Source organism: Siphateles boraxobius, unplaced genomic scaffold, assembly GCF_051911475.1.
Source record: "Siphateles boraxobius isolate OS27281-9 unplaced genomic scaffold, OSU_SipBor_1 13, whole genome shotgun sequence".
NCBI classification, from domain to species: domain Eukaryota; kingdom Metazoa; phylum Chordata; class Actinopteri; order Cypriniformes; family Leuciscidae; genus Siphateles; species Siphateles boraxobius.
In genome coordinates, this window is record NW_027508733.1 from 20,839,664 (window position 1) to 20,911,752 (window position 72,089).

A 72,089-nucleotide genomic window follows, 5' to 3' on the forward strand; every position below is an offset into this window, starting at 1 on the left:
TATAGTCCTTCACGTCTATTGCGATCTCAAAATTCTGGCCAGTTGATAATACCTAGAATATCTAAATCGACTGCTGGCGTAAGATCCTTTTCCTATTTAGCACCAAAACTTTGGAACAATCTTCCAAACAAGGTCAGGGAAGTAGACACAGTCTGTCAGTTCAAATCTAGACTAAAAACACATCTCTTTGGCTTAGCATACACATACCACATTATAGACTTCTATAATTCAATGTTAGGCTGCATAGTTTAGATCAGCCGGAACCAGGAACACTTCCCATAAATCCTTATGTACTTTGTACATCATAAGAAGGATGACGTCTATGCTAATATTAGTCTCTCTGTTTATCCCAAGGTTTACCGCAGTCCGCCAGATCCAAGCCATATCCAGATCTGAGGAAGGACCATCACATGGACACGACGACAACGCATCCCTGAAGTGCTAGCCTCATCAGCCCTGTGAAGGCCTCCAGGACACCTCAACAAATTCGTCTCCATACCGGCGTGATAACTCTGACCCCAACTAGATGATCTGGGTAAATATTGTGAAAGTTCTGAGCCCATCTGACTTCTGACCTATAAAGCTGCATGAATCATAATCATACACTGTTCGTTCGTTGGCCACAGGAGGACTGGCCCCCCGACTAAGCCTGTGTTCTCCCAAAGTTTTTTTCTCCATTCTGTCACCTGATGGAGCTTTGATTCCTTGTCACTGTTGCCTTTTCGCCTTTCTTCGCATCTGTTGCCATTGGCTTTTGGCTTGCTTGGTTGGGGACATTTAATTTTGATTTGAACAATACTATTACAACATTATTTTCCTGTTATCCCTGTAAAGCTTCTTTGAAACAATCTGTATCGTAAAAAGCGCTATATATATAAAGGTGACTTGACTTGACTAATGCAAAATAAAACATTTTATTCACGAAAATGTCTCTATTTGTACAAATTGCTGCACATTCGTTGAATTCTGAATTTTGCAGTTGAAAGCACTTTCTTTGTGGATAGTAAAACATCTGCAACATTTATCAAGTTCTTGGATAATTGTGCATGCATTTATTAATCATTATAATACTATAATCGTAACAAAGTATACTACAATAAATCAGATGAGTCCAGAATATGAATGCAACCCGTTTTAATTTCACGTTTTAAGCATTTTCCTCCCATAGAAAACCGTTATAAGAACACTAAATGTTGCTTAATGCATATTAGAATGTCCCCTTATTATGTGGAAATAACAATATATTATGTCGAAATAACGACTTTTTTTTAAAATAACGTCTTATTTTGTCAAAATAACGTCTAATTTTGTCGAAATAACGTCTTATTTGTCGAAATAATGAGATATGTCGGAAAAATAACTATCTCGAAATAACGAGATAAGTTTTCTTATTTTTTTCACCATGCGGTTCAGGGCTTCCTACTATAACCTCTTTAAAAATGATACAATTATAAACTGTGGTTTAATCTAATGGAAGATAAATCTATTCTTTAATAATGAATGCTTTTAAATTACAGCTAGAGAAAAAAATCAAACCAAGCAAACGTGTAAATTGGATATCATTACCAAAGAAAAAAAATTATTAAAAAAAAAGAACCTGATTGTAGTGTCAGGGGGGCTGGGGACTTCTGTACATGAACAGTCCAAAAAGTGATCGTCTAATGGAGGCCAATGTGAAAATAATGGATAACGCAACATGTAAAAAAAAAAAATGGAAAAGAAAATGGAAATACTCAGACTCACAGATGATGTTCTGCAAATGGCCATGGTGAATCCTGCAAATTATGTAATAATTTTCAAGTGAGTTTTAATTGTGATATGGCATTTTAGTGATGTGTTGATCGTTTCTTAACAGGGGGATTCAGGAGGTCCTTTGGTTTGTGGAAACACTGAAGTTGGTGTCACATCTTTCGGTGACACTGAACACTGTAATTTACCTAAGTATCCTAATGTGTATACTAAGATTTCACCATATCTCCCATGGATCTATGAAAATATTTGAAATGTCAATTGACTTCATAGAAAATAAAAAAGGAAGAAGTTTTCTTGTATTCTTCCAAAAAAAAAAAAATCATATTTTTATCAGATTAAAGTATCACATGGCAAGCATGATAATGAACACACTTTGACTGATTGATGCTTCAAGCATCAATCAGTCAAAGTGTGTTCATTGTCACAACCATATATAATTACAATATTGCTGTCACGAATCAAGTCCAATGATCGTAAGAAATGCAGATTAAGTGGTTCAAAATAACAACAAGGTTTATTTAACAAGAGTAAACAACATATGACAGTGTGCATGGCACAAACAATACAGGACAACCAACAGAAACACAAAAGGAACTTAAATACACAAGATTCCCAGATAGCAACATAGTGTCGGCCCAGATCCGGCCCACATCTGGTACACATGGATTCCACACGGTCCAGATGTGGGCCGAGACTATGTTGCTGTCTGGGAATTAACCCAATAATGAACAGCTTTGAGGATTAAATGAATAGGCCTATCTAGTATCTATGGTAACTGATAAAAGGCAGGAAACCAGAACAACAAACTAAAAGTTAATGAAAATCAAACTAAACAGAGAATAACCATGACAATTACATGGTGGGCACTAAAGTCATTTCACATTAGCAAGTACACCTCATTTTGTTTGAGCAAAGGCAGAAATCTCCAAAATTGAAATAACTATGGTATAATAAAGTGAAATTCTTTAGACAAAAAAAAAATGTTTTTTTTTTCTGATTTGTCAAGCTAAAATAAAGTACACTTGAGTGGAACCTTCTGACGCATTCTATCCCAATCTTTCGTCATTTAAGAACTAGCAATAATTAGAGAGAGATAGAGAGATTAGAGAGAGAGAGAGAGAGAGAGTGTGTGTGTGTGTGTGTGTGTGTGTGTGTGTGTGTGTGTGTGTGTGTGTGTGTGTGTGTGTGTGTGTGTGTGTGTGTGTGTGTGTGTGTGTGTGTGTGTGTGTGTGTGTGTGTGTGTGAATTTCCTGAATTTGTACGGCTCGTTCTCTGACACAGACGTTATCGCCTTGCTACTGAGAAATGCCATTTCAGCAGTGAAACTTATTTTAATTGATAAAACATTGCGGGCAGCGCTGACAACTCTCGGTTATGTACTAGTCTGTGTGTACATGTGGGTGTGAAAGCGCATGAGAAAGAGATAGTATGTGCTATAGTGATAATAAAAGATAACTGTTAATGAGATAAAAATATTAATAGTTTGATATTGTTATCCTGTTGTTTGTCATGTTTATTTGCTTGATCAGTGCAGGGCCGTAGGCCTATTTACCTAATATATTATGATATATTTAAATAATTAAACACTGTGCTGTCAAAGTTGATATGTTGGCTTTATATATGGTCATACACTTGCATGTGTCATTATATAATTAACATTCTACCAAAATCAACTACCAAAATCAATCTACCAAAATCAATCTAAAATGGAGTTTTGACCAGTGAATGTCAAAATATGTGTTTGTCCACCAGTAGAACGGCCGCATCTGGGGCAGTAAGTATATCACATTACATTTTCCTCAACTCAGGATGAAACTCACATACTATTTAAGAAAGTTCTCAATGACAAATGCTAGACTAAGACAGTCTTCTCCTCTCCTCAAACACATAAAACATTTGCCTTTATAGAGAGAGTTTCTTTAGTAAAGAAAACACTGTGCTTATTCAAACATCCAGTTATTTATTTATCCTTGCATTGCATAAAAGCAGATGATCCAAAACACTTCTTTTATGATAGAGGTAAGGGGGAGTTATGAGGTTTGTCCGAGAGTTTGAGGATACAATGGAGATACAAGGTTTATTCACAAGCTATTTTTAATACGTTTTACTAGTTAAATATTTGCATAACCCACAAACAGGGTGACCAATAGCAATGATTTATGGGGGGAAAAATGACGAAGTATGAAGATACAAGGTTTCTGCCCGATGTCTAAAATTTTGTTAATTTAGATAGTAATTGTCTCACTGACAAACAGTGTTTTACCATTAAAGTGAAATAATAATAATAATAATAATATAAATTCTCCTCATTGTAATTGCATCCCATGAGAAAAGGCACTGAGTGTGGTTTTTGATTATTTTGCTGTGTGATAGGCTGCAAAGCTCTTGTGAATAACTGAAATAATTTGCCAAATTGACATGGAAATTTAATTTGGTGAAAACTCGCCTGTTACTACTTTAGTGATGCCATTTAAAATAAAAAGCAACAGTTTAAAATGGGTCGACCAATCAGGATCAAGTATTTTAAGAAGCCATAGTATGAGGTGAGTTTCATTCGTATGTGCGAACTAATTGGAAGGATTGTCCTTATATACCCTGCATCAAAACATATCAAAATATAGATATTGGCCTTTTTGGAATGACTTTTAAAGGTAACAAACTGCACATCAGCTGTATTATGAGCTGTAAATTATTTAAGTACTAAAATGCATGCATACGTGCTCCATTCTTATCATCTAAACCATCTTTAATCTTCATGCAAGACCATAACAACAGTATCTTTTCATCACTGTGTTGCTCATACTGCAAGAACGAAAGAAAAAAAATGATTTAGGGGAAACTCAGTGACTCCACCCACTTGTACAGTATATTTATACAGTGTTTTGCCATGAGAACTCAATGTCATCTTCATCATGACCATCATCATCCTCTCTCTGCTCCTGCTGGTCTCTCTGCTGCCACTCCTGACCTTCACTGGTGAGATTGATTATATAACAGTTAATTATGATGATTTTTAAGAAATTTTGATTTGTATGGGCTGAATAAGTTGACTGACAGCTCTCTCTCTCAGCTCATGTGAATGTGGGAATAGTGAACGGCACAGAAGCCAAACCCCACTCCAGACCTTACATGGTTTCTATTCAGAAGAACATGGAACACATTTTTGTGGTGGATTCCTCATTAATAAGATAAAACTGTTAATAGTTTGACATTTGTATCCTGTTGTTTGTCATGTTTATCTGCTTGATCAGAGCAGGGCCATAGGCCTATTTACCTAATATATTATGATATATTTAAATATTTAAACACTGTGCTGTCAAAGTTGATATTTTGGCTTTATATATGGTCATACACTTGAATGTGTCATTATATATTTAATGAATAAGTTGACTGACAGCATTCTCTCTCTCTCAGCTCATGTGAATGTGGGAATAGTGAACGGCAGGGAAGCCAAACCCCACTCCAGACCTTACATGGTTTCTATTCAGAAGAAAGGGGATCATATCTGTGGTGGATTCCTGATTTCTCAGGAGTATGTCTTGACTGCTGCACATTGCTGGGACGGGTAAGAGCTTGTTTAGAAATCACTTTTGAATGACACAACAACTGCAGTGCAACCATACAGTGTATTGTATGACATAAATGACTATCATGACTTTCTCTTTCAACAGATTTGAGATTCTGACAGTTGTTGTTGGTGCTCATGACTTAAGGAACATCGAGAGTTCAGATCGCTTCGACGTGAAATCTTATATCCCGCATCCAAACTTTGCATACACTCGTAATAAGAATGACATCATGCTTTTGAGGGTAACAAACTGTAATACTTTTAATTTATTCAAATATAATCTGATCAAGTTGTACAAAACTAACACACACTGTGTTTGAATTTCTATTGCAATGTAAGATTCTAAGAACTTAAAGAAAACTTACAGAAAAAGGCCAAGTGCCTCCTTGAGTCCATTTCCTAAATTTTTTTAAAAATCGACTCATAATATAAGTTGGACATCAGCCAATTTCTCAAAGATTCTGAAAACGGTTTGTTTGAAGATTAACTCTCTCTAAACTTCTCCTTTCCACGATTGTTTAGACAGCCCAGTCTGTTGTGATTGGTCTACGTCTTAAGGTCCTTGCACATTGAGTCCGAAATTTTTGCACGCGTTTTTTTCGTATTCGTCATTCGGTGGCTCTGAATTGTCAAAACACCATTCAAATGCTTGTTATGGATGTGAAAAACACAGAAAATTTAACATGATCCGGATTTTTTATGAGGGACGAAAGTTTCATAAGCAGTGTGTTAACGTGATTGACAGTGAAGTAGACGTTGTTTGCGGGCAGCCAATGAAGTCCATAGGCTGGAATTAAGCAAATTTATTACATTGTAATGTAGGTTTGTAATATGAAGTGAGACTAGAATTGCTTACGACTTGTTTCGGCAGATAAGAATCGATTCTCTCTTTTAGGTGACGTTAACTTTGATCTTTAAAACTTTGCAGACCTTTTATAGTCACGAACATTGCATGAAAGTTCATATTTGAAAAAAGCATAATGGGGCACTTTAAGAGGCACTTAACAAAAAAATATGCTTTTTTTTGTCGATATGTGCATTTTGTAAAATTTCTGTATGTATTCCTGCAATAATAAAATAAAACCTTGGTCTTCAGGGCTTTTGTACTAACCACACAAACAGCATTATAAACAACTGCAGTTCAGTCTAAATAAAAATGACTAATCTTTTATTAATAGTGATTGTGTTTTTGAATTACAGCTACAGGGAAAAGTTGAAGCAAACAACAATGTTAAATGGATTTCATTACCACTGAAAGATGAAGACATAGGAACAAATTCTGTCTGTAGTGTTGCCGGCTGGGGAAGAATGGAGACTAATGGCCCAAAGAGTGATCTTCTAATGGAGGCATATGTGTATTTAATGAATAACACAGAATGTAGCTATAGATGGGGAGAGTTATACTCACTCTCACAGATGATGTGCACACATGGCTATGGTGGATCCTGCCTTGTACGTAAAAAAAAAAAAGATTTACACACTTTGATTATGTTATGTCAATTTATGAGTTTAAACTGATACGGTATATTGAACTTTAGTGACTTGTTGATCTGTTTCTTCACAGTTTGATTCAGGAGGTCCTTTGGTTTATGGAAACACTGCAGTTGGCGTCACATCGTTTGGATATAGAGAGCAGTGCAATTCACCTAAATATCCTAATGTGTATACTAAGATTTCACCATATCTCGAATGGATCGGCAACATAATGAGAAATGTGAAGTGAGTTAAGTTACTGAACGCTTCCGTAACTTCTTTCAATAAAGTATCACATGAAAAGCATCATTCAGGGTCTTCATTGTCACAACCATATAAAGTTACAATATTAAAGGGGGGCACAAAAGTAATTTTACATTAGTTCACTTGGTGACCATTTTGGTACACACACACACACACACACACACATATATATATATATATATATATATATATAGGCCTATATATTAGTGGTGGGCCGTTATCGGCGTTAACGTGCTTCACGTTAACGTGAGACTCTTATCGGGCGATAAAAAAAAATATCGCAGTTAATCTATTAAATCATCATTTAGCTTTCATCATTTAGGATCATAAAATAGCTTTTCCGAATATAGATATTTTCACGCAATTCCATGTGTAGTCTATATTTGACATTGACGCCGCGCCTACTGTCACAGATCGCGCATCAGGGTATTTTCCTGTCAGGGACACAAGGTGTATACTTTTACATGTTACGTTGGGCGACGTTACTCTCGTTACTTTATGTTAATGCAATTACATGTTGTTAAATGAGTTTATTCACAGCGCACTGTATCTTTTTATGGTCATGAGCGATGCTCAATTTACAAATGAATCACTCTTTTGAGTCAATTTTGTTCAAAGACTTCATCAAACAAGTTGGCAGACCTGTCTAAATCGGTTCGCGAATCAGTCTGAATGATCTGTTCAGTTCCTCACGCATCGTCTGAAGCGCGTTCAACCACACTCGACTCGGATTCGTAACAGGAAGATTTAAAGGGTAACTAAACCCCTGGTCAGAGCCTGACTCCACCCACTGGCAATATTTGAAAAATGCTGGAAAGTGGGTGTCTAGTGAAAGCAAATCTGCAAATGCATCATATTTTTGCCAGAGATGAAGATTAAACATCTTCGGTAGGTGTCTGTGAATGAATGATTCCACAGGACGATACATTCAATTTCATTTCATTCAGGTAATACATTTTACAACCAAACAGATTATTACGCCACCATAGCACTACTAAAAAGTATGACATTATCTGTTTTTTGGACATATACATTAATTTATAGGCTACAAAAAACGCTAGAGCGGTCGGCGCACTGGCAAAGGTTAACAGGTTAAATAAGCTACCATTGTGTACAGTTTATGAAATGAACACCCGCCATCCCACGGTAATGTGTGTGTATTGCGCAGGGGCATAGTCACACGAATAGTTTACATTGATTGAAAACTAATTCGTTTAAAAAGGAGGAGGCTATTGCCCGTAAAGGCAGGTTCACATAAAATCATTATGACATATGACATTATTTTTTGATCTAACGAGCATCTGGTTTGGCGATGCAAAAATGGACTGTAGCCTATACGTCGTGCTTATTTTTTTCTTCTTCCAATTAGCCTACTATGTTAAAAAAACGACGAAAACATGTCACTTGTTCAATTAATAAACAGTTTGTTTGATAACAAATCGCTAAAGATGAAATTGGCCTCCCTTTCTGTCATTATGAGTGTGCGTTTTTTTTTTTTTTTTTTACGATATTGGACTTTTGCTCCTTTATTGTAGAATGGCATTTTTTGTAGAAATTCACATCACTACGCGAGGCGAACTATTCTCAAAGACTTACTTTTAGTCATTATTTGGGTAGCACACATATTCTGAATGCCTTCGGCAGAATTCAAATGAGCCATTTTAATCTAGATTAATCTAGATTAATTCCAGGATCACAGTGAGATTAATCTAGATTAAAAAATTAATCTATGACCACCTCTAATATATATATATATATATATATATATATATATATATATATATATATATATATAGTAATAAAACTTTTTTAAGTAATAAAAAAATAAATTAAAAGTAGTGGCCCATCTCCTGCCCCCTTAGATTGTCTTTTTGAGAGCTGCTACTTCTTTGAAATCTGTCAGTCAAACTCTTCTGAGAATGTGAAGTGGAGCAATTGTAGCATATCTCAATCAGCATTTGTACCTGATCTTTCCACTAAAAGTATGAAACAGGGTTACACTATGAATATACACGGATCAGGCACAACATTAAAACAACTGAGAGGTGAAGTGAATAACATTGATTATATCATTACAAAGAAACTGGTCAAGGGGTGGGATTATATTAGGCAGAAACTGAACAGTCAGTAAGCATTTGTTGTTTTTCATTTTGTATGTGAGGTTAATCTAGGGCTGCATGATTAATCAAAATTAAACCGAAATCGCTATTTACAAAATGGCAAAATTTTAATTAAACAAGTAGCCTATATGCACAGCACTCCGATCGGAGTCGATCGATCGGTTCGCAGTAAATGCTGCTCCATCTCTGAAAGTGCTAAGATGTTTGGCACTTGTTGCTTTTCCAAATGCACGTTTTATAAGTGACTCAAACTCATTCCAAACTTGGAATGAGTAGCGTTTACAAACCTGTTGTCCAATAAAAGACATTTAATGACATGTTTTTAGTCTAAACTCATAAGTCTTGAAATCAGTCGAGTGTTATAAATAACTTCCTGTTGTGATCTGATATGGCTTTATATCATAAGGCAGAAATTATATTATTTTAAGTATTACATAGGGTGATAAAGGCTAGGTCGATTATATACTTTATTCTTAAGAAAATATCTGAGATGTCTAGAAGAACACAGATAAGCCATATATATTGTCACAGTCGTATGTTTATTGTTTTTATGTTTCATAATGTCTCTATCCGTATCTGCGTTTTATTATGCTACAGTGATATCTGGATGCCTTTGTCCATATAAGGGACTTCCGTCATAAGTTATATGACTTTTATAGCACATTGCTGGAACTGGTAAGAGCTTTTTTAGTGTGAACTAAAATGTTAAGTTAAAATTAGGCTTTTTTTTTTTTAATGATACTGAAGTACAACCAGTATATCGTATGGCATAAATGACTATTTCTGTCACAAATAGGAAAAAGATGAAATGAAAACAAAACAAACAACTGAAATGGGAGCAAAAACTGCAGGAGAAGGGGAGAGCATGTGTTGTCACAACTGAAGGGAACTGCTTAAATTGCCGGTGTTGTGCCGAATTTCGACCCCCTGCCAAATTATTACCCCCCTTGTTGAAGTCAGTAACCCATCCCTAATCCTAACCCCTCCCCCACAACTAATCCTAAAACTACCAATGCTATATGCTATAGCGGTAATAATTTGGCGGGATCAAAATTCGGCACAACACCGTCATCAGCACTAACACATGTGTAACTAGGGTGACCACCTGCTAATAAGCCCAAGGTGGGACAAGGGGTATGTTTCTGAGGGACAATGTGGGACACTGCCTGGCGCGGCGGTGCCCCCACCCCACGGACAGACTCACTGATAGTGGTTTACCCATTTCTAGCACATACCACCTTACATGGTATATTAATAATGCCCTATTCCCCTAAACATGTGTAATTGCTGATGTATGCTCATGAATAGGCCAACCAATGTGTATTTTTTTTCTAAATAAAGATTCATAATATTTTGAACATTCAATGAATTGACAGATGCACTTCCACTTACGATTTACTTTAGCTATTTAATTTTATTTATTTTTCATTACAATTTATTCACCTTAAATAAATAAAAATATAAAATTATAGGCTTAACAGGAATAGCTTGTTTTCACATGACGTCACGTCACTGCGTTGCCATAGCGATACATACTTATATGTAGATTTATTTATTTATAATATTCAAAACACTGTAAATAGGTTCATAATCTGTAAATCTGAAAATGTCTATTCTGACTAAACCCAACTTTGATAGTTTTATTCTCATATATTTATATATATATATTTTTTTTATTCTTATAATTTGTAGTATTATGTTTCATGTTGTATTTGTATATGTCCACTGGAAGCCTCAGTACCAAAACAAATTCCTTGTGTGTGCAAGCACACTTGGCAATAAAGCTCTTTCTGATTCTGATTCTTCTGATACAGATGGAGGGCAGGAAGTGATTTTCTATATTTAGGACTCACTATAACAAACTCAAAATGCCTATGTTTTTGCGTCGTTTATGGTTGCTCAAATCGATCAAACCTCGAGGAGTTTTTATCGTGTGCCAAAATTTGTTGTTCATAAGGGGGGGAAAATACAAGAAATTGACAGAAAAACATCGGAAAAATTGCCGGTCGGGAGGAGCCGAATGGGAAAATGCCCGTGTGTGTCAGATCACTTCGTCAAAGCTGGGTTAATACAGCTTATGTGTCTGTTGGTGTAACGTACCAGTTTTTGAACTTTGTAAAGTCAAAGTATGTCTGTGAGACGAGGTAGTTGCTGATATCTACCGCCTCAATGGCAGGCAAATCTTTCAATTCAGTTGAAAATCGGTCCTCTTCATAACGTATGGATCACGTCCAACATATGTTTAGATTTTTTGTTTATATATTTCTCTTGTAATAGCGTCTAAAGTAGTACAGTACGGACTTTCCTCCATCACGTCCATTGCGTTCTTCACTTCCTGCCCTCCATCTGAATTTCGCGCGTCAACACAGTCACGTGACTGCAAACAACCTATTGTAGTTGCTCAACACCACAGGAACAGTTTTAAAAAAAATCTTAACTCACAACTCCAGAGGTTCATGGAACGAGAAGTCACTGCGCTGTCATGACAACAATGAAAAAGTTGACAACAACCTAGTCAGCAATTCAACTGAGGTCACGTGGGTGTGGCAACAGTAGCGTGCTGAACTGTCAAGTAATGTTCGTTTGGGTGCATGGGGCTCGAGGATATAGAGCGACCGACTTTTTTTTTGAGCAAGCATTGATTATGCGTGACACGGTCTCAATTTGCGGGACGCATGAATTGGGCTTCAAACGCTGTGCGCGCACGCGCTACGCGGGACGGGTGGTCACCCTATGTGTAACTCCTCAATCATAATGACGTCACACACCCAAACTCAGTCCTGCAAAACAAAAGAGAAAAACCAACCAACCACAAAATATGACTTGTACTGGCTGGGTTCATAAAAAATTCCAATATGCTCATTCAGCATATGTGAGATTCTGACGGTTGTTGTTGCTTTTCATGACTTAACGAATATCAAGAGTTCAGATTGCTTCAGAGTGAAGTTCTACTTCCAGCATCCAAACTATAAATAACATTTTTATTGCAATTGGAATTACATCATGCTTTTGAAAGTGACAACCTGTTATACATTTAGATGTTCAAAATAATATCTGATCATGAAACAGTAGCACAAACCACTATGTTTGAATTTGCAATTTCTTGCTTTAAAAAATACTGATTTAAATTATTTCTATTTAAATCGCCAAGTGCCTCTTTGAGTCGGTTTACATTATTAATGTACTCTTTATAGCAACAAAAAAAAATTATTAATTGAAGCATTTTAGCACATTGATATCTATTGCACATGGGGCTAGTACCAGGAAACATTTGAGCTAGTTTAACGTTGGACATATGTACTTTGAACTGTTTAAAATTAGGTAGGGACATACCACCATTGTGTCTAGGCATGTGTATAGGCACCATGCTTACCATTCCAAATAAAAGTAGAGATTTAGTGGTCTAAAGATTTAAAAAACAACAGGGGAATGAACAAAAGTAAACACTGAAAAAGATATAGAAATTTAGGGAGCACCACCATTTGAATGGAATTAGTGCACCCAATGAAATAAATCTTTAAAGGGGACCATTTAGAAAGATCTTTATTCATCCTTAATAGAATTGTATTTCATATAATATACAATATTGTCATTTTTATTTGTTATATCAAATGTGATAATTGCTAGTTCATTTAAAATATCAAAATATGCTCCCCAGACACTAACCCTGTTTTAAATGAAATAACGATGTCATAATATTGTGAGATTAACACCATTATGGAAAAAATAGAGAATGAATTGACATTCTCTGTGATTGATTCGCGCTTGGGTAGCATTTATTGAGAAGGCCGCACAAATCCTCAGACTCTGCTATTGATTCGCGATACGGTAGCATTTTTCAACAAGGCAGCACAAATCGTCAGAACACCGGCATAGGAGAAATAATCCTGGGGCTGGCGAAATGCAACGGCGGATCCCTGGGGATGTTTGTTTCCTCGTCAGATGAAGAACTTTGGTGTGACATGGTAGCAAAACGGCGAGCCAAGATGCTGAAAAACTGTCGAGGAACATTTGTGAGTCAAATGAGTATATATAGGTCTCCAACTCATGCTGATTGGATAGATATGTTGATTACTGATTGCCAACAGCTGGTTGGAATGATGTAATAATTGGATCAATTATTTGAATGTGCAATTATTTGAAAAATCACAGAGAGAGATAAAGGGTGACCAATTTTAACGATTAATGGGGGGAAAAACTATAATAAAAATGACGAAATTTGGAGATACAAGGTTTTTGTAAGTCTTTGAGATCTAACAACATATAGTGTGAGTCAGTTTTATTAAGCTCTCACACTCTTAACACTTCATTGCAAAGTGAGACCCACATAAAGCTGCGGAACAGGAAGGATGAGCACAATGTAGTGATTTATGGTCTTAAATATTAATATTAATATTTAGTATTAATAATAATATTGAGGTTTTTGTCACACTGTACCTAAGGTGAATGTCAGACGATTACTTCCTATACCAGCCAAGGAAAAAAGGAAAAAAACTATAATAAAAATGACGAAATTTGGAGATACAAGGTTTTTGTAAGTCTTTGAGATCTAACAACATATAGTGTGAGTCAGTTTTATTAAGCTCTCACACTCTTAACACTTCATTGCAAAGTGAGACCCACATAAAGCTGCGGAAGAGGAAGGATGAGCACAATGTAGTGATTTATGGTCTTAAATATTAATATTAATATTTAGTATTAATAATAATATTGAGGTTTTTGTCACACTGTACCTAAGGTGAATGTCAGACGATTACTTCCTATACCAGCCAAGGAATTTCACCTTGACAATTCCACTTGCTGAGGTGGGCCGCATTGTAGTGAGAAGAAAGGAGTTGGAATCAGTTTCACAGCCTTGAACATGAAGTACTTGTGAACGTTGAAATCCTGGAGCAAAGAGAAGATCCGGGCAATCTGGAACATGCAAATGGAGGATCCGTGAAGTTGGTGCAGAAGGGAAGGCTAAGCTTTTGGTTGTTATCTCTGTTGCTCCCCAAATTCACTTTTTGCAAAACTTCTTTGTTTCTCTCTAGAGCTTCAGAATTGAGAGAAGGAGAGCGAAAGAGAGCGAGAGAGAGAGAGAGAGAGAGAGAGAGAGAGAGAGAGAGAGAGAGAGAGAGAGAGAGAGAGAGAGAGAGAATACACAACTCCATAGAGTTGCACTTATAGGGCTTAGCACATCTTGGAGGAAATGAAACATTGAACCAGAACCAGAACAACATTTTAGGGGCTTTCGCACTGGAGGAACCTTTTCATAGTTCTAGAACTTGGTGGAAGTACCAGAATATTGACCTGTTTGTACCACAGGAACTAGGAACAATTTTAGTTCTTGAAATGCCTTTTGGAGGAACTAATTTAGCCCCTACTTCAGAGTAGGGTCTAAACCAGCACTATAGGAACTACCAGTGACATTGGTGTACGCTAATTGGCCGAACGCACGTGAAACACCAGCACCCGCCATTTTTAAAAAAGCTGTGTAAACACACAGATTATAGCCTATATATTTACTCCAAAAACTAACTCTATGAACATTGAAAACAGTGATAGATGGACCTCTTAACCTTTATAAGGTCAAAATCCAACACAACTTTGAGGGGACCAGGCGAAACATGATTATGCATTTCTGCTGAGCTAGCAACACTGGACATCAACCACATGCCATACACTAATGCCTTTTCATATACTGTCTTTCTATGTATAACAGTTCTATCTAATAACGTGTTAGACAGATTGTAAACTAATGAACACGGAGAATGCGAGGACTGTGTACTCAGGCTCTGTAGTTCTCAGCTCCGCCAAAATAAAAGTCACAACAACAAGCGCAGTTTACATCATTTTGTCTCAGAGAGAACCTTTTTAAACTCTCCTGAGAAGCAGGGATTTGGAAATTGGCAGCTTTCAGATTCAACGTTTAATTGGCTGATGCTGTCAGAGGATGCCACCATATGGCCCCTCTCTGGCATGAGGTTCATTTGCATTGCTTAAAGTTCATGTTTAGAACAATGTCTTTAAGGTTTTCCTAATGCATCATTTACTTTCCAAACCAATTCCAGATTAACCTAGAAATTGTGCTGAAAAAATAAAGACCAAATATCATTGGGCAATATTGAACTTTTACCCATGCATTCATGTATACCTTAATGTGTACACCTTAAGTTTGTATATTTTGCATGTACACAAAGAACAGTAATTAAGTACAGTTCTTTAAAAAGATATGGAGAAGATTTGCTCCATTTTGTATAGAAAATCCATCCTTTGTGGCATCAAGCCACATGGCAAAACCGGCTTGGTGAGTCTGAGGCCTTGTCCACACAGAGACGCGTTTACCTGTATACGTACAAATTTTGTATCGTATTGGCGTTTCGTCCAGACGGATCCGGTGTTTTGGGAGCCTGAAACCGCTATATTTTGAAACCGAGTCCCAGAGTGGATAAATCTGAAAAAGACACCCTTGTGTTTTCGTGTGTACAGCCAATCGTCTCGGTTACGTATGTAACCCTCGTTCCCTGAGTAGGGAACGGAGACGTTACGTCGGATGTTACGTCGGAGCCAAGACTGAGCTCAGGCGATCCCCGCGGTACAGCGGAAAGTGGCAGGAAGACGTAACGTCTCCGTTCCCTACTCAGGGAACGAGGGTTACATACGTAACCGAGACGTTCCCTTTCGTTGTCACTCCGAGTTACGTCGGATGGCGATGAATGGGGTTACCAGTCTAATTACGCCACCTTCTCAGCTGTCTTCCAGTGCCCTGCGTAAATCTGAGATCCCTGTCGTGAGACTGGCACGGACAAAGGACTCCTATTTAGCACAGGAATACCAAGGTACACTGGGGAGCATATCCCAAAGTTTAGGGGAAATATGCAATTACTGCCAACCCAGAGGGGGGGACGTAGAGAATACACATATGACCCGAAGGAGACATATGGAGAACACTGGGGTGTCCAGCCGCAGGAGGAATATTTCAACCCCAGGGGTGGCAAGGTGGCTTGCCAAGGGAAAGACACATGCTCAAAGAGGCTTACCGTGGAAATACACATGTGGGGGTCACTCAGAGGAGGGACCATGCACACGGGAGGCACCTAGCCGACGCGCAGGCAATAGACACTGGCGCCAACGTCAGGAGTGCTGGAGGAGCTCAGGGCTTTCGGGGAAGCTCACCTGAGGAGAATATCGCACGTATCCAGTCCGTGGAGTTGGATGGCGAGCAAGCGAAGACACCTGAGCGGGTCCAGTACTAGCTGGTTGAAGCGAGTACATGAGAGGACACTGGCTCCACTCGGAGATTGTAGAATCTGGCGAATGTGTTAGGTGTCGCCCAGCCTGCAGCTCTGCAGATGTCTGTTAGCGAGGCGCCCAAGAGCCCAAGAGGATGCCACACTCCGGGTGGAGTGGGCAGTCACACCAAAGGGGCACGGTCGACCTTGCTGCTGGTATGCCAAAGCAATGGCGTCCACTATCCAGTGAGACAACCTTTGCTTGGAGAGAGCCTTTCCCTTCAGCTTCCCACCATAACAGACAAGAGCTGGTCTGAGGTCCTGAAACACTGCGTCCTGTCTACATAGGCGCGGAGGGCGCATACTGGACAGAGCAGTGCCAAGGCTGGGTCTGCCTCCTCCGGGGGCAGCGCTTGCAGGTTCACCACCTGGTCCCGGAAGGGAGTGGTAGGAACCTTGGGCACATATCCAGGCCGGGGTCTCAGGATCACGTGAGAGTAAGCCGGCCCAAATTCCAGGCACGCTTCGTCAACAGGAATGCGTGCAGGTCCCCTACCCTCTTGATGGAGGCCAATGCAACCAGGAGCGCTGTTTTCATAGACAGGAACTTAAGCTCCACTGATTGCAACGGCTCAAAGGGAGCACTCTGCAGGGCAGTTAGAACCACTGAGAGGTCCCAAGAGGGAACGAGAGGAGGGCGAGGAGGATTCAGTCTCCTCGCTCCTCTCAGGAACCTGATGATCAGGCCGTGCTTTCCAACAGACTTACCTTCGACCGGGTCATGGTGTGCGGCAATAGCGGCAACATAGACTTTCAGGGTGGAGGGAGACAGCCTTCGCTCCAGCCTATCTTGAAGGAAGGAAAGCACGACACTAATCAAACATCTCCGGGGGTCTTCTCGGTGAGAAGAGCACCAGTTGACGAAGAGGTTCCACTTCAACGCATAGACGTGTCTTGTGGACGACGCTCTAGCGGAAGTGATGGTACCCGCCACCGCTGGTGGAAGGGTACTCAAACCTGCCTCGTCCCGTCCAGGAGCCACACGTGGAGGTTCCAAAGATAGGGACGAGGGTGCCATAGGGTGCCCCGTCCCTGAGAAAGGAGGTCCTTCCTCAGGGGAATCGGCCAAGGAGGTGCTGTCGCGAGGAGTACTAGTTCGGAGAACCAGGTCCGGGCGGGCCAGTACGGCACGACCATAATGACCTGCTCCTCCTCCTCCCTGACCTTGCGCAGGGTCTGCGCAAGAAGGCTCACTGGGGGAAACGCATATTTGCGGCCCCGCGGCCAACTGTGCGCCAGTGCATCCGTGCCGAGCGTGCCCTCGGTCAGGGAATAATACAGGTCGCAATGGGTTGAGTCGTGAGAGGCAAACAGATCTATCTGTGCGTCCCCGAACTGGTCCCAAATCAGCTGAACCAACTGGGGATGGAGTCGCCAATCTCCCGGGAGGGGCTGAAGCCGTGAGAGCTCGTCGGCTGCACAGTTCAGGGCTCCGGGGATATAAATGGCATGAAGCGACCTCAGATGCTTCTGACTCCATATGAGGAGGTGGCGGGCGAGTTGCGACATACGGCGGGAGCGTAGACCACCTTGATGGTTGATGTACGCTACAGTGGCGGTATTGTCTGAACGGACTAGTACGTGTTGGTTCTTGAGCACGGCCCGGAAGCGGCGCAAAGCAAGACGTAAGGCCAGCAACTCGAGGCAATTGACGTGCCAGAGGCGGCGGGGTCCTGTCCAGGAGCCCGCGGCAGCACGTCCATTGCACATGGCACCCCAGCCCGTGGAGGAGGCATCTGTCGTTACAACAACGTGCCGCGAAGCTCGTTCCAGGGGCACTCCGGGCCATAGAAAACTGAGGTCCAACCACGTGGTGAAGGTCTGACGGCAGGACGGAGTAACTGTTACTCGGAAGGTGCCGTGTTGCCATGCCCACCTAGGGACTCGGTCGCGAAGCCAAAGCTGAAGCGGTCTCATATGAAGCAATCCGAGCGGCGTTGCCGCGGCTGCAGATGCCATATGCCCCAGGAGCCTCTGAAAGAGTTTCAGTGGAACCGTACTCTTGCCCTCGAACTGTCTCAGGCAAGTCAGCAGTGACTGCGCGCGCTCGCTCGTAAGCTGCGCGGACATGGCGACCGAGTCGAATCCATACCGAGAAAAGAGATCCTCTGCACGGTGCAAAGTTTGCTCTTTTCCCAGTTGACCCGAAGGCCCAGACGAGCTAGTTGCCGGAGCACTAGGTCCCTGTGTTCGCATACCTGGTCTCGAGAGTGAGCTAGGATCAGCCAGTCGTCTATGTAGTTCAGGATGCGAACCCCGTGTTCCCGCTACCGACCTCGCCCTCCGGGCGACGCACCCTTCGCCAGCAGGGTGGCGATCTCTGCTCTCATGATAGGGGCGTTGCCACCGACCAAAGTGGAGCGGATTCCCCTGAAGCGGGGAGGAGACCGCGCGAACTGAATCGTGTAGCCGAGCCTGATCGTCCGTGCGACCCAGCGGGACAGGAGGGGAAGCTCTAGCCAGGCTCCCAAGAACTGTACCAGCGGGGTCATACGGACCACAGACTTCCCACCGATGGTGCAGCAGGGCGGAATGACTGGCCCGGACGTGGACGGCATAGCGGCCCGGTGTGGGGGCACAGTCATTAACCGCGCCCTGACAGAGGAGACCAGGGAAGGAAGAACGTTCCACGGGGGTCTGCTCTGCCAGGGGGCTGGCGACAGAGGCGGAAGAGAGCGGCACGGTCCGGGGACGGCGCGCACTGTCAACCGGCTCTGGGACAGAGGGGGACGAGGGGGGCACGGCTCGGGGGCGGCGCACCGTGTCGTCCGAGAACTCTGTGTGCTCAGGGATGGAAATGTTACTTCTTTCTTTAACCACATTAGAGGTGCTGCCCACCCGAGGGTGAGCAGCGGGGAGTGGAGAACAAAAGATTCTCCCCCGGCCCTCCACCGGGGGAAGGAGTGGTCCTGCTACCATCTCCTGAGAAGTAACCTTCAACGTCCCTGAGCAGCCCGTCTCAGGAGCGCCGCTTGGCCCGGCGTTTAGCAGGGGCGGGGCTGGAGAGGGCTGGGGCGCCTTCTTACGGCTTCCCTGCGACCGGGCCTGGGTGGAGGCTGCTGCTTGGGCCGGGCAGGAGGGGCGGGAGCCGCAGGAGGGCGCCCTCGGCGGCGAACAGACTGAGGGATCTGCCCGGTCGGCTGGGTGGAGGCAGCAGCGGGCCTTCGAGGCAGAATGTGCTTGATGGCCTCAGTCTGTTTCTGGGCGGTGGAGAACTGTTGGGCGAAGTCCTCCACCGCACCGCCGAATAGGCCGGTCTGGGACATGGGGTAGTCGAGCAGGCGAGAACGCTCAGCATCCCGCATGTCAGCCAGGTTCAGCCATAAGTGTCTCTCCTGGACCACAGCTGTGGACATCACCAGACCCAGGGAGCGTGCGGTCACCATCGTCGCCCGGAGGGCGAGGTCGGTGGCGGCGCGCAGCTCATCGAAGAGCCCTGGGTCCGTCCTACCCTCGTGCATGTCCCTTAGCATCTGGGCCTGATAGACCTGCAGAGTGGCCATGGCATGCAAAGAGGCAGCCGCCTGTCCCGCCGCTCTGTGGGACTTCGCCACTATGGTAGACGAGAACCTACAGGCTTTGGATGGGTGCTTAGGCTCGCCGCGAGAAGAAGCACTCTGAGGACACAGCTGCATCGCAACAGAGCGCTCAACCGGGGGAACCCACGTGTACCCACGGGGGGATGCCCCATCGCGGGGAGGAAAGGCGGATGAAACCAACGAGCGGTCGCGGGAAGACATGGGAGTCTTCCAGGACTTCGAGATTTCATCATGCACGTCCGGGAAGAAAGGTATTGGGGCAGGCTGAGGACGGGAAGCCGCAGCTGCACCCAAAAACCAATCGTTCAACTCCAAACCAATGCTCGCGGCCGCCCGGGAAAGCATGGCCGTCATCTCTGGATCGGACTGAGCCACAGCCGTATTCACACCCGAGGGTGGCAGCTGTGACGAGTCGTCACTTCCAGACGAATCAGACCCGCCTTGTGATGCTGCGATTGACATTGCATCTTCCTCTGGAGCGCCAAAGGACACCCGTGGGACCTCAAAGGACGGTCCCGCGGGGATCTCCTGAACGCTCGTGGGTTGCAACACTGGAGAAGGTGCTGCGGGGCACGGACGAATAGTCTGCGCTTTGTTCCACACAGTCACCCTCAGATCACCCTGGCCACCAGCCGAAGTAGAGCCTCTCGAGGAGGCGCTAGATCGGGGTGTGGATGAGGGGACTCTCACTCTTGCGAGATCATTGAGTCTCGATCTAAGTGTTGCGATGGTCATGTTCCCACAGAAAGAACATGACTCATCCACGAGCGCTGCTCTAGCGTGATTAAAGCCCAAACACACCAAGCAGCGCTCGGTGCCCATCAGAGTCAGACACCAGCCGACCGCAACCAGAAGTGCACGGGCGAGGCATCTTTAAAAAGACGTGCCGCGTGCAAGCTCTTTTTGTGATAGAAACTCAGTGCTGAATCGCCCGCGGAGAACACACTCGCTGGTAAACCACGCTCAGATAAGCAGGAAGTGTGCACTCGCCGGGAGATCACCGTCACACCAACACTGGAGAGTTGCTCGTCTCGTAAGAAGCTGACAATCAGAGATAGCTTAAGGAGTGAAGAATTACACTTGGCTCCGAAGCGAAAACATATCTGCCTGTTGCCGGCGTCCTCCTTTTATACCCACGAGGTGGGGCTGAGTTACGTCATGCAAATTCCGCAGACCCATGGCATTTCTTTGCCATTGGCTCGTTTTGTAATACTCGAAGTTGATAGGCTTTCTAAGCGAAACCCCATTCGTCGTCATCTGACGTAACTCGGAGTGACAACGAAAGGGAACCATATATTTTGTGAAACGATGATGTCATCAACCCACGTGTCGACCCTAGTCAGACACACTACGTCACGTAACAGCAACAACAACTGCGGACAACATGCTTGTGTTTGTGCTGCAGAAGCTGCTGAGCCTCTTTTATTTCTTTTTTATTTATTTTATTATTAACTTGACTGTATTCATATTTTATTTCTTTATTTTACTTTATTTATTTATATTTTCTTTCTTATGCTATGATGCTTGTCTGTTGTCTGATTAAGACATTTCATATTTTGTAACAGGCCATTTATGGTTGTTATTATTCATAAGGTTCTTGGTAAAAAAGAAGAAGATACTGAGCCTATTATTATTGTATACAGCATGCAAGGTTTATGCGCATGCTCCAGGTCTTTTCCATTTTTAGTGTATCTCTGTGGCAGAATTATAGCGCCACATAGTGGTCTGGGATGTATACAACATAGTTTTGAGTCGGTTTCAGTGGTTTCAAGTTTATGCAGATATTTCTTGAGAAGACAGCGTGGTTAAAAAAGATCAGATAAGGAAAGCTCTGGCTTCGTGTGGATGTGGCCTGAGAGTCATTGGTCATTCACACCTTGGTCTCAGGACTGAGGTGAACAATGGGCAAACGGGGATGGGATCAGTCTGTGATCATTGCCATGCTAATTTCATCATTCTTCCCTTCCATAAATAGTACCTGGTAATTGTCTTTGCAGGCTTGTCTCCTAGCCAACCTAGTTCATTGTTTGTGGAACTCCTTTTGGAGGTGTGAGTTTTAGAGTCCTGTCCTTTTCATCATGGCAGATGAAAGGGGACTTCTGTTGTGATGAGGGGAGTCTGCCCTCATGTTTATCTGCTGATCACTAGCACATTATGTTCAAAATATAGCACAAAATATTCAAAATGTACTGTATGCTGACTTGCTTTAATCTTCTAAACCTCGAAAAAAACCATGTGTGGCCTGAAAATGAGACCAAAAGGATTAACAAGAACATTATTTACTCATCCACAAACTGAAAAAAAAAGACTTGCGGGCAGCTCAATATCTCCACCCACCCTTATATTTATACAGTGTTTTATCATGAGAGCTCACTGATCGTCTACTTCATCATGACCATCCTCATCATCTCTCTGCTCCTGCTGGCCTCTCTGCTGCCACTCCTGACCTTCACTGGTGAGATTGATTATGTAACAGCTTATTACGATTTTTATCAGTGTGAAATTTGTATGGGCTGAATAAGTTGACTGACAGCACTATCTCTCCCAGCTCATGTGAATGTGGGTATAGTGAACGGCAGGGAAGCCAAACCCCACTCCAGACCTTACATGGTTTCTCTTCTGACAAATGGGCAACATGACTGTGGTGGATTCCTCATTTCTGATGAGTTTGTCTTGACTGCTGCACATTGCTGGAACGGGTAAGAGCTTGTTTAGTGTGAACTGCAATGTTAATGACTGCAGTGGAACCATACAGTGTATTATCGTGTGACATAAATTAACATTTCCAATATGCTCTTTATACAGATACGAAATTCTGGTTGTGGTTGGTGCTCATGACTTAAGGTCCAGCCAGAGCTCAGATGTCATTAGAGTGAAGTCCTACATCCAGCATCCAAACTATATACCCAGTCCTATTCAGAATGACGTCATGCTTTTGAGGGTAACAACCTGTAATACATTTTTTTCTTCAAAATAATATCTCAGGGATATCTCAAGTCAGGAAACAATAGCACAAAACACTATGTTTTAATATCTAGAAATATTACTGAAGTGATTTAAATCATTTGTAAATGGCTCTTTGACTCTGTTCCCTGTATTATGCTCTGTATGCTCTGTATAGAAACAATAACGGTGCAAAAAAGAAAACCTGAAAAATCATTGAAGCATTTTTGTGGTTATACCCAGCAGAAAATAAAGAGGCAAAATACTAAAGGCACCACCACTAATAATAATAATTAACTGGGCTTTTAAGGCTTCTGTACTAACCTCAACACAACAGTATAATCCACTGAACTTAAGTCTAATAAAAGACTGTCTATTAAAATGGTTTTATTTTTGAATTACAGCTAGAGAAAAAAGTCAAACTAAACAAAAACATTAAATGGATATCATTACCAAAGAAAGGAGAAGAAGTGGAAGCAGGTATTCTCTGTAGTGTTGCCGGTTGGGGACGACTGTGGACTAATGGTCCAGGGAGTTATCGTCTAATGGAGGCATTCACAACTACAAAAAATCAGGCAGACTGTCAGCGCAGATGGAGATCGAGCTTCTTGGCCTCACAGATGATCTGTGCATATGGCAGTGGTGGATCCTGCAAGGTATGTACAAAAGATGATTCACAGACTTTATGGTAATGTACAGACTGGATTCACTAGTGATGTGTTGATCTGTGTTTCTTAACAGGGGGATTCAGGAGGTCCTTTGGTTTGTGGAAACACTGCAGTCGGTGTCACATCTTTTGGAGTTAAAAATCTCTGCAATTCACCTGAACGTCCTAATGTGTATACTAAGATTTCAGCATATATTCAATGGATCGATGAACAAATGACATTTTAAGTGTCTACATGGAAAATAAAAAGGAATATATATATAAATATATATATATATATATATATATATATATATATATATATATATATATATATATATATTCTTTTTTTATATAACCCTTCTTTCAATAAAAATATCACATGGCAAGCATCAATTATACTCAAAGTGTTCTTATTGTCACAACCACACCCTCACTTTTCAGTTATGATTGTAGACTCATATATCATTGAATGGGGAAAAACTGAAATACCCAAAACTGTTGTTAAATTACAGTAATAAAAAACATATTTAAAAACAGGAATGATATCATAAACTGTGTTGCTTTAACTTTTATAAACTTTTATAAACTAAAATTATAAATTAACATTTTTTCAGACAGGTCCAAATAAAAACAATTCTTGAAAAAGCCTCCAGGATAAAATCAAGCACCTAGGCATGCAGACGATTCTCCAAACATTTGTGAAAGAATGGGTCGCTCTCAGGAGCTTAGTGAATTCAAGTGTGGTAACGTAATAGGTTGCCACTTGTGCAATGAGACCATTCGTGAAATTTCCTCACTATTAAAGGGGCAGTTCACCCAAAAATGAAAATTCTGTCAGTATTTACTCACTCTCATGTTGTTCCAACCCGGTAAGACCTTCGTTCATCTTCAGAACACGAATTAAGATATTTTTGATGAAATCTGGATCACTCCTCCATACTAGTCCATAGGCTTCTTGAGGGATTGAAACTTGCCGGCCTCGAAAAGTTATTAAAGACAACGTAAAAATAGTCCAAGTGACTACAGTGGCTCAATATTAAGTTTATCAAGTGACGAGAATACTTTTTGTGCGTAAAAACAAACAAAAATAACAACTTTATTTCAACTATTCATTTCCTTCTCTTTGGGCCTCTAGTCAGTTAAACTAGTGTAATTGTGTAGAGCTACGTCACACGTAGGCTTACTATTGGCCGACGCTGGTCATGTGGGTGATGCGTGTGACGTACAACAACAGATCATACGCTGTTAAACTAGTAACCTGACTTGAGGCCCAGAGAGAAGGAAATTAATAGTTGAAATAAAGTCGTTATTTTTGTTTTTTTTGCGCACAAAACGTTTTCTCATCGTTCTCGACCCCCGGAGATGTTCGATCAGTGTCATGCTTTCCTTCCTTCAAGAAGGACAGCGAAGGCTGTCTCCCTCCACCCTGAAAGTCTATGTTGCCGCTATTGCCACACACCATGACCCAGTCGAAGGTAAGTCTGTGGGGAAGCACGACCTGATCGTCAGGTTCCTGAGAGGAGCGAGGAGACTGAATCCTCCTCGCCCTCCTCTCGTTCCCTCTTGGGACCCATCAGTGGTTCTAACTGCCCTGCAGAGTGCGCCCTTTGAGCCGTTGCAATCAGCAGAGCTTAAGTTCCTGTCAATGAAGACAGCGCTGGTTGCATTGGCCTCCATCAAGAGGGAAGGGGACCTGCACGCATTCTCCGTTGACGAAGCGTGCCTGGAATTCGGGCCGGCTTTCTCTCATGTGATCCTGAGACCCCGGCCTGGATATGTGCCCAAGGTTCCTACCACTCCCTTCCGGGACCAGGTGGTGAACCTGCAAGCGCTGCCCCTGGAGGAGGCAGACCCAGCCTTGGCACTGCTCTGTCCAGTACGCGCTCTCCGCGCCTATGTAGACAAGACGCAGTGTTTCAGGACCTCAGACCAGCTCTTTGTCTGTTATGGTGGGAAGCTGATGGGAAAGGCTCTCTCCAAGCAAAGGTTGTCTCACTGGATAATGGACGCCATTGCTTTGGTATACCAGCAGCAAGGTCGACCGTGCCCCCTTGGTGTGACTGCCCACTCCACCCGGAGTGTGGCATCCTCTTGGGCTCTAGTGTATGGCGCCTCGCTAAGAGACATCTGCAGAGCTGCTGGCTGGGGAACACTGAAACACATTCGCCAGATTCTACAATCTCCGAGTGGAGCCAGTGTCCTCTCTTGTACTCGCTTCAACCAGCTAGTACCGGACCCGCTCAGGTGTCTTCGCCTGCTCACCATTCCACTCCACAGCCTGGATACGTGCGAAATTCTCCTCAGGTGAGCTTCCCGAAAGCCCTGAGTTCCTCCAGCACTCCTGACGTCGGCGCCAGTGTCTTTTGCCTGCGCGTCGGATAGGTGCCTCCCGTGTGCATGGTCCCTCCCCTGAGAGACCCCCATAAGTGTATTTCCACTGTAAGCCTCTCTGAGCATGTGTCTTTCCCTTTGCAAGCCACCGTGCCATCCCTGGGGTTGAAATATTCCACCTGCGGCTGGACACCCCAGCAGGGGTCGACCGATATAAGATTTTCAGGGCTGATGCCGATACAGATTATTAAAGATCAAGTAGACCGATAACCGATATTTTAAAACCGGTATATAGCCTATTTCTGGTGTAAAAATGTAAGTTAATGTCAAAATTAAGAATAACAAAGAGTTTTGACAAATACTTTCTTTAAATTATTTTAAACATATCTTTAAATCTGAGAACTGTTAATAATAACATTATTATTATTATTATTATTAATTACATGTTTAGGGCCCTATGAAAAAACAAACTTTTATTTTGACGGGTTGCCGTGGAGATCTTTGAGTTTCTGTGTGTTTATGATATGACGATAACTTTTCTCAGTTGAAGCTTTAAAAAGCTCATGAAGTGACTAAGCGGCTCTGGAGATGATGTTTATGCAATAATGTCCTCATATAATGATGCGGCTGAGGCTGAAAACAGCGCAAGCGTCGCGCGTGCTCCAGTTTGTGTGTGTGGTAAATGCAGTAGACTACGAATCGCTGCAGATGAGAGCAGCTGAGTATCTATTCATCAAGCCAACGCGCAACAATCGCAAATCAAAGTGAAAGAAATTCGCAGACACATAACACACAATCATCTTCATTAAAAGTAAATAAACTAAATGATCTTACCATGTGCCATTGCCGTTCTCTCCTATCGTGGTCTTTAATTTTGAAATTAGCTGATGATCAATAAATACCAGCTCATTTCTGTTGATTTCGGTGACATGAACTCCATTAAATCTGCGTATAGCGCGGGAATTGAAGATCGGATTTATATCTATTTTGTGAAAACACATTTATTGATCAGTCACTGATGAAGTGACCAGGTGTAAACAGGCCCCTAGACGTGACGCGGTGCTGCGCTTCTTGTCCGGTGTGCGACCCCCTTTAGTCTCAGTACCTGCCCTTATAAAAAACAAATTTAATGTATTCAGCATCATATTTTCTCACCACACAATTTGCAGCTTTTGCTTGCACAGGTCTGTCTCCCACATCTGCGTTTCTTTTCAGAAAACGATCCATATAACAGTAATGTAATGTTACATCTGATCGAACAAACGTTCAATCTGATGTTGTGACGTGATTGGTGTTGCGGTATTTAAACATAAATTAGCTTTTAGATAATGCATCATGACTTGACATGAGGGTTTTTGATCATATAAATTCATAAGAACAATCAGATAATTAGAAAATAACTAGATTTGTCAATAAAAAAAAAAAAATTCGGGGTAGCTTACCACTGCCTACACGGCCCACCAGATGACGCTCCGAGGCCTACTAGAGGGCCACGGCCCACCACTGGCTGAGAATCACTGGTGTAAAGCACGCCGCCACTGGACTCTAGAGCAGTGGAGAAGTGTTCTCTGGATTAACGAAGCACGCTTCTCTATCTGCCAATCCAATGGACAAGTCTGGGTTTGGCGATTCCCAGGAGAATGGTACTTGCTTGTAAAGTTTGGTAGAGGAGGTATTATGGTGTGGGGTTGTTTTTCAGTGGTTGGGCTTGGCCCCTAGTCCCAGTGTAAGGAACTCTTAATGCTTCTGCATACCAAGACATTTTGGACAATTACATGATCCCAACTTTGTGGAAACAGTTTGGGGATGGCCCCTTCCTGTTCCAACATGCTGCGCATCAGGGCACAAAGCAAGGTCCATAAAGACATGGATGAGCGGGTTTGGTGTGGAGGAACTTGACTGGCCTGCACAGAGTCCTGACCTCAACCCGATAGAACACTTCTGGGATGAATTAGAGCATTGACTGCAAGCCAGGCTTTCAACATCAGTGCCTGATCTCACAAATGCACTTCTAGAAGAATGTTAAAAAATTCAAACACACTCCTAAACCCTGTGGAAAGCCTTCCCAGAAGAGTTGAAGCTATTATAGCTGCAAAGGGTGAGCCAACTCCATATTAAACACTACAGATTAAAAATGGGATGTTTTTAAAGCCCACTTTACATGAAATACCATCATCAACACTGAAGAGAACTTCAGCACTCCAGAGAAACCTTCCCAGAACAGCATCATGATCGTCTCTTTGCTTTTGATAGTCACCCTGCTATCTGAGCCTTCCTGTTAAGTCTGATGGAAAATGGAAAACTTCTTTTATATCATGCATTCTACATTTAACATAAATTTAGAACAACACTTTTAATGGGCATTTTATGTATTTTTAGAATTGCTATCACTACACTCAATAACTTGATCTGAAGGAACATTTAGTCAAATCTATTTCTAATATAACCAACCTAAACAAATGCGGTGGCTTCCTTGTGTCTGAACAGTTTGTCATGACGGCTGCACACTGCTTTACAGAGTAAGGTTTTATTGTTCAGTTAGAATTTTGAGTCCCACACTGCTCCAAAAGGGTCTTCACTTGGTGTGACTACTTCCAAAATGATGATAGTACCCAACGTAGTATGTACATGACTTCTAGTGAGTCAGCCCATTATAAACTCAAAAATGTGTTTTTACTTAAATCGAAACCAAAGTTACCCAGGTAAAGTTGAGTAAAATATTTGTGGCTTTGCAATGGAAGCATCATAACCAAGTAAGCTAATACAATATGGTTCTAAATTCATATTGTTAAAGGACAAGTATAAATGCAAAACTCAGTTTTGAACAGTCCTTATTTACCACTAAAACGCATGTTTTCTTCCTCATCTTGACAGAGGTAAGAAACCGTTGTGGTTGGAGCTCATGATCACATTTGTTCTAGCCACATAGAAGTTAAGTTCTACCACATCCACCCTGGGTATGAGTCTAAGAGTCTGCTAAATGACTGAGATAGGTTTTTCTGGGAAAACTGCACTAAAACAAATGTGTTCTTAACCATGTTAAAAAAAATTGAGGAATAGAAAAATCTGATTTATTCGACTGAATGTTAATTTTGCAAGTGATGAAATGTTTTCATTCAGACAATGATGTCTGGATGTCTGATATCTGGTGTATCTACAATTTTGCCTTATGTAATTTGTGTGTTTTTTAGGGGTTCAAATTACAAAAAAACAAACAAAAAAATATGTATATAAGTATAGATGCATTCTGCACTTTAAATGAGTGCACCTCACAAAATTACTGTTATAAACATGAACCTCGTCTGAAAGGCAAAGGGGGAGGTGTTGCTGTAATTTATAGTAATATTTTCAAAATTACTAAGAAGTCTTGTTTCAAATATAATTCTTTTGAAGTGTTGGTGCTTAATGTAACAATATATAGTGCAAATGATAAATCCCCTTTAAGATTTGTGCTGGCTACTGTATACAGGCCACCAGGACACCATACAGACTTTATCAAAGAATTTGATGACTTTCTATCAGAGTTAGTACTGGCTGCAGATAAAGTCCTGATTGCTGGTGATTTTAATATACATGTAGATAATGAAAAAGATGCATTGGGATTGGCATTTAAAGACATTCTCAACTCTATTGGAGTTAGACAACACGTGTCAGGACCTACTCATTGTCGTAATCATACTCTAGATCTAATATTATTACAATGAATCAATGTTGATGTTGTTGAAATTCTGCAGCAGAGAAATTACATCTCAGATCATTATCTAGTCTCGTGTAAACTTCATTTAGCCAAGATTGCAAAGCCGACTCTGTTACAAGTATGTTAGACCTATCACTTCTGGCACAAAAAATTGCTTTATCAATAATCTTCCTGATCAGTTTCATCATCTCAGCATCCCAGATAGCTTAGCAGAACTCGATATTGCGACAGAAACTTTTAACTATCTCTTTTCCAGCACTTTAGACACAGTTGCTCCATTGCGATTAAAGAAGATCAAAGAAAATGGTCCAACGCCATGGTACAACGAGCACACTCAGGCCCTAAGGAGAGCAGCCAGAAAAATGGAGCGAAACTGGAAGAAATCAAAACTAGAGGTATTTCGCATTTCATGGAAGGAGAGCTCTATTGCATACAGAGAGGCCTTAAAAACAGCTAGATCTGCTTAGTTTTCAACCATATTAGAAGAAAATAAACAAAACACTAGGTATTTATTCAAAACAATTGCTAAACTGACGAAAAATAAAGTTTCAAGCCCAGAAGTTTGCAAGCAGCACAACAATAATGACTTTATGACCTTCTTCACTTATAAGATTGATAATATCAGAAAAAAAATTATAACTATGCAACCGTCTACTACAGTATCGCAGCAGACAGTGCATTGTAGTCTCACTGACGAAAAATTCGATTCATTCATTGCTATAGGAGAGGAAGAATTTTCTAAACTCGTTAATTCATCTAAATCAACAACATGTATGTTAGACCCTATACCGTCTAAACTATTGAAAGAGATGCTTCCAGAGGTCATAGATCCTCTTCTCAATATCAATAATTCATCTTTGTCATTAGGATACGTACCGAAAACTTTTAACCTGGCTATGATTATACCACTTGTTAAAAAAACGCAACTTGATCCTACAGAATTAGCCAATTACAGGCCGATCTCAAATCTACCTTTTCTGTCAAAGATACTAGAAAAGGCAGTATCCTCACAACTATGTTCCTTTTTAGAAAGAAATGGTATCTGTGAGAATTTTCAGTCAGGATTTAGACCATACCATAGTACTGAGACAGCTCTCATTAGAGTCACACATGATTTGCTCTTATCATCCGATCGTGGTTGGTGATCGCTATTGGTGTTACTCGATGTTAGTGCTGCATTTGATACTATTGACCACAACATTATTTTAAATAGACTCGAAAATGATGTTGCCATTTGTGGAATTGCATTAGCATGGTTTAAATCATACTTATCTGACCATTATCAGTTTGTAGCAGTAAATGAAGAGATGTCTTATCGATCAAAAGTTCAGTATGGCGTACCACAAGGCTCAGTACTAGGATCGTTGCTGTTCACTCTGTACATGCTACCCTTAGGAGATATTATAAGGAAGCATGGCATTAGTTTTCACTGTTATGCTGATGATACTCAGCTCTATATTTCTTCACACCCTGAAGAAACTTACCAATTCACCAAATTAACGGAATTCATTGCTGATATAAAAAATTGGATGACTAGTAATTTCCTACTACTTAACTCTGAAAAAACTTCCTCACGTAATAACCTAGAATAATGTCTAAAACTTGATGGCTGCTCTGTCAAGTCCTCGTCATCGGTTAGGAACCTGGGTGTGCTCTTTGATAGCAATCTTTCATTTGAAAGTCACATGAATAGTGTGGCGAACAGGACGGCCGAGGGACGTGAGAGAACGGCGCGAGGCCGGTGGTGCGATTGATAATGAGCAACACCTGTGAGCACACCGGTCTCGCATCTCTCACGGAGGAGCGGAAGCATAAAGGAGGAGCGACGACGTTGATGATCGAGAGAGGAACAGGCCTGTGTTTTAGTTGTGTTTTTGTTTTATTTTAGCCAGCAGTCGTCCGCGAGGGGCTGCTGGCCGTTATGTTTATTTTTGGTAAGCCAGCAGTCGTCCGCGAGGGGCTGCTGGCGGTATTTTAGTTTGTTTATTTTATTTTAAATAAAGTATATATTGATTGTTCGCCGGTTCCCGCCTCCTTCTTCCCTGAACATTGCTACAAATAGTATCTGTAAAACCGCATTTTTTCCATCTAAAAAATATATCTAAATTACGTCATATGCTCTCAAGGACAAATGCAGAACAATTAGTCCATGCGTTCATGACATCAAGGCTAGATTATTGTAATGCTCTTATGGGTGGTTGCCCTGCAATTAAATTTTTAATTGAGCTTCCAATACTATAGTATTTTATATTGAGAAAGTTTATAAATGATGAGACCGGGAAATCTCTGCAAACGGTAGGGGTTCCCAGCGGGATATTCCTGACTGTCCCGTCTCAGTACGAGTAGGCCATGCCTTTCCTGTTCTCGTGTCTCACCAGGTGAAACTCATGCTGAGCAAGTTTGAACACCTGCTATTTTATTACTGAGACCGTTTGTCTTGGAGTGCTTGTCTCAGTACGAGAAGTCCTGCACCGTCCTTTTCTCGTGTGTCATGCTGAGCAGGTTCCAAAACCTGTATACCTCATTTACATTTGCTTTGTTTCAGAGAAGTCTCCACCTATATGTAATCCGTTCCCTTAGTTAGACTTGACTTGGGTAAGATTTTGGACGAAGAAGACTACAGCAAATAAAGAATCCTGCTTAAAAGATACCCCCAAGTGTCCTGGTTTTCAGTTCTGAGTTTTTCTACACTTAAGAAGAAGAAGGTTTACAACAACGCTTAATAAACAAACTACAGCTGGTCAAAGATGCAGCCGCTAGAATTCTTACCAGAACCAGGAAGTATGACCATATTAGCCCGGTTCTGTCAACCCTGCATTGGCTCCCTATTAAACATTGTATACATTTTTAAATATTGCTAATTACTTACAAAGTACTAAATGGTTTAGCTCCCCAGTACTTGAGCAAGCTCTTAACGCATTATAGTCGGTCATGTCTATTGCGATCTCAAAATTCTGGCCAGTTGATAATACCTGGCTAGAATATCAAAATCGACTGCTGGCGGTAGATCCTTTTCCTATTTAGCACCAAAACTTTGGAACAATCTTCCTAAAATTGTCAGGGAAGCAGACACAGTCTGTCAGTTCAAATCTAGACTAAAAACACATATCTTTGGCTTAGCATACACATAACACATTATAGACTTCTATAATTCGATGTTAGGCTGCATAGTTTAGATCAGCCGGAACCGGGAACACTTCCCATAAATCCTGATGTACTTTGTACATCATAAGACAGATGGCGTCTACGCTAATATTTGTCTCTCTGTTTATCCCGAGGTTTACCGCAGTTCACCGGATCCAGGCCGTTTCCGGATCTGATGAAGGAACTGCGCCTGGACACGACGACAATGCAGTCCTGAAGTGTCACTAGTCTCTCCCTTGTGAAGGCTTCCTTCCCTTTACCTCTGTACTTATAAAACGTTGTCGGGATAATTCCGATTCACGTGGCTACGCGGAAGCGATAAAAAATTCTCAGAGCCACCAGGGACTGTTTTATGCCAATGAGCGGCCGGATCGCATTAAAGAATTTTCTGTTAATCATGATAAATCATGTAAATCATGATTTCTTAATAAGCTGTGCACCAGGCTGACTGACATTCATATTGAATTTCGAGCTGGTGTTAATATTATTGGATTGAAATTTTATATATTATATAATCTGTTAAACCACTGAGCTGATGTTAAACTTTAAAATCAAAACATTTAGTACCCATTCTTTATGTAATAATACCATTCTGATGCAGTGTTTTTCACATCATGTCTCTGTTCATGGTATTTAACACTCAATTATATATTTTGAAATATTGTCTTGCACTGTCGATATTGATTCTGATTACTTCCGTGTGACTGATCAAGCTATAATATGTAGATAGTATGACTAACAAAATGCTTTCTCTGTGTCCAGATTTGACTGTAATGAAAAACTGATACTAAATCAACATGAACTCAACTTTGACAAAAGTAACTAATTATGTGTGAATAAAAACCCAGCAACCAGGGAATACACAGCATAGATATGTTTAAAAACAGCCATGTAGTGGTTACACGATTGCATTGCAGGTGATAAATGGTACATAATTTAGAGATGCTCTTATGTTAAAGGGAAAAAATATTATTGTAACTCATTTTAGTAAAATAATAATAATAATTCTGGAATCCCCCTGATCAGTAGACAGGTGAAATTATGCATGCAGTAGTGCAGATACTAGGCCTACATTAAGCATCAAGATTACAAACTGATATAGCCTGATGAGGAGGAGGATGATGATGAGCAGGGTACATGCACTGAATACACAGAAATTTCCTTTCTTAACACACCAGCTCGAATTCAGTTTTGGCTCATATAGTCAGCCTAATGGTGCACAGACTATTAAGCAATCATGATGTATTTATTTATTTATTAATTCATTTGTTCATTTATTTATTTATTTAACATGTATGTGTGCATTAAAAGTACCATTTCGGCAATGTGAACATTTCTGAGCCAAATGAAGATAAAGATGTGTTCTGGTGACTGGCGTGTTTATTGAAGCAATCAGATCAGAATAAATCGAGTGTCGTCGAGAAGCTCATCTGATTGGCTACATGATGAAGGTGGACCCGCCCTCCTCTTCGCACTTGCAAAACTCAGTGAGTGAGAGAATCGTGCCAAAACTGGAAGCGCAGGAAAAAGAAAGACGCAACTGTACAAATCGGGTTATTTCGGAAACTTTATGCCTCATGCACACAAGTCATGTACACATTTGCATCAGTTATTTTTTTTTACACAAAGTTTGATTTTACGCAATTAATCTGTTTTGAAGTTCCTGCCTCTGTTGTTTTCGGTTGCAAATTGCTGTTCACAGGCTTGCAGTGCTTTTGGCCGCATTTGTGCGCAAAAAACGTGCCAAAAGTATAAGCGCGGAAAAATGAAAGTCTGAAGAATACAGATCCTATTTATTTTGCATTAGCATGAAGCTGTAGCTTCAAAATACATGAATTACACTTACTAATAACAGTTAAATTCTGCAATATTTTTTTCTTACACTTGAAGGGCGATTTACACCTTACAAATCTCTTCTTGCACATGCAAATTTAATTTAAGCTTTCAATCTTATGTACACTTTGTCTTGTTCTTGTTTACTAATTATTGCACAGGGCGTGCAGTTATCAATAAGGAGACGTACAGCGAGTACCGAACAAAGTTTTAACTTTTATTAGCTAACGTGCAGCCGGCAGCCGCTTTCACATGTTCACTAGGACCAACCCTCCTGGCGCAAAACCAATATTCCCTAGCAACCTTGCTGGGGCGCCGTAAACGAGTGTTGCAAATATTCAGTGCTTACCTGAATATTACATCCCCTTTGATTTGAAAAATAAAAACACATTAAGTCAATGCAGTATGCATACTCTAATCACTGAAACATTACTCTAGCCTAAACACAGAGGTTGCTGCATTTCACAAAACATCTAGACACCTCTGACACTTATGCACAATATGCAACAGTACTTAGGAACAAAACGTCCATTATTCTCTGACAGCCCATACCAGATCTTAGATTCCATTTCTCTCATAGGGGCAGCTATCCACCTACACCCCAGACGAATTACCAATCACAAATCAAGGATTGCTCTAGGTCGCACTGCTCGACCCGATCTGGTATAGTATTGTGTGGGCTGGATCTCACTGTCATTTGAATGCTGTGCTGGTACTTCAGTGTGTATCTGAAGCATTGATGAGCCAGTGCTGTTTTGCTCTTCCTCTAGGTTTGCAGAAACGCAGGTATTTTCGACAGGATCCTCTTTTGTGCTGACAAGATGAGGACGGTTTCTGTGATACTCCCGACCATCTGAAAGTGCGAACATGATAGGATCTTTGTGTATTGGCAGGGTGTAAAACAACAGCTGGTTTCCAAAGTCCGTGCTCTTGAATGCGAACACATTGTCCAGTGTGAAGCTGTGACAGTGGACGAGTCGAGCGATCATAGTACTTTTTCTGATGCTGCTGCTGTTTTACTCTTTTGGAGTGTGCCTCTTTGAAACTGACAATTTCAGATAGGAGCTGCTTAATGGTGGTTGGCAGTATGGATCTCAGTCTGCGACTCATGAGAAGCTGGGCAGGTGACTTGAAGTTGTCAACAGGTGTATTCCTATACTCTAACAAACTGAGATGGGGATCTTTCCTGTCCATCTTGGCTTTTGTCAAGATCGATTTTGCGATCTGCACAGTCTTCTCAGCCAAACCATTGCTCTGGGGGTAATGAGGGCTTGTGGTGGTGTGCATGAAACCCCATGTCTTTGCAAAGTCTTCAAACTTCTTTGCCCCGAAATTGTGGACCATTGTCGGAGACCACTTTCTCTGGAATGCCATGTCTTGCGAAAATGACTTTGAGTTTGCTGATGACAGTGGAAGCATGGTCGTGCTGAGTTTGTCCAATTCAAAGAAGCGGCTATAGTAGTCTACTGTAACCATGTATTCTTCGCTGTTCCAGGTAAAGAGGTCTGAAGCTATCACCTGCCATGGTCTGGTTGGTATTTCGTGAGGAATCATGAGCTCCCTGGTGTTTGAACAGCATCGTTCCAGGCAGGTATCGCATCTTTCGACCATGTGTTCTATTTGTTTACACATTCCTGGCCAGAATAGCACATCTCGTGCTCTTTCCTTCGACTTCTCTATGCCCATGTGAACGACGTGAATGCGTGTGAGCATATCTTCTCTGAGTGAGGAGGGTATGACTATCTTCTCACCTTTGAGAATGATTCCGTTGGTCAATGACAGTTCATCTCAGAAATTCCAAAAGTCGCTAATGTCTGCAGGGCATTTTCTCCTCTCTCCAGGCCATCCATCCAGAATCACCTGTCTGAGCTGGACAAGCTGGCTGTCTTACTCAGTCTCAGCACGGATCTGATGCAGCCTTGTGTCACTGACAGGTAAGCTTTAGTATACCATGTGAACCTGCAAGTCCATTCCCCCACTGAGATTGTCGTGCTCTGTCTCTATGAACTTTCTAGAGAGGGTGTCTGCCACAGGAATCTCCTTTCCTTGCCGGTGTGTGATAGTGATATCATATTTCTGGAGTTGCAGGATCCTTCTTTGAAGTCGCGGCATCACAGCTTCAAGCGGCTTGTGATCAGACTCCACTATGACTTTTCGGCCATATACGTACTGATGAAAGCGTTTGCAGCCGAATAAGACTGCGTAGAGCTCCTTCTCTATTTGGGCATAGCTAACTTCACATTCGGTCAGTGATCTCGAAGCATAGCTGATCGGCTTCCTGTCCTGCAGCAGGACTGCACCGAGGCCGTATTTTGATGCATCCACTTGAAGGTGCAGTTCTTTCTGTGGGTCATAGTACACAAGCACTGGTCCAGGTTCCTTAGTTATGAGATCTTTCATTTTTTGGAATGTGGTGTCGTGCTGGGAATCCCATATGAACTCGCTGGACTGTTTGAGCTGCTGACGAAGTGGTGCATTAATGTCCGATAAGCAGGGTGCAAACTTAGACAGGTAATTTACCATTCCCAGGACTGTTTCGAGCTCCGCTTTGCTCTTTGGTGGCTCCATGTGCTTGATCGCTGAGACCTTTTCAGGGTCTGGCCTGACTCCTTCAGCGGATAAGCAGTGTCCGAAGTAGCGAACCTCAGAGGCACTCACAATGCTTTTCTCTTGGTTGAGCTTCACCCCTTTCTCAAGAGACCTTTGCATGTAAGTTGTCGTTATGTTCCGTTTTGGTTCGCCTGTAAACGAGGATATCATCGACGATTGCAACGACACCATTTAGGCCTTCATATGTCTCGTCGATTTTTCGTTGAAATTCATCCTGAGCTGAAATGATGCCAAATGGAAGACGACGAAATCTGTATCAGCTTGGACAATTCTTCGGTTAGTTTTATTGCCCAGTACCCTGAACGGGCATCTAAAACACTGAAGTATTTTGCACCCGTTTGTTTGGGCATGATGTCTTCTATCGTTGGCAATGGGTAGTGTGGACGCTTGATAGCTTTATTGAGATCGCGGGGATCCAGGCATATTCTGAGTTTGCCGGTTCTCGGTTTTACCACGACCACAAGTGCGTTCACCCAGTCGGTGGGCTCTGTTACCTTGACTATGACTCCTTGTTTTTCCATATTTTGCAGCTCTTCTTTCAGTCTGCCACGTAGAGCCAGAGATATCCTTCTCGGTGGGTAAACAACTGGAGTTGCATTGGGTTTTAAATGGATTGTGCACTCCCCTGGGAATAATCCAATGCCATCGAATACATCAGCATATTCCTCCATGATGGACTTGTCCTCTTTAAGTGTGTTCACTGAGAGCACTAGCTTGATTAAGTCCAGGTCCAGGCTTGCTTTTAGACCTAACACAGGTGGTGCTTGGGTGTTGACTATGTAAAAGTTCATCAGTGTTTCTCTGTCTTTGTAACTGCACAGCAACACACATGTCCCTTTTACTGTGAGCATTTGACCAGTGAGGCTGTGCTTAGTCGGTGTGATTATGCACTGATCTTTTGGCATATTAAATGTGGCAGGCGAATGACATTCACCTGTGCTCCGGTGTCCAACTTGAAACTAACTTCAGTTTTTCCTTCTCCCAGCAGTATGTCAGCAAATGCTTGTTCCGTGTCACATGACTTTTGCAAGACTGCATCCACGAAAAACTCTGCATGTGGGTCGTCTTCATCATGTGAAGCCTCTTTGCTCACTGCATGAAGATTCCTTTTGTAAACAGACTGACACACTTTGGCGAAGTGGTTGGGTTTCCCGCATTTGCCACATTGTTTACCTTTTGCAGGGCATTTTCCAGAAGGACTGTGAGCCTGGTTGCCACAGTAACCGCAATTCCTGCCGCGCTCCGCGATGTCATTGCTGCTCCAATGAAAAGCTTTCATTCCAGCTTTTACTGTTCGTTTCTGTGACTCTTTCTGCGAGATAACTGCGTGCACTACTTGATCGCGGGGGTTGTATGCGCTGTTTGCAAACGTTTTGAGCTGAGCTTGTGCAAATTCGTGTGATCTGGCTATCTTGTCTAACGTTAACTCCGAGCCGCTGGCTCCTTGAATTCGCTCATGAAATTTATATCTGGTGAAATCTGTGTTTGTTTTGGGCTTCACGTATGCTTCGTATTTGTCGTAATATGTTTTCAGTACCTTTGCTTCATCTGTTGTCAGCGCCCAAGTGTTGAAGATATCTCTTCCTTTCTCTCCTATCCACAGGAGCAAATAACTGCACTTTTCGTCTTCACCTCGTGTCTTTAACGGACCTGCGAACATGAGCTCTGCATGCTGTCTGAACTTACGCCATGCATCTGGTAAGTTAGACGATTCCCAATTCATGTGCGGCGATGGTACTGCTGCAAAATCCATTTTAAATACTTTTCTTCGGACACCATGTCTTTTTCTTGTTTACTAATTATTGCACAGGGCATGCAGTTATCAATAAGGAGACGTACAGCGAGTACCGAACAAACTTTTAACTTTTATTAGCTAACGTGCAGCCGGCAGCCGCTTTCACATGTTCACTAGGACCAACCCTCCTGGCGCAAAACCAATATTCCATAGCCACCTTGCTGGGGCGCCGTAAACCAGTGTCGCAAATATTCAGTGCTTACCTGAATATTACACACTTTCACAAATCTTACCCTGCGCATGCGATTCTTTATGTCATCATCCTCAATACCTCATCATACTCAAGGATTTCCCTTCCATCAGGACAAAACGCTTAACGTAGCTTAATGGACTAATACAGTGATATAAAAGACCAAACTCGCACCTTGTTGGGGAAGTATGCCTACAGACATGTTAATATTCCTACATACATGATTAATCTGGGAATGGTCATAGAACTTCCATATTGTGTTCCTATATTGTTAGTTTAACTGTAACTTAAGTCGCTTTGGATAAAAGCGTCTGCTAAATGACTAAATGTAAAATTGGCTTGACATTCGCACATTTAGGGACCGTCTCTAAAGTAACATTGGTAGTCCTATAGCCCTAAACGTTTCTAACTTCAATAGCAAACTTCAATTTATTTGAATAAATTGCGCATTATGCCTGACACCTACATGAACACTTTACAGTTGGTTTTATGACTGCAAGTCGTTCTCTTCAAATGCTATTGAAGTTAGAAACGTGTATACCAATGTCGAATGTAACTTTAGAGATGGTCCCTAAATGTGAGTGTCCAAAGTCAAGCCAACTTATACCAGTATCACTGAGAAACGCTCAGCTTTAAACTTTGCGCGTTAAGTTCATATTCTGAGTCCTTCTGCTTGCCTGCGAGTTTGGTCTTTTATATCACTGTATTAGTCCATTAAGCTACGTTAAGCGTTTTATATGTCCAGCAGGGGAATCCTGACGTATTGAGGGAAACCCTAGTAGCATACAGCATGCAGCACAATCGCCAACTAAACAACCAATATTTCAAACTCAAATGTAACATTGGATCTGTAGGCCTAAACATCCTCATCGGGCGAATAACATTATAATCTCATTCACGGTAGAGATGCATGTAGGCTACACAGGAAAAGTTATCGTGAAGACACTGAATTTCACATAAAACATAATAATCACAGATACACTTACATTGTTGTAAATGAGTTTTTATGAATGAATGGCTTGCTCTAACTGTTGCTCTGGTCTTCGTCAACAACACACGCTTGCACCTCCTGCTGGTGATGTGGACTAACAGCAGATGGAGATTATGCTCGGTAATCTACTGCTTTTCCAGTAGTTCCTGGATGTCAACGTTGAATTTACTGTCGAATTTGAACCACTGAATTTGTGGAAGCGAATTTGCAAAGCGAAATAAAATGGACTGAAAACCGCCAGTTGAATATTATAGGTTGTATAATATTGAAGTGAAATATGAAAGGTGTATGGATTATTGAAATTTTATTAATGAAAATGTGTTTGAAATGTTTTGAATTTAAATATTCACAGCTTAAATATTCAACCATGCTAAATTTCAGGCCATAAAAATGCAAGCCCTAAAAATACAATGCATTAAAATACAAGCAGGGTTAATGCAATGCATATTTTTTTTCAAGTCGTACAATTCAAAAGCCTTTTTGTTTCAAAAACATATGGCATTATTTTACTTCCATAGTTTGTCATCCAGTTTACTGTATAAAGTATATACTTTATACAGTAAACTGGATGACAAACTATGGAAGTAAAATAATGCCATATGTTTTTGAAACAAAAAGGCTGTTGAATGGAGATCCAGTTGACTTTGTTGTTCTTTTTGAGCTGTATATATATACAGCTCAAAAAGAACAACAAAGTCAACTGGATCTCCATACCAAAGAAAGATAAAGACATCAAGGCCAAGGCCCAATGCAGTGTTGCAGGATGGGGGGGGGGGGGGGGGGGGGGGGGGGGGGGGGGGGACTTATGGAGGCTGATGTCACAATCTTTGATAAAAAGCATGTCAGAAGTACTGGGGGAAAACATACTCCACCTCAGGGATGGTGTGTGCAGGAGGTCATGGAGGATTTTTTCAGGTACAAAGTATATTCTGGAGACATCATAAATAGTGTAGCAGTTCAGGATTTTATTCACACCCTGTATCTTTCTCCACTTCTCAGGGTGATTCTGGAGGACCATTGGTGTGCAACAAAGTTGTCGTTTCATTCAATCAGCTAAAGAACTGTGACTCACCTACATAACCCAATGTCTACACCAAGATTTCCAAATTTATGCCTTGGATTATTTTTGGAGGTGTGAAGCAAGAACTTAATTGACAAACATTTTATTTCCTAAAAACACACTGTCGATTGTATGTGTGGATTTTTGGAGATCATGTGACAAACACCAAACACTTTTCAGTTGAAAGATTAGCTCAACACTTCTCAGCAGGCTTGGTTTCCTGTGGGGGGCTTCGTATCGCATGTGGTCAGACACCCTGTGAGAAACACTCTAGTTTGCAAAGACATCTGAAATAGAAAATAGAATTAGTCATGAGACTCATAATAGATTACAAAAGGTCTATTCTTACTGGAAGCACATGAAAATGTAGGCTACATGTTAACTCACACACCTGTCATGACACTTCTACAGTAAAATAAATAAATAAATAAAATAAATATAAAATGTGTTATTTTTAGTATTGTAAGCCCAAGATTTTCTGATAAGACTGAACACAAGAGCTCTCACAAGGAAGACACCATGCAACAAAACAATAAACCTGCTAATCTGAATAAAAGACCGTAAAGAAAGCCATATGCTCAAATACCTCTCAACTCATTCATAAGCTCTACCATCTTGGGGCATATGAAAGTATTTCACTGAAAGTAGACTGGATGTCAGAAGCTTGCTATTTCATGATTTTAATTATTTCATGTCTGGTATCATTTTCAATGTCTCAGTGTGATTGATAAAATGGTCTCAATTTCACAACAGTCACTTATATTATGAGAAAGATTGAAAAAATTAAAATAATTCTGTTCTGCTGTTAAAGGTGTGTGGCTCTCACAAGGTCTCTGTGGAGAATGCTTTCCTATCCCTGACCAAAGTCATTTTATATTAGGCCACATGGTAGCATTTGGACAACTCTATACATTTCAAATCTACTTAAATGGGGAACAGAAATCTTTAAAATTGTTGGTGAAGAATTTTTTAGACTTTTGAAATGTTCATTGTTGAACATCATCGAAATGTTAATGTGAAACAACTGAATGTGCAATAAACACTGCAATCAACTGCTGCAATTCCTACATGACATAAATGACATCATGACTTTCTCTTTCAACAGATTTGAGATTCTGACGGTGGTTGTTGGTGCTCATGACTTAAAATGATCTTGGGCCTCGAGTAGAACTTTCTGACGCGTTCTATCCCAATCTCCCATTGCTAATTTCAAAATGTCATTTCAGAATCATAACTAGCAATGGAGGATAGCAATCATTAGAGAGAGAGAGAGAGAGAGAGAGAGAGAGAGAGAGAGAGAGAGAGAGAGATTGGTTTGTCTGAATTTGTGCGGTTCGTTCTAACAGTGATGTTATCACCTTATTACTGAGAAATACCATGTAGATTTTCAGTACCAAAACTAATCGATAAAATATTGCAGGCAGTGCTGATAAGTTTCTGTGACTACGTGTGCATGTGGGTTGAAGAGAGGGCAGAAGAAAGAGAGTGTGCTGTTTATAGATAAAATGTCATTTCATTTTAAAATGTTAATAGTTAGTCAAATTTCTTTGCTTGATCAGTTCCTTTTGCTGTTTTTGATTCTTTTGTTGTGTGGCTGCAAAACTCTTGAGAATAAATGAAATAATGTGGCGAACTGACATGGAACTTTAAAGCGGTCAAAACTTGTCTGGAACTACATTAGCCATGCTGTTATAGAAGAAGAAATTTTTTAAATTAAGACTTATAGCAGAATGTTTTTTAGCCATTATGACATTATGACTAAGGAGAAATATCTCTCTGAATATATATATATGAATGTTTTTAATCTTTACTATTGTTTCAATGCAAATGAACAAGTGCGCCGTTATTTGTTGCGTAGTGACGGCGGGCATGTTCAAATAATCCAGATATGGCGGATTCTGCACAATACGCTGTATTTAATATATTATGATGACTCACGAGCTGAGTATTTGCGCTAAATCTGCGCAGATTGGCTTACACAAACTTTCCCAGCAAAGTAAAGAAACATAATAAGTAACACACCAAATTGGCTAGTGATTTGACATCGTTACCCGCCCGCCACAGTTGATTTTGACACGCATTTGGCGGGTTGACGGCCAATTTCAAACCCTAACGTAGCCTACTAGTAGTATACTTGTAGCTAAGTGTACTATTTCACTTTTTAGTTTTTGTGAACGTATCATCATACGTAGGCCTATAGTTTACCCTATAAATATTATTTTTCTAATTGAAATATAACTTTAACTGTACTTTATCTATTTCCCCGCTAGTGTTTATTTATTTATTTATTTATTTACGTTTCCAGTCAGCGCAAGCATTTTTGGTAATTTTCATTGCCCCAAGAAAATTTTGTGGTATGAATCTCTGAACATGCAATATATCAAAAGAAAGAACAAACCCTCTACTTGAGAAAATGCAACTACTGGTGGTGGTGTTATGCTCTCCCATTTCTCATTATTCTGTCAATAGTCTCTAGCTTGGATTCTACAAATGGCCAATGGGTCATCGTCTACGTGTGGCCTAGTGGCCTTGTCTCAGTGTGGCCTTGTCTCTATGTGGCAGTAGTAGCTGTTGTGATTTCATCCAGTGTGGCCTTATGGTCATAAATTTTTTTTTATGATAGTGCAAGAGTATGATATATGTTCAATGTGGTCTACTGTGACCATGTAGCCTAATGTGGCCTTGTCCCGTGGTCTTGTGGCCAGTCGTGGCATTGGTTCTGTGTGGCCTAGTGGCCGTTGTCTCTGTGCAACTTTGTCTCAGTGTGGGCTCACGATATCGCGGCCCTCTTGGCCTCATTCTATTTTCAGCGTGGTCTCCTGTGACCGTGTAGCCTAATGTGGCCTTGTCCCATGGTCTTGTGGCCAGTTATGGCATTGGTTCTATGTGGCCTAGGGCCTTGTCTATGAGTGGTTCTGTCTCTGTGTGGCTTTAGAAGCCTTGTGGCCCAGCGGGCCTCGTCTCTGTGTGGGTCTCTAGACCTGTGGTCTATCATGGCCCTGTGGCTCATCGAGGCCTTGTCTCTGTGGTCAATCGTGGCCGTTTGGTCCAATGTGGCCAGTGTTTGCGGTCCAATGAGGCCTGCTCTGTGTTGTCCAATGTGGCCTGTCTATGTATGGCCCTAGGTGGCCTGCTCTATGTGGTCCAATAAGGCCCGGTCCAATGTGGCATTGTCTGTGTAGTCCAATGAGGCCTGTCTATGTATGGCCCAATGTGCCACTGTTCTGTGTGGTCCAATGAGGCCTGTCTATTTATGGCTCAATGTGGCACTGTTCTGTGTGGTCCAATGTGGCCTTGTTTTTGTGTGTCCTTAGGAGTGGAACTGGTAATCACGTAAAATTTACATCGAATTCTACATAAGTCATTTGGATAAAAGCCCTGCTAAATGCCTGGAAAAAAAAAACATAATAATAATCCCATGGCTCCACGTTGTACCTTATAGGTTAACGTTTTACATAAACTAAAGTGGCATCTTGTCTAATTAAGCTATAGGCCTACAAGGTATCCACATCCAACTTCCATCATGCTAGTTTATGGTAAATCCCTTTCCTATTTTTCAGGAACCACAGGATTCACGACTGGTGGGTATACCTTCCGTTACCATTTTTTTTGGAGTGGGCTGGCTCCGTTCCGGTGGATCCATTATCCACCTACATTTGGGGGTCGGCTACGCCGAGATCCGCTACCTTTGGATTATGAACTAGGGTGTTTATAAATAATTGCTTGCTGGGCTGTCAATAAATGAATGCCTTGTTGCATCAATATATCTCCCGAGACTTTCTGGTAGAACGACAAAAATCAGACAGACTGTCAGCGCAGATGGGTATCTGAGTACTTTCCCTCACAGATGATCTGTGCATATGGCAGTGGTGTATCCTGCAGCATATGTGTAAAACAAATAATATACAGAATAAGAACATAATATTGACAGATTTTATGGTAATGTACAAACTGGTTTCTAGTGACGTGTTGATCTGTGTTTCTCAACAGGGGGATTCAGGAGGTCCTTTGGTTTGTGGAAACACTGCAGTTGGTGTCACATCTTTTAGTGACCCTCTTCACTAATTATCCTGAGCGTCCTAAAGTGTATACTAACATCTCACCATTTATTCAATGGATCGATGAACAATTGACATGTTAAGTGTCTACATGTAAAATAAAAAAGGAAGATTTTCTTTTATTATTATTATTCCATAAACCTTCTTTCAATAAATGTATCACAAGGCAAGCATCAATTCCAGTCAGTGTTCTCATTGTCACAACCATATATTATTTAGGCAACGCCCTCACTTTCCAGTCATTCCTGTTGTCAGACTCATATTTCAGTGAATAAGGAACAACAAAAATACCACAAACTGTTGCTAAAAAAACATTTCAATACAGGAATGATGTCATAAACTGTGCTGCTTTACCAGAGAAAAATCATAAAATAATATATTTTTTTATAAATAAAACTAATTTTAATGTGCATTTTATACATGTTTAGCATTGCTATCACTACACTCAATAACTTGATCTGAATAAATATTTAGTCAAATCTATTTCTAATCTAATCTAACCAACCTAAACTAATTTCTCTCTAAGCATCTGTGGATGTAGTTATAGTGAACAGTAAATAAATAACAAGCTAAAGTTGAGTAAAATATGTGAGGCTTTGCAATGGAAGTATCATAACCAAGTAGTTAATAGACTACAACATGGTTCCAAATGCATATTGTTTACAATGGTAGGCTATGACAGCCGTAATTTACTGTCATAGGCCTACCCAGTTGGTGAATATATATCTACATAAGAAGAAAGCCCTGGTACAGGTCTTCCCTGGTACAGGTTGTGTCGAGCCATTGGTTAGTCTGGCTGTTTGATGAGAAAACGTTGAAGTGTATAGATTTTTACTAAGTAGTTGCAATAAACGCGTTAAGAATCCGTACAACTGCAGCATCGGATGACTATTATTAGAATATTAGAAATCATATAGGCTATTCAAGCTTTTCTAGTTTTTTTACTCTTAATATTAAATCAAAAAATGACTGAACGAATGATACACTGATTCTCTTGGACACCACGTTTGCGGCAGAATACTACTGCAGTGCAGCTCTGTAATTTGCCAAAATGCTTGATTCGACTTTTCTGAGATCCTCTACTCTTCCCTGTGGATGACTTTAAGTTGTGACCTACTTTCTGTACGATCTGAATTTTCCTCATTTTGAATTTTAGAAGTTCCGAATTTCTTCTTCATCTTGAAAACTTGGATCTGTACTTTTTAAAACTGGATATTTGCTGTCTAAGAATTCAGAACCAAAAACAGCTGTTTGAAAATACATGTCTATACAATTCAGAAATTAAAAACATTTCAATTCATAAATTTAAAATGTTCAATATTCTTTTAAAGAAATCAAATTCAGAACTATTTAAAAATACATATAATATTCAATTTTGTTAGATTACACGAGTCAATATTTCAAATTTTCAAATATTCATATAAGCTCCATATAAAACTTTTTTTCTTCCTCATCTTGACAGAGGTGAGAAGTGGACAGTTGTGGTTGAAGCTCATGATCACAATCATGGTTTTAGCCATGAATGTCAAGTTCTACCACATCCACCCTGGGTATGAGTCTGCTATGACATCATGCTACTTCAGGTAAATGACTGAGCTAGATTTTTCAGGGAAAACTGCAAGAAAACTATTGTGTACTTAACCATGTACTACAAATTTTGAGGAAGAGAAAAATATCCTGAATGTCCTTATCCCTATTGTTCACAAATCCAATTCGGTTTCAAATCTGATTTATAGGACTGAATGTTCATTTTGCAAGTAATAGAATGTATTCATTCAAACACTGATGTCTGATATCTGGTGTATCTACAATTTTGCCAAGAAATATTATTTGCTGTTTTTTGAGGGTTTCAAATTACAAAAAAGGAAAAGAAATAAGATCAGATTTGCCAAAAATAAGAGTTTTGATATACCATTATTCTAGATGGTATGTGGTTTATTTTGATAGGTGAACTGTCTTTGTAGTGTTAAGATAAGGAGAGCTGGGTGATTTTTTTCACCCAAAAATGTTGTTCCAACCCCGTAAGACCTTCGTTCATCTTTGGAACACAAATTAAAATATTTTTTGATTAAATCTGAGAGCTGGATCACTCCTCCATAGGCTTCTTCAGGGATTTAAACTTGCCAGCCCTGACAAGTTATTAAAGACATTGTTAAAATAGTGAAAGTGACTAGTGGCTTAATCTTAAGTTTACCAAGCAACGAGAATACTTTTTGTGCACAAAAATAACAACTATTAATTTCCTTCTCTGTGGGCCTCGAGTCAGTTCACGTAGTGTAATAGAGCAGTGCCTCTGTGTTGTACGTCAAGGATGGTGTGTGCAGGAGGATTTTTTCAGGTACAAAGTATATTCTGGAGACATCATAAATAGTGTAGCAGTTCAATTTTATTCACGGCTTCTCCACTTTTCAGGGTGATTCTGGAGGTCCTTTGATGTGCAACAAAGTTACAGACTTGATGATGATGGATGATAAAAATGTATTTATCCCCAGGGGGAAATTTAGGCGTTACAGCAGCATAAACAGGACACATATTATATATAAATATTACACTTAAGAAGACATATTGGAAAAAAACATATTGCAACTACAGTATATTCCAAAGATAAATTATGTAGGAAGACCAAAAAGAATTATATAAGGATTAACCATTAAATTTAAATGAAAAATATTTTAATAAAATACATATTGTAAATATAAGTATATGGGTAAATATACTCTCCTAAAAAAAAAAAAAACTGATGCCATGGCCTGATGATGATGGCCTTTCTAATAATTAACCTAACTTTCTGGGGTAATATTTCAAAACGTATGTCCAAACATATATTTTTTACATAGTATTATCATTAAAATCTTTTTTTAAGTATTATGCCTTTTAGCTCCTTATTTCTGCTGGGTTTGATATTTTGTAATATAATGTAAAGACATCAATGCATTTTTAAGTGTTGGGTAAGTGTCCACTTTTGGGTCACTGTATGTGAAAATGGTTACAGTTTATAGGACACATCAGATAATTTTTTCAGACAAAAAGGTCCATTGTCTATTGTCAGTATATTGTCAGATAAGTATCGATGTATGTACTGTAGAACAGAGCTCACACAAGTCACTTTCAAACCAAACAGCTTTATGTTTTCGTTCAACTTGGTGAATTTGTGCAGAATTCTGGATTGTGGAATTCTGGATTGATTGAAAGGTTCGGATTTCGCCAGCAAGAATTAACCGAACAATGGTAAATGTGTCTGCACCTTAACACTTAAAAACAAAATTGAGACATTACATTTAAGAGGAATTAGGAACAGGTTTTGGGTGTCTTTCTCACCTCTGAGTTTTTCGTTCTCTTTACAAAGTTTCAGATCTTACAAAGCTGAAGTGTTTAAATTGTTTATTCAATTTCAACTGAATATTACTTGGAACAAGTCACCCAATGCCATCCATCCTACTTCATCTACCTCTGCAATTCCCTCAACTCAACACCAGAGGTCAACATCCCCAGCTTTCAAAATCTGACTTCTAAATGGAGCCTTTTTACATGTCCATTGTTCTCAGAAACAGAAGTCATCATAGTTGGATAAACTTCTAATATAGCTCCATTAGCTTAATAATTTTTTTTTTTAAAACATGATAGCGTTTCTGCAACTTTTCAAAAGAGTGGAAAAATATCGAGAGAATAATGTGGAATTTGCTGTATTCACTCCATCAGCAATAGAAACACTGCTGAGGTAATGTAACATACAGTACAGTGTAATTCAATATAAAAAAACTTTACTATTTGCAATAGTAAATTTGATAACTGTGGAAACACGTAATCTGTGAAAAAGGTCTCTATCTCCCTCTCTTTGCACCACCCGGGTTATTGTGGTGGTTTTCCATCAATTTATACTGATATAAGGTAATAAATTGTAAAATATTCAAGTAACAAGATGTATGCTGACCTGCTTAGTACGTCTAGATCTCGGCCAAACCCTCTGTGACCTGAAAATGAGACCACAAGGATTAACAAGAACAATATTTACTCATCAAACTGAAGAAAAAAAAAAAGACTTGTGGGCAGATCAATATCTCCACCCCCCCACCCCCTTGTAGTTATACAATGTTTTATCATGAGAGCTCACAGATCGTCTACTTCATCATGACCATCATCATCATCCTCTCTCTGCTCCTGCTGGCCTCTCTGCTGCCACACCTGACCTTCACTGGTGAGATTGACTGTCTGAACTGAATACTGATTTATCACTAATTTATTGTCAGTATGGTCTCTTTTGCTGATGTCTCTCCTTGTCTGGTGAATATGTCAACTAACAGCTCTCTCTCTCTCTCTCTCTCTCTCTCTCTCTCTCTCTCTCTCTCTCTCTCTCTCTCTCTCTCTCTCTCTCACTCTCTCACTCTCTCACTCTCTCACTCTCTCTCTCTCTCTCTCAGCTCATGTGAATGTAGGTATAGTGAACGGCACAAAAGCCAAACCCCACTCCAGACCTTACATGGTTTCTCTTCAGGTGGATAAGGAACATATCTGCGGTGGATTCCTCATTTCTGATGAGTTTGTCTTGACTGCTGCACATTGCCGAAACAAGTAAGTCTTTTGTTTTGTCTGAATGTAATAATGATTGATTATTTATTGTAGCGAATTAGCTCAAAAAGGGAATATATAATTAATAATTAATCATACTGGTTATGATCAATTATTACCTACATATTTTAAATTGCCCAAAAGGGGCTGGGTTGTTTTAACTACTGTATATATATACCCTCTACCCGTACCTCTAGCGCTCTCTCTCACTCATGGAACACCGCTACACAAATCTGTCCAACACAGCGCTGTCAATGTTGGAGACCCAAAACAGTTATTTGCCAGCATGCAAGGAGCCTAGCTAATAAGGAGAGCTATTGTTAGAATACAGCTGGATTAGGCGCAGTGCGTGCATCCCCTCCCCATACACTCCCCCCGGTGGAAAACACTGTATATGAATAATTAATTACAAGGAATTATAATCAATTAAGAACATACAAATAGGCTAGAATAGATACATTTTCAGAATAACCTTTAACAGAATTAATTTTACGTCGAAAAATCTGTTCGTCCACCGAACCGACAGTACAATCTTCTTATTAACTCTCAAGAAAGATTCTTCTTCTTATCAACTCTCAAGAAAGGTTGTTCTTCTGGCCACGAAGACTAACTTTCCTGTTCTATTAGATAATTATAAAGTACTCAACAATATAAAAGCTTGTAGCTTAAGGTCTCACATTTAGAGAATTTGTGAGGTGAGCAGGAGACAGGGGCAAACAAGCGTATAATGGGTTTTAATAAGTGAAATACATACGACTATACTTAAACAAAGAATACATATACACAGAATAACGAAAAGTAAAGAAAGAAAGAAAGAAAGAAAGAGAGAGCAGATCACAGAATGGCAAATATCACAAACCGGTAACCTTTTAGAGCCAGCAAAGAATCAAATCACCCTAAAGCAGGGGCAAACAATCTTAAACGCATCTAAATCTCTAAATGTATGGAAGAAAGACTAAAACGTAAGACAAGACAAGACTAGGACAAGACCAAGAAGCTAAGACTTAAGAATAGCGATGAGCATCATCCTTGCCCTTAAAGGAAGACTTAGTCCATACCTATTTTGGGGGAAGTGACCAATAACGCTAAGAAACTTTTAGCGGGAGAGAGTTACTTTGTCTCCTTCTGACAGCCTAATTTGCATGTTTTATGATGGTGTCCTGAATTGGTTTTTATCGTACATTTTATCGTAACCTACTATAGCTAAGGCAAACCGAGAGGTTGAATTCGGTACCAAGATATGCCTGGAAGATACAAAAGTAGAGATACAATCTTACACTTAAATATAAGCGTTTAGAGTTCCCTTTCGTTGTCACTCCGAGTTACGTCGGATGAAGACGAATGGGGTTTCGCTTAGAACACCTATCGACTTTGAGTATTACAAAACGAGCCAATGGCAAAGAAATGCCATGGGTCTTTGGAATTTGCATAGCGTAACTCCGCCCCACCTCGTGGGTATAAAAGGAGGAAGCCGGCAACATGCAGATATGTTTTCGCTTCGGAGCCAGGGTGGCTGGCTGGTGGCCAGGGTGACCTGAGGGTTACGGTCTGGAACAAGGCGCCGACTATGTGTCCGCGACCCCAGCCCCCCTCTTCAATGACGGTGCCCACTAGTGAACTGCTGATTCAGTTGAAGCTACAGAGGAAGATGCCATGTCTGTTGCAGCATCACTAGGTGGGTTTGAGTCTTCTGGAAGTGAGGGCTCGTCACAGCTGCCACCTTCCGGTGTGCATACGGCTGTGCCTGAGTCTGATCCGGAGATGACGGCCATGCTTTCCCGGGACGATTGGTTTTTGGGTAAGGTCGCCGACCCTCGTCCACGGCAAACCCCAATACCTTTCTTCCCGGACGTGCATGATGAGATCTCGAAGTCCTAGAAAACCCCCTTGTCTTCTCGGGACCGCTCACTGATCTCATCCGCCTTTCCTCCCCTCGATGGGGCCGCTGCCTATGGGTACACTGGGGTCCCCCCGGCTGAACGCTCTGTTGCGATGCTATGTGTCCTCAGAGTGCTTCTTCTCGGCGCAATCCTAAGCACCCGCCCGTGGCCTGTAGTTTTTCGTCTACGCTTGTGGCGAGATCCTATAGCGCCACGGGACTGGCAGCCGCCTCACTGCATGCCATGGTCATTCTGCTGGTCCACCTGACCAAGATTCTCATGGACCTGCACGAGGGCGGGACTGACCCAGGGCTTCTTTACTGAGCTGCACGCCGCAACTGACCTTGCTCTCCGAGCGACGAAAGTGGCCGTACGCTCCCTGGGTCAGGTGATGCTCACCATTCTGTGGCTGAACCTGTCTGATGTGCTGGATGTCGCGCGGACCCTCCTGGTCCCCCCCTGGCCCCCTCTGCCAGGGCGCGGTTGCTAACTGTGCCCCCACATCGGGCCGCTATGCCGTCCACGTCTGGGCCAGTTACTTAGCTTCGCTGCACCTCCGGGAGGACGCCTGTGGTTCGCATGATATCACTGGTTCAGTTCCTAGGAGCCTGGTTAGAGCTTCCCCGTCTGTCCCGCTGGGTCGCGCGGACCATCAGGCTCGGCTATGCGATTCAGTTCACACGGTCTCCTCCCCGCTTGTGGAGTCAGCTCCACTTTGGTCGGTGGCTATGCCCCCATCATGAGAGCAGAGATTGCCACCCTGCTGGCGAAGGGTGCAATCGAGACTGTCCCTCCAGCCGAGATGAGGTCCGGCTTCTACAGCCCCTACTTCATTGTCCCCAAGAAAACCGGTGGGTTACGGCCAATCCTGGACTTGCGCGTGTTGAACCACTCCCTTCACAGGATGCCGTTCAAGATGCTAACCGCCAAACGCGTTTTCGAATGCATACGGCCCAGGATTGGTTTGCAGCGATCGATCTGAAGGACGCCTACTTTCATGTCTCCATTCTTCCTCGACACAGACCGTTCCTTCGGTTTGCTTTCGAGGGGCAGGCATACCAGTACGCGGTTCTCCCTTTCGGGCTAGCCCTGTCTCCTCGCATCTTCACTAAGGTCGTCAAGGCTGCCCTTGTTCTCCTTCGGGAACACGGGGTTCGCATCCTGAGTTATATCGACGACTGGCTGATCCTAGCTCACTCTCGAGTTCAGGTTTGCGAACACAGGCACCTAGTGCTTCGGTACCTAGCTCGTCTGGGCCTTCGGGTCAACTGGGAGAAGAGCAAATTTTGTCCCGTGCAGAGGATCTATTTTCTCGGTATGGACATCGACTCGGTCGCCATGTCCGTGCAGCTTACGAGCGAGCGCGCGCAGTCACTGCTGACTTGCCTGAGACAATTCGAGGGCAGGAGTGCGGTTCCACTGAAACTCTTTCAGACGCTCCTGGGGCATATGGCATCTGCAGCCGCGGTCACGCCGCTCGGATTGCTTCATATGAGACCGCTTCAGCTTGGCTTCGCGACCGAGTCCCGAGGTGGGCATGGCAACACGGCACGCTCCGAGTACCAGTTACTCCGACCTGCCGTCAGTTCTTCACCCCGTGGTCGAACCTCAGTTTTCTCAGGGCGGGTGTCCCCCTGGAACGATCTTCCCGGCATGTTGTTGTCTCAACAGATGCCTCCACCTCGGGCTGGGGCGCCATGTGCAATGGACATGCTGCCGCGGGCTCCTGGCAGGACCCCAGCGGCTATGGCATGTCAATTGCCTCGAGTTGTTGGCAGAAAGCCTTGCCCTGCACCGCTTCCGGGCGTTGCTCAGGGGTCAACACGTACTAGTCCGTTCAGACAATACCGCCACTGTAGCGTACATCAACCATCAAGGTGGTCTACGCTCCCGCCGTATGTCACAACTCGCTCGCCACCTCCTCCTATGGAGTCAGAAGCATCTGAGGTCGCTTCGAGCCATTTTCATTCCCGGAGTCCTGAACTGTGCAGCCGACGAGCTCTCACGGCTTCAGCCACTCCCTGGAGAATGGCGACTCCATCCCGAGTCGGTTCAGCTGATTTGGGACCAGTTCGGAGACGCACTGATAGATCTGTTTGCCTCTCACGACTCGACCCATTGCGCCCAGTTTTATTCCCTGACCGAGGGCACGCTCGACACGGATGCTCTGGCGCACAGCTGGCCGGAGGGCCGCAATGCGTTTCCCCCAGTGAGCCTTCTTGCGCAGACCTTGCGCAAGGTCAGGTAGGACGAGGAGCAGGTCATTCTGGTTGCCCCTTACTGGCCCAACTGGACCTGGTTCCCCGAACTAGTACTCCTCGCGACAGCACCTCCCTGGCCAATCCCTCTGAGGAAGAACCTTCTTTCTCAGGGACGGGGCACCCTATGGCACCCTCGTCCCGATCTCTGGAACCTCCACGTGTGGCTCCTGGATGGGACGAGGCAGGTTTGAGTACCCTACCACCAGCGGTGTTGGCTACCGTCACTTCCGCTAGGGCGTCGTCCACGAGACAAGTCTATGCGTTGAAGTGGAACCTATTCGTCAGCTGGTGCTCTTCTCACTGAGAAGACCCCCGGAGATGCTCGATCAGCGTTGTGCTTTCCTTCCTTCAACAGGGGTTGGAGCGAAGGCTGTCTCCCTCCACCCTGAAGGTCTATGTTGCCGCCATTGGCGCACACCATGACCTCATCGAAGGTAAGTCGGTGGGGAAGCACGACCTGGTCATCGGGTTCCTGAGAGGAGCGAGGAGACTAAATCCGCCTCGCCCTCCTCTCTTTCCATCTTGGGACCTCTCAGTGGTTCTAACTGCCCTGAAGAGTGCTCCATTTGAGCCCCTGCAATCAGTCGAGCTTAAATTCCTGTCTATGAAGACAGCGCTCCTGGTTGCACTGGCCTCCATCAAGAGGGTAGGGTACCTGCATGCATTCCCTGTTGACGAAGCGTTCCTGGAATTCGGGCTGGCTTACTCTCACGTGATCCTGAGACCCCGGCCTGGATATGTGCCCAAGGTTCCTACCACTCCCTTCCGGGACCAGGTGGTGAACCTGCAAGCGCTGCTCCTGGAGGAGGCAGACCCAGCCTTGGCACTGCTCTGTCCAGTACACGCTCTCCGCGCCTATGTAGACAGGACGCAGTGGTTCAGGACCTCAGACCAGCTCTTTGACTGTTATGGTGGGAAGCTGAAGGGAAAGGCTCTCTCCAAGCAAGGGTTGTCTCACTGGATAGTGGACGCCATTGATTTGGCATACCAGCAGCAAGGTTGACGTGCCCCCTTGGTGTGACTACCCACTCCACCCGGAGTGTGGCATCCTCTTGGGCTCTAACACATAGCGCCTCGCTAACAGACATCTGCAGAGCTGCAGGCTGGGCGACACCTAACACATTCGCCAGATTCTATAATCTCCGAGTGGAGCCTGTGTCCTCTCATGTACTCGCTTCAACCAGCTAGTACCGCACCCGCTCAGGTGTCTTCACTTGCTCGCCAATCCACTCCACGGACTGGATACGTGCGATATTCTCCTCAGGTGAGCTTCCCCGAAAGCCCAGAGCTCCTCCAGCACTCCTGACGTCGGCGCCAGTATCTATTGCCTGCGCGTCGGCTAGGTGCCTCCCGTGTGCATGGTCCCTCCTCTGAGCGACCCCCACAAGTGTATTTCCACTGTAAGCCTCTCTGAGCATGTGTCTTTCCCTTGGCAAGCCACCTTGCCTCCCCTGGGGTTGAAATATTCCACCTGCAGCTGGACACCCCAGTGTTCTCCATATGCATCCCTCTGGGTCATATGTGTATTTTCTAAGTCCCCCCCTCTGGGTTGGCAATAATTGCATATTTCCTCTAAGCTATGGGATATGCCCCCCAGTGTACCTTGGTATTCCTGTGCTAAATAGGAGTCCTTCGTCCGTGCCAGACTCACGACAAGGATCTCAGATTTACGCAGGGCACTGGAAGACAGCACTCGGAGTGACAACGAAAGGGAACGTCTCGGTTACGTATGTAACCCTCGTTCCCTGAGTAGGGAACGGAGACGTTACGTCTGCCTGACACTTTCCGCTGTACCGCGGGGATCGACTGAGCTCAGTCTTGGCTCCTCAGCGAAGAAACATATCTTCATGTTGCCGGCTTCCTCCTTTTATACCCACGAGGTGGGGCGGAGTTACGCTATGCAAATTCCGCAGACCCATGGCATTTCTTTGCCATTGGCTCGTTTTGTAATACTCGAAGTCGATAGGTGTTCTAAGCGAAATCCCATTCGTCGTCATCCGACGTAACGTCTCCGTTCCCTACTCAGGGAACGAGGGTTACATACGTAACAGAGACGTTCAACTAACACAACTAGAAAGTCATAACTAGGCTAATATAAGGTGGGAAACATACATACACACAGGAAAATATCATATACATTTTGGAATTACTTATATTATGAGTTAAATGGAAAGAATGTTTGTGTATGCATATTGGTGCATCTCTTCAGATGTCTATCCATGCCACCTGGCTCACGACGGAGTTTGGAGGTGTTTCTGTTTAACCTCTGCCATGCCACTAAAGTGATAATAGGGGAATTTGATGTAGACTCATTGGCGCTAGGCCTGTGATTTACATGAATGAGTCCAATAGGTTAAAAGCTGTCTGAAGTTTAGAATGAATAAGTCATCGTGATTTCGTCCAGATGCTACAGTGAAGTTTTTTTTTTCTTTTTTAATGAAATGACAGTAGTATATAGTTTACAGACTTTTGTTATCAAATCAGTATGCTCAATATGCTGGTATGCTCGATATGCTTTTATAAAAGAATGCATAAAACTGTGAGAAATAATACTACTTTCTTTCAAAAGTGATCAAAAACTGACAGCTGTGGTTGGTGCACATAACCTAAAAAATGAGAATGAGGGTTCAGTCGGCATCAGAGTAAAGTCCTACTTCAAGCATCCGGACTTCCGGACCGCGAAAGGGGTTAGGAATGATATAATGCTTTTGCAGGTAAATAAACTTGTTCCAGTTGCAGAAAAACATAATCAAACAATAAAATAAATAAATAAAAATTCACCTTAAAGACTTCTGTACATTAACTGAGAAAACAATATACTAAACTGTGGTTTAATCTTATGGAATATTATTAAATCTGTTCGTTAATAATGAGTGCTTTCAATTACAGCTAAAGAGAAAGATCAAACCAAGCAAACATGTAAATTTGATATCATTACCAAATAAAAAATCCATCAACAAAAAAGATCCTGATTGTAGTGTTGCGGGCTGGGGACTTCTGGCAATGAACGGTCCAAAGAGTGATCTTCTAATGGAGGCCAATGTGAAGATAATGGATACCGCAACATGCAAAAAAGAATGGAAAAATAAATTCTCAAACTCACAGATGATGTGTGCATATGGCTACGGTGGATCCTGCAAAGTATGTAATAATTTTCAAGTGAGTTTTAATTGTGATATGGCATTTTAGTGATGTGTTGATCTGTGTTTCTTAACAGGGGGATTCAGGAGGTCCTTTGGTTTGTGGAAACACTGCAGTTGGTGTCACATCTTTCGGTGACACTGAACACTGCAATTCACCTGATTATCCTAATGTGTATACTAAGATTTCACCATATCTCCCATGGATACATAAAAAAATGAGAAATGTTAAGTTAATTTATTGGAAAAAAAAAGGAAATGTTTTTTCCTGAATTCTTCCATAAACACAACTTTTATCATTAAAGGTATCACATGGTAAGCATCAATCAGTCAAACTGTCTTCATTTTCACAACCATGTGGGGCACAAGTCATTTCACATTAGCAAGTACAACCAGAGACAGTAACAAAATACATTTACTTGAGTACTGTACTGTAAGGCTGGAAGCTTACACTGCTTTTTTGAACCAAGGCAGTTGAAGGATGACGTGTATAGTTCAAATATTTATCTGACTCAAATATAATTAATCTGACTCCATTAAAGTTGTTGTTATTCTTTAACCTCTTATTTTTTATAGGTAAAGGTCTTTCTTAAACTGATAGGGAAACGTAGGATTTAACCTGAACGTTTAGATAATGAAAGTTATAATCACTTTAGCTTTCAACATCATCAGTGGTAAAAGGAAGGATTTTCAAAGCCTTTAAAGCAGGCAAAATTATTTATTAATTTACATATTTAAATGTATAGACAGTAGAATAGCAAAGGATTGTTAATTGAGTGGAATACCAACACCAAACCCCCCCCGACAGGAAACCCAAAGATGAGGCAAATGGGTGGTGATCAAGAGGGGGAGTAGAACATTAACATATTCTCCTCAATGCATGTTTAAGAAATAGTACCTAGGTTGTACATTAGGATACTTTAATATCTCTATAATTATTATTCAGTTCAGTTTATAAGCTGTCAGATGAGACCAAACATGCATAGCTACATATTAGGACACACTAGTAAATAAACAGTATGTAGTTGAAAGCATATGTCCTGTGAAGCAAATGGTACAGATCTGGCATTGAGGTGCAAAAGAGACTGTCCAGACAGAACCATCCTTTGCCTGGAGTGTCCCAACAGTCCTCAAACAGCATATTGATGAAATCCCCTGCACTAGATAGGCATTAGCATACTGTGATGATGAAAGCCATTGTGCCACATTTAATTCACATGTGTGAGTTAACGTAGGACGCTACTGACAATGAAATTTTCACTTGCTGGAAACCCATGAATTGTAAGCAGAAGAAATCAAAACATGGTGAAATGGTTGAGGCTTTAAACTTTAAAATTTTTACACGGCTACATGAGTTAACAACGTGTCTATCTTCAAATGTAAAGAAGTGCAATCTAAAAATGCAGAGGCACAAAAGTATGAGGCAAAGATTCAAGATCTTCAAACACAGCAAGATAAATTACTAGCTGAGCAGTTAGCCCTGACTGAAAAGTGTAAAAATCACAAAGACACCATTGCAGATCTTAAGGCTAAGCTAAATGCTAAAACGTCCAAGTCTTCCAAAATGCTTTTGCAGTGATGGGACTAAAAAACATGTGCACTTCTTAAGGCAGCCTGCTCTAATAATCCCGTATCTTTTCAGACAGTTGAAGAATGTGTTAAAGTTTTGAAAAGAGTGCCTCTTTCAGCCCTTAAGGTGATACGGCACCCAAACGGCACAGTCAACCATTCGGAGTCCTTTAACGGTACCTGAATATAACTTGTTGTAAGCAGAGATCAAACCATTCCCTTTGAAAGGGCCCTTTAAACCACAGTGGAGATGCATTGTTAGTCAACTTGCAATTTGTTTGTGAGAAGCAAATTGTTATCAGCTCAATTCCAGATGTTCTGATCTACTGTATAAGATACCACATGTTTTGATGACATGCATCATTGTGCACTCAATGTATTAAAATGAGCCTGAGAGTGAAATCTTTAATAGACTAAAACAATGCCTTTGTGATCTGCGTGGTTGTAGTCCTGTTGGATGGGAATTGATTTTCAATCGGAAACAGAGTACTGAAGAATCGTTTGAGACATATGCAGAAAATATGTTTGAACTTTTTGAGGAGTATTCTGGAATTGAAGGTGTCATCCGCAACAATGTAATTCTTCTTAAATTACAGCTTACAAATGCAGGGCCGCGAGTACAGCAGTCGCTCATGTATGGTGCTTCTCCAGCACAAAATACATCCGAAGGTATTGTTAGCTGGGCAACCAAAATTGAGTCATGAAGACAAATGCATTGTGAGGTAGCTGTGTTAGAATGTCATGAAAATCCTCCATCTGCAGGAGAATTCAGAAAGCCACACTGTGGCAAACTGAACAGATTCTGTAATTCCTGTCACAAAACAGGCCATACAGAGAAAAGTGCTGGTTACTGGGCAGAGGCAGACCTACACCCTATTTCATAAAACCCAGACAATCACACTCCAATGACACAAACCAGCAAATAACCAAAGCTCAAATGCATCAAAAACTCTTACTGAGCTAACAACTTTGGTCACTCAAGGCCTTCAGCTATTAGCGTCTTTTGCTAGTGGGCTAGCAGTCCAATAGAAAATAGCTTAATAGTTTAACATCTAAATTCATTGAACCTGTCTGCATTTTCAAATTTGTAATTGTGCATAACATTGTCAGTTTCAAAAAACACACAATTTTGTGTTATTTTGTGTAGACATAGACTAATTGAGTTTATTCCATAAAAACACTTGGTTTGGGGTTGTCGATGCTACTGTAACGCTGATATCCACAGAAGATGAAGATAAATCCAAGGTCTATTAAACAAGTACTAACAAAAGAGCCGACAATGTGAAACAATACTGGACAAAGAAGTGAACACAAGGAGGAACATAAAATAAACAGTGTTGATGACGTGCAGGTGATCAGGTGATGGCTGATTGAGTGCAGGTGGGAATCATTAGGAATGCAGGTAAATATAGTGCCGTTGAGGTGTGTGACAGCTACATGCATATTAGACCACATGTCTTGTGTTAAAAAAGAATAATTGTAATACTGGAATTGTTAATCAGTTTCAAGTTGAATGTGTTCATCTCCTAAGTGGCACACTCTGCTATTTTCCATATAGCTGGAGTTAAACTATACATAGGAGCACAAAACCGCCACATGGCTACAATGTGTTTCACAGTTGCATTAATCATGTAAATGCTTTTCTCACAACAGGATTAAGTGACCATACACTTTGTCTTTTACCATGCTCTAGTAACAAACCTTGGTGAAAAGTAATTTGAGCCCAATTACAACCTCAATAAGTACAACATGCAGCAAATTTACATAAAAATGATAAATTTTGAGTTGCTTCTCACTTGAACTATGGACCTTCTGCATCTAGGCAAAAACACAACTTCCCAGTGGCGCAATGAGATGAGTGACAGGCATCTGACCCAGAGTTAGTGGGTTTGAGCCCGTGTGGGACGACTTTATAAAATGTTGTGTCATGTCGATTCCTTTATTATTCAATGTTGTATTAATCTTTCTTCCTCTTGAATTATACATAAGTATGTCTTGTTCATTCTGTGTTCATTCTCATCTGAACTTCTGACCATTTTGAGTTAATGTTCACCTGTACTTCTGAACCAGCTGAACATATTTGACTATTGTACGTACAGTAAGGGAGGCATAGACAAAATTTCACCTGGAGTAAGTCAATCTGGTCACTAGGAAAGTACTACGCCCTTTGGAACAAGAAAAAATACTTTAGGTGAATTACAGTATTTTTTTCATAAACATATTTGATTTTTCACAGTTTTACATTATTCATTTGGCAGAAGTAAACCTTGGAAACAATCCCTGTGTCTTCTGTCTTTGGTAGGCGTTATCTGAATGCATACTCAACCAAGGCGTTTGAGATAAAGGGCAGAACACAATGTCCTACCTGCCTATTAGGGATGTGTTATGACAATTTCAGATCATGATTATAGTGAAATAAATGGAAAAAAAATTAAATGAAAAGACAGTTTTTTCATGAGGCAACAACATTTGATCGATAGGACAGAACAAGAAAGAACATTAATAATCTTAATCTTTCATTGGGCAAAAGTATTATAGGCATAATATAAAAAGGCTTCAATACAGAGTGGCTTATGCGCATCCCATGCGCAGAAGGATGCGCTTGAAGCAACGGAGTAATTGCACGCAGCCCTTCGCAATTCACATTAAAAAGTTCAGAAAACAAGGGGAAGAGATATTGATGCGTAGTGTATCATGTCTATGCAACAGTTTATTGAGCCTTTTCTTCTAACAGTTTTAAATTTCGGCTACTGTGCGCGTGAAAAACAATTCATAGTGCTCTCTACTCCATTGTTGAAACCCGGGAGAAAGATGACATTATCTTGCTGGAGTTTATTTCTGTTTCTAGATCAGGTACTTTTATGAAAAACCATAGAACCTTTTCTACAAATAAAGTATAATAATGGGAACATTGATCTTGAAGTGAGTTTCCTCTTGTTACTGTCATAACCCAAGGCGACACGCTGGTTGAATGCTGAATGGAGAATGACTGTGGAGATATCATAGTCACCAGCTCAGTCACCAACTCTTTAACCTGTCTGCGCACTACACTTCCCAGCATCTCTTCCGGTCCCCACCTCCACTCAATCAGCCATCACCACACCTGCTGCTGATCATCACCAGATGCTGATTCCCTGCACCTGCACTCCCTCATCAACCCAGTCTGTATGAACCTGCATCCACCTCACATCAGTGTCTGGTCTCGTCAATATTACTACGAACGTTTTGGTGCTACGTAAACAGTCAGACTTCTTACCTGAACACTCACCTGAGATCATCAAGTCTGTCTCCTGTCCGTCATCCCGGTCCAGATCTCCAGTCATCGTGTTCATCCTTCACCTGCACAGAGAATCCACTTCAGTCATCACCAGCTAAATCTCCATCAATATTCAGCAAGTTACCATCCTCTCACTATCGTGTAGTTGGTACAACATATGTATTTCCATACCTCAGCACACCCTGCTCGCACAGACATCACACGTCATCAGCCCGTTGTAGTCACCGAGCTAGTCACAGAGCGTCAAACAAACAGCAGCCGCCTTTTACAGTTCCTCCTGAACCAAAACAACGAGCTTATGCTGTTTTTCCACCATGTCGTAACCATAATTACGAGATGGCAACCAGTGACGTTCTACCCGGAGCTGTTCACATCCTCAGACTTGGATTTATGCGTTTCTATGTCAACACGATCAACGCCGAAATCAACCTGCAGCAGTTTAGGTGGTACAAGTAAGAGCTCTAAATTGTTTAATTATTATAGTAATGTTATGTACTTTGAGTACTCTCGTCTCGTGATGCTTTGCAAACATTCATGTTTTTGAAAGAGGTTTGGCTTTGGAGAGCGCTCTGAAGGAAGGGTGGGATTTCATGTTTTCAAAGCTAGCTTGCTATTGCTAGCTGCTCGAAATTGCCTACCCTAACTTAAATAGTGTAGGAAATAGGCTTTTTTTATGTGCCAAGAGTCTGAAATGGTTTGTTTTAAGATTCAGTCTTAAAAAGTTCTTCAGTTCTAAGAGCCTACTCTGCTCTAATTGGTCAGTTGGCCCAGTCTGTTGTGATTGGTTCACTGCTTACAGCACATGTCGGTAACAAAGCACCTATAACCATATTTAAATTTCAAATCCTGAGGATTCCTCACCACTTATGCACCGTGGTACGAACATTAATGTGTCTGTTTTATCTAATCAATTCAAGCCCTCATCCTTTTGAAGTGCATGGAAAGTAGATTCGGTACGCTGAAAACAGCACTTTCTCCTCATGTCGACAAGCACTGGGGACAGGTGGACGGCGACGAGATCCCGGCGGCAAAGATGTAAAATGTTTTGAAAACGTGGCTGATGGGTCTGATTATAATTTCACCAATAGTGATTCTGGATTGCCTCCAACAAACAAGTAAATAGGAAATAAGCAAATCAGAACACTGTGCGCCACAACAGCAGTATGCGCGCAGGCGTGAACCACTAGTGTTTCTTCTTGCTGCTTATCTTTTAGGCTATGTTTACACGGAAACGATCTGAAGAGAAAACGCAAAAGTGGCGTTGTGTTTTCACTTTTTATTCTGCGTTTAGGACGAGCGTTATGGGTGGGGGGGATCTGCGTGCATATGGTGACGCAAAAGTGTGTGAAATTCAATGTAGTATGCACTCCAGGTGGCTGGGTGGCAATGTGAAGCACTGCCACACAACAACACCAAGTCTGCGCGCCTGTGTACAACTTTCCTTCTACTTCTCCGACGTAGGAGGTCCGACGTATGGAAATAATCCGATATGTTGGTTGTTATTTTCCTGTACTGGCGCTGTCACAGTCTTCGTCTGCACCTGTCTGTCTTAGTCATCTTCACTACACTTCCCAGAATCCTTCTTGTCTCCACACCTGAACTCACTCCCTCACTTACCAGCCTGTCCCTCGTTATCATCATCAGTGTCACCTGTTTTCACCTTGTTATGTTTGATTCATGCTTGTATTTAGTTTGCTTCTGTTCAGTGTGTCCTGGTCGGTTGTTAAAGTTATATTGATGTGTTTAGTGTGTGTTTCTGCCCGTCATTCTGCCTGCCTGTCTGTACCTGTGAGTTTGATCAGTAAAACTGTTTGATTTGGAGCTTTTGACTCAGCCATCTTCTTCTACCCGCACAACACCGTGAAAGAACAACCGACCATGAGGAAAAGGAGGGGTGGCAAGAAGGCAGATCACTGGATTTCCCAGGATGGGCGATCACTGGAGGAGTATGTGGAGGTCTATATCAACCTGTATCAGGACGTGAGTAGAGATGAGGAATCTCTCAAGCAGCAATTCTGGAGTGGGATAGACGATCTACTCGCCCAGATGCTGCTGTTGGGAGATCTTCATCTCCCTTTTGTCGAGTTCATCGACCACACCTTGTGGGTTTGTGGATCCTCCCTCACTGTGGGCCCTGAGTCATGTTCTGCCGAGCCTGAGTCTGAGCTTTTTGACGACCTTCCTGAGCTTCTTCCGCCAGAGACCGTCCAGCCAGAGACCGTCCAGCCAGAGACCGTCCAGCCAGAGACCGTCCAGCCAGAGACCGTCCAGCCAGAGACCGTCCAGCCAGAGACCGTCCAGCCAGAGACCGTCCAGCCAGAGACCGTCCAGCCAGAGACCGTCCAGCCAGCTCTGGAGGAGGCAGTGCTCCTTGTGAGATCCATGGCTGTTTTGTGTGTGTGGGCAGCACACACATTCATTTCAGCCCATGAACCCAGCCCTGAGCTTTCTTCGCCGCTGGTCCCGTCCAGCCCTGAGCTTCCTTCGCCGCTGGTCCCGTCCAGCCCTGAGCTTCCTTCGCCGCTGGTCCCGTCCAGCCCTGAGCTTCCTTCGCCGCTGGTCCCGTCCAGCCCTGAGCTTCCTTCGCCGCTGATCCAGTCCAGCCCTGAGCTTCCTTTGCCGCTGGTCCAGTCCAGCCCTGAGCTTCCTTCGCCGCTGGTCCCGTCCAGTCCAGAGACCTCTTCGCCGCTGGTCCCGTCCAGCCCAGAGACCCCTTTGCCGCTGGTCCCGTCCAGCCCACGGACCCCTTCACCGCTGGTTCCGTCCAGCCCAGAGACCCCTTCACCGCTGGTTCCGTCCAGCCCAGAGACCCCTTCACCGCTGGTTCCGTCCAGCCCAGAGACTAGTAGTGACTCTGTCACTCTCCCCATTAATTTTTTGGGGGGGGGCCATAGGGCTCCGCCATGGCCGCCCGAAGGGTCCTCACCGCCATGGCCGCCCGAAGGGTCCTCACCGCCATGGCCGCCCGAAGGGTCCTCACCGCCATGGCCGCCCGAAGGGTCCTCACCGCCATGGCCGCCCGAAGGGTCCTCACCGCCATGGCCGCCCGAAGGGTCCGCACCGCCATGGCCGCCCGAGGGGTCCGCACCGCCATGGTCGCCCGAGGGGTCCGCACCGCCATGGCCGCCCGAAGGGTCCTCACCGCCATGGCCGCCCGAAGGGTCCTCACCGCCATGGCCGCCCGAAGGGTCCTCACCGCCATGGCCGCCCGAAGGGTCCTCACCGCCATGGCCGCCCGAAGGGTCCTCACCGCCATGGCCGCCCGAGGGGTCCTCACCGCCATGGCCGCCCGAGGGGTCCGCACCGCCATGGCCGCCCGAGGGGTCCGCACCGCCATGGTCGCCCGAGGGGTCCGCACCGCCATGGCCGCCCGAAGGGTCCCCACGGTCCTGGCCACGCCCATGTCCTGCTCCGCCCTGGCCACGTCCTGCTCCGCCCTGGCCGCCTTCACGTCCTGCTCCGCCCTGGCCGCCTGCACTTCCTAATCCGCCTAATCCCGTCTCAGTTTGGCCACGCCCTAGCCAGCCTTCAGGGCGCCCGCCCCCCCCCACCCCATTGATGTTCTACGGCGCGAGGTCGCGCCTTGTTGAAGGGGGGCGTTCTGTCACAGTCTTCGTCTGCACCTGTCTGTCTTAGTCATCTTCACTACACTTCCCAGAATCCTTCTTGTCTCCACACCTGAACTCACTCCCTCACTTACCAGCCTGTCCCTCGTTATCATCATCAGTGTCACCTGTTTTCACCTTGTTATGTTTGATTCATGCTTGTATTTAGTTTGCTTCTGTTCAGTGTGTCCTGGTCGGTTGTTAAAGTTATATTGATGTGTTTAGTGTGTGTTTCTGCCCGTCATTCTGCCTGCCTGTCTGTACCTGTGAGTTTGATCAGTAAAACTGTTTGATTTGGAGCTTTTGACTCAGCCATCTTCTTCTACCCGCACAACACCGTGACAGGCGCATGCCTGTGACGTAAACATGTACGTGACGAGAGCCACCGTGAGCAGATTTGCGTTTTTACCCTTTAGACGGGAACGCGACGGTGGAGCGTTTTTAAGATTTCCACTATGGAGAGTGGTTTCACTTTTTTGCGTTTTTAAGCCCCAAAAACGCCGTCACCGTGTAAACGAAAGGCACATCCGATAAAATATTTTTACATTTTCACCCGTAATCGTTCTCGTGTAAACAGGGCCTTACTGATTATGGTATCTGCCAGTGCAACACATTTCTCCCTAAGACCAGAGTTCTGCACTGGAGGTAAGGATATTTTTGGTTTATAATGTTATATAATCTACTAATCATGTAAATTATTAAATATTTCAAGGCCTATTTCAATTGGGTAGGTATGTTGTGCATGGTTTGTCCTGCATAGAGAATTACGAGGTGGCTGCCTCCGTCAAATTTAGTGCTGCCTCCGGGTCTCGACAAAACTCGGACAGTCACATGCTCAGATACACTTTTTCTACTGACGTTCTGTTAGTCGAAATTCGGCACAACACCGACCTATGTCTATTCTCAAACCAATAGTTTGCCGATAGTGCTGCGCGGATCATATTAATACACGGATCTCTCATCATGGTAAAAAGCAATAAATGTGTGTACCTCTTACTTTCGTTTTGCAGCTGTGCTAATGGCGAAGAAACAACCTAAACTGACAATTTCTCGAGTGGCACCTGCTCATAAAACAAAGAGGTAAAAGGAAAATGACAGATGACGATAAACAAGCGAAAAAGAAAGAATTAGATAGAGCCCATTGACTCGGTGTCAAAAGTCTAGCCGCATAACATGTAGATAAAATGTCACCCACTGTGCTAAGCAACAATTTAAACCTGCTAATTCACTGACTTGTCATGTTGCTGAAATAATGTACTAGCAAACCTTATCTAGTATTACATATCGCTAGAATAATTACTTGCATACTGTAACGTTAGTTACCGTTATATTAACGTTATCTTACTAGCTATTTATAACTTATAGAAAGAGGGCAACGTTATAAAGTTACATGTATTGCAAAATACATAATGATTTGAGGACCAAGTTTGTGGTCAAAGTATGGGCAGGCCATAGTCAATGTAAAGCATATTGTTGTTGTTTAGTCCCTATTAGTTAATGTATATAATCCGCAGTCATCGGTGGTCCTACTTACTAGCCTGCGCGTTCACGGCAGGCTCCGCTGTGGGGGAGGAGCTGTGGAGGGAGGGCTGTAGCGCAGCAGAGAGAAAGGGGGTGGGACCTGTAAGTTGTGCTTGTTCAAATTTTCAGGCTAAGTCAACATTCTCAAAACTCCCTACTGCAGCTTTAATGTAAGTGGCGATTGATAGCCTATAGTTGATAATATAGGCCTCTACTGACGGTAACACAGTTGCGCTGTTAAGGCTTGCTCAGTGATTAAAAAGTGATTATACAGTAGTAGTTATAACCATTCAGCTTATGTCAAAATGATTTATGACCCTATGATTGACAGGTGGGCGGGGCTAACCTTTGACCTTCCGGAGGGTGTTCCGGAGGTCCTTTGATGTAGGGATTAACCTTTGACCTTCCGGAGGGTCTGTTCCGGAGGTCGCTTAATTTAGGGATTAACCTTTGACATATCGATCGATCAAGTTGACAGTTGTCTTTACCCTATTGACCTTTGTATGATATATGAAGTTGCCAGTTGTCTTTGCCAGTTGTCTTTGCCCCCATTGATTTTGACCTATTGACCCCGGGGGGAAATAACTTCTTGGTGTGGGAAATCCCCTCCATGCCAGGCGTGTCGGGGTGAGAAAATAATTGTTCTAATGTCGCATATAGATTAGAATAAAACATGGGGGTGTCCATAAAGTAAAATCATCTTACCGTTTCAGAGAATTGGGTTTAAGTTGAAAAGAGTTGAGGATCTTTTGAAAAAAGTTCCTCCGAGTGATTCTCTCCTTTTGCATCTGACAGTCTCCGCACTGTGTGTGTGTGTGTGTGCATCTGTCTGTGAGTGACATCCGATATCCTGGCATTCCTGAGCACGCTATATAAATGGGGATATTGAGAAAAAGTTTTTCTAATACTCTCACACTAAAGTTGAAAAGCATGCTGCTCCTTTAAAATGGTAATAAATTTCAGTCATTTACAAATATCTTACACTAAAGTTGAACACATTCACAAAAAATACGTGCGTGCGTGCGTGCGTGCACGATATGTTAGTGTTTTACCATAAAGTGTAGACCATGATAATATTAAAGCGCTTTTAATCATTATAAAAACAACTACTTTGGGGATGCATTGGATGCGACAAAACCAATAAGAGTCTTTACCGAGTAAAGATTTTGTAAAAGCTTATCTTATTAGATATATTTGTAAAGGTTGTTGAACACAACCCCTAAATAAACGAAACAATTGGATTATTTGAACTTAATAGTTTTGGACTAAATTAAGAATGTTAACCTGATTCAACTAAATGGCATTGAATGAATCTTATGTAATAAACTTAAGTTTACTGAAATAAACAATGTTAATTAAATGCGACATTACCCCGCTATGCAGAACCTGTTGACATAAAAAGTTGAGTAAATCCAGCATATATTTTCCAACAAAATGTTGATTAAACATTAAAAGTTCAAAACATATGGATGGGTGAATGGATCGCGATAAGCTCCGTAACAAGCGTTTAGAAAGTAGCTAGGATGTATTTTATTTATTGAGTATTTTATTGAGTAACCGAATTCAGGGTTGTTCAATAGTTATCAAGCACCCGCACTTGGCGAGATTATTCAGAAAAAAGTAATTTTCTGATAAATCATTGTACACGGATGCACTGTGTTTTGAGGGACCCTTATAGAAAGATGTCTTCATTCTTTGTTTTGGTGTATTTTTAAAAACATAGATCTACCTAGATGTTATACACGACCTACATAGATGTTTAAGAATATAAAGATTGAATCTAACCTTGTATTGACCCGTTTCTCTTCTTTCCCAGTCGCCCCTTTTGGACAGTATTTGGCTTTGATCAAATCTGTAGTAAAATAAATAAGTGTCGTAAAATAAAAGGCTATAGTTACAATTCTGAATAATCCAGGAGCATGACACCAGATGAGATAAATTCATCATGGCTTATTCTACAAAACCTGATTCAATAGTACCAAAAATATTTCAAATTTGTACATGACGCTGTTAGATCAGAATGTAACTTTCCTTAAAATTGGTCCCAAATAGTTAACTCCGACTGCTTAATTAAGATTAATTTTATACATTGTTTATACATTTATACATTAAATTTATACAAAAAACTGTTTTAATAGTTTCTCATGCATCACACTTACAATTTGCCGGTACATTTGATTTGGCAGAAGTCATGTTTATCTCAAAGGGGGAGCCATGAGTTAAACCAGTTATGATAGGCGAAAACACATGGTCACCATCAGATGCAGAGATTTTGCCTGTTTACATAAAATATCTGTCAGTTCATCTGTCAATTGTTCATTTATTTTATTATTGGAACCATGAATTGAGTTAATTCGTGGCTTTGATAAAATCAGCAGTAAATAAAAGGCTATAGTAATGTAGTATAGTAAAATAATCCAGGAGCATGACAAATTTGTACATGACGCTGTTAGGTCAGAATGTAAATTTCCAATTGGTCCCAAATAGTTAACTCGGACTGCTTAATTAAGATTAATTTAATACATCACATAGGCAAAACTGATTTATTACACTTACAATTTGCCGGTACATTTGATTCGGCAGAAGTCATGTTGATGTCAATGGAGGAGCCATGAGTTAAACCAGTTATGATAGGCGAAAACACATGGCCACCATCAGATGAAGAGATTTTGCCTGTTTACATAAAATATCTGTCAGTTCATCTGTTCATTATACAGCCAATAGAGTACCTGCCCCCTTTTTCACAGTCGCTGGTTACCGGAAGTGTTTTTACTTCCAGAAAACGCCTGTTGCACTCTATGATGTTTCTCATTAAAAATAAATATAAACCACACTAACATGTTACTTGGATGTCCGGTCGTCCTACAGTGTTTGCTGTCTCTAGAGAGAGAGAGAAAAGGAAAGACCATGTTATTTTAAATGGAAAAAAATCATGCAATCATCCTATAGGCAGTAACGCAGTTCATTACAGTACAATGATGAAGTTTACAGTTCTTTTCCATTCAGGGGCGCATAATATCATAAATATTGAACCATTTGAAATAAGACGCTGGACGGTGCCCAGCGTCAGAATGTATAACTAAATTATGAGAATGTGTATTGTGAAAAACGCTAGGCTATATAAATAGCTTTGACTTAACTTTTATATATTTTGGTTATCACATTGTGCCATTCATATTTATAGCTTACATTTTAAACAATTTTATCATGCAACGTGCTAAAAGTTAAAATCAAAGACAAAGTAAAAGAAGAATTAAAAAGTAGCCTACCGAAATTTAAAAAGTAAGTAACTGAAAAGGAATAAAATACAGAATTAATAATTAAATAGGCCTATGCAGATATAACCATGTCTGACAAATATAATCTAAATAATATTTAAAACATTTATTTTAATGTCCTTTATGGAAACCCCCCAGCGGGCAACTACAGTAAAATGTGATTGGCTGGGATATATATATATATATATATATATATATATATATATATATATATATATATATATATATATATATATATATATATATATATATATATATATATATATATTCTGAAACGTATATGACGTCAAAAACATTTGATATAGAACATATAACAATGTGTAAGAGCAACAAAGCATGCTATAACAGCAATAGCATGTTTAAAACACTAATGAATTATACCGTCTTTTCCTTATGTGTAAACAATCTTTCACTGTAGCATAAATGAATTATAAAGACAATACTCACTTTTAGACATGTCTTTTGATGAGGTGGTAAGAGGAGTGAGGGTGCAAAAGTTTTTGGTCCAGAAATGATTTGTCTTGGCTGTTTATAAAGAAGAGGCTGGGCAAAATACTCTTGGAAAACGTCAGAGCTGTGTGTCCACAATGTTCTTTCAGTAGGGAATGGAGTCCTCTCACAGCCGTAGCCATGAGGTCATCGTTAACATTTTTTATCACCTCTTGTTTTTTCAGGTTACACATGGCAATAAATTACTGTAGCCGCTTTAGGACTAAATTGTTGGGTCTTTAACTAAAAAGCCTCCAAAATGGAGGAGGTCAAGGGGCATGCCTCCTACTATATAGTATCATCAGCTCTCCCCAAAGTCTGTTCATGCAGCCTACAGACAAACTGTCGCATCAACAAATGCTAACATTTTAAAGTTCTACATATATATTTTGAGTAGATAACCGATAGTATATTCTCAGTAAAGGGGTTCAGCCTGTATGTTTCCACACTGATTAAGGATAGTTCGGGAGATTCATTTAGCTAAAACTATGTTAGTTTGAATTCATTTTAGTAACATACTTGTTAATATTCATTGAGTTATATACTTTATTTATAATCATTTAATTTAAAAATAGAGATTGGTTAATTTTATGGAGCCGGGTTAGTGTGTGTGTGTGTGTGTGTGTGTGTGAGTAAAACAGTATGTAAAAAACAATGTAAAGATACAATTTTCTTTGATGGTCGTGTTTAGGTGTACGGGATAGAATATGCTGTTACAGTACAAAAATCATTATGGCTATGACTATATTAATAAACATTATACTTTAGAGCACCATTAAACAAAATCATAACAGTAATCTTCTAAAAGATAAATAGAAGATACGACTGTATTACAACGTTTTATTAAGACTTTAAATAATTAATTGAATTGAATTTAAATTATCTTTTATTTTCAAACTTTTAAGATTAACTTTTAAGATTAACACTAACAAAACATCCTCAACGTCTCATACTGCTGCTGGCCTGACACACACACACGCGCACGCACACACGCACACAAACACGCGCACGCACACACACACGCGCACGCGCACGCACACACACACACACACACACACACACACACACACATTCCTCCACCACTCTGAATCACAGTGTGTCAAAACGCTGGTGTGTGAGAAAAACACTCAGGGGATATTTTGTATCAAAACTTTAAACTTATTGCATCTTTGTAAATACATTCATACGTTATATTACAATGATGTGTTGAGA

General features: G+C 41.8%; 3 protein-coding genes across 4 annotated transcripts; all 3 read left to right on the top strand.

The window, feature by feature from the left end:
• Positions 1-4,649: 4,649 nt before the first annotated feature.
• Positions 4,650-7,099, top strand: LOC143735988 (mast cell protease 3-like). 2 transcript variants are annotated; one of them, XM_077226439.1, is made up of 6 exons: positions 4,656-4,728; positions 4,810-4,920; positions 5,167-5,317; positions 5,424-5,562; positions 6,521-6,772; positions 6,885-7,099. In XM_077226439.1, the coding sequence occupies exons 1-6, from the start codon at positions 4,665-4,667 to the stop codon at positions 7,041-7,043; spliced, it is 876 nt and encodes a 291-aa protein (XP_077082554.1). In that variant the 5' UTR covers positions 4,656-4,664; the 3' UTR covers positions 7,044-7,099. The 2 variants fall into 2 exon arrangements, with proteins under 2 accessions (XP_077082555.1, XP_077082554.1); XM_077226440.1 differs by lacking the exon at positions 4,810-4,920 and having other exon boundaries at positions 4,650-4,728.
• Positions 7,100-22,349: 15,250 nt separating this feature from the next.
• LOC143735527 (mast cell protease 1A-like) lies at positions 22,350-23,827 on the top strand. Its single transcript, XM_077225716.1, has 5 exons — positions 22,350-22,445; positions 22,539-22,689; positions 22,796-22,931; positions 23,338-23,589; positions 23,675-23,827. The coding sequence occupies exons 1-5, from the start codon at positions 22,382-22,384 to the stop codon at positions 23,825-23,827; spliced, it is 756 nt and encodes a 251-aa protein (XP_077081831.1). The 5' UTR covers positions 22,350-22,381.
• Positions 23,828-49,403: 25,576 nt separating this feature from the next.
• Positions 49,404-57,464, top strand: LOC143735989 (mast cell protease 1A-like). Its single transcript, XM_077226442.1, has 5 exons — positions 49,404-49,486; positions 49,710-49,860; positions 56,568-56,712; positions 56,888-57,139; positions 57,216-57,464. Exons 1-5 carry the CDS (start codon positions 49,420-49,422, stop codon positions 57,408-57,410), a joined length of 810 nt encoding a protein of 269 aa, XP_077082557.1. The 5' UTR covers positions 49,404-49,419; the 3' UTR covers positions 57,411-57,464.
• Positions 57,465-72,089: the final 14,625 nt, after the last annotated feature.

What these genes read in the sequence shown, in the direction of transcription:
- LOC143735527 (XM_077225716.1), top strand. Translation starts at nt 22,382, where the DNA reads ATGACCATCCTCATCATCTCTCTGCTCCTGCTGGCCTCTCTGCTGCCA. An exon ending in GCCACTCCTGACCTTCACTG is followed by an intron (nt 22,446 to 22,538) that starts GTGAGATTGATT and finishes TATCTCTCCCAG; the next exon opens with CTCATGTGAATGTGGGTATA. An exon ending in GCAGTGGTGGATCCTGCAAG is followed by an intron (nt 23,590 to 23,674) that starts GTATGTACAAAA and finishes GTTTCTTAACAG; the next exon opens with GGGGATTCAGGAGGTCCTTT.
- LOC143735989 (XM_077226442.1), top strand. Translation starts at nt 49,420, where the DNA reads ATGACCATCATCATCATCCTCTCTCTGCTCCTGCTGGCCTCTCTGCTG. An exon ending in GCTGCACATTGCCGAAACAA is followed by an intron (nt 49,861 to 56,567) that starts GTAAGTCTTTTG and finishes TTCTTTCAAAAG; the next exon opens with TGATCAAAAACTGACAGCTG. An exon ending in ATGATATAATGCTTTTGCAG is followed by an intron (nt 56,713 to 56,887) that starts GTAAATAAACTT and finishes TTTCAATTACAG; the next exon opens with CTAAAGAGAAAGATCAAACC.
- LOC143735988 (XM_077226439.1), top strand. Translation starts at nt 4,665, where the DNA reads ATGACCATCATCATCCTCTCTCTGCTCCTGCTGGTCTCTCTGCTGCCA. An exon ending in GCTGCACATTGCTGGGACGG is followed by an intron (nt 5,318 to 5,423) that starts GTAAGAGCTTGT and finishes CTCTTTCAACAG; the next exon opens with ATTTGAGATTCTGACAGTTG. An exon ending in ATGACATCATGCTTTTGAGG is followed by an intron (nt 5,563 to 6,520) that starts GTAACAAACTGT and finishes TTTGAATTACAG; the next exon opens with CTACAGGGAAAAGTTGAAGC.